We start from the raw sequence: 71127 nt of genomic DNA on the forward strand, positions 1-71127 counted from the left end.
GTAAACACTGTGTTTTGTTTAGGACATGACGGGTCTGCTGTACCTGTACCTAACAGACAACCACATCGACCACATCCCTGTGCCCCTACCGGACAGCCTTCGCTCTCTGCACCTACAGGTACCTGCACTCCTGCCTCATTACTGCCCTCTTGTGGGTAATGTGAGAACTATAGGATTACCTCCATACTGTACACTGGTGGTGGTTAGAGGGATTTTTGCTCAACTGACCACCTTATCCCCTCTATCTGCAAGCTGTTTCAAAACATTCTGGCCAATACTCTGCCATCAGTTTCAGTTATTAGGGGAAATTGTTGTATATTTAAACTGTACTTTTCTCCAGCACTGTGTCAGACCTGTGCAGAATCTCAAACAAGCATTAGTTTGTCTTGCATTGTTTTCAAAGGCCCATAGATTAATGAATGTGTTGTTTCGAAGTGTTTTCTTAGACTTCCAATGCCTTGTTTTCCAGCGCAACAATATTCAGATGATACACGAGGACACGTTCTGCAACCTGAAAGACTTCAACTACATCAGGAACGCACTGGAGGACATTCGCCTGGACGGCAACCCCATCAACCTCAGCTGGACCCCACAGGCCTATGTGTGTCTGCCCCGCGTCCCCATCGGAGCCCACATCTAACCACACACTGATCAATACACACGCATCTTTACACAGCTCAACTCATTGTCTACGAGACATATGTACATACCATACACACACTTACCTACTGGACAGATCCTAAACGTTGTCCAGTCTATCAGTTCATTTGAAATCTGCACATACAGTAAACACCGGAACACACTACCTACCTTCCCTAATTTAAGTCTGATCAGTTGTTTATCGCATACATAACACACAGTGAGATGGTGCGTAGCTCTCATTCCGACACACACACACACACAAATACACACCAGATATCATTTTGTCAAAAGCCAAACTGTTCAGCAACTTGAAGCAAACAGAAAGACAATGAAAATGTGAGATTTTATTGATCCAACAATCGAACATTGTTTCATGTCTGTTCATGACTGGCAACGACAACCAGTAATATTGTTTAAATATGTTTTTGTAAAGGAAAAAAAATTATATTACAGAAATCTAACACTATTTAAAAAAACAATTATACTAGCATAAACGAATGGAAGCTTACTGGAATGCTAAATTGAATACCAATGCAATAAAAGCAGCAATTAAACAAGCATTTGTAAAGTCTGTACTGTAATATAAAAATATATTCTGAATTTTTTTTTTTACATGAACTGCAATATTTGGCATATTACATTTCAAAGTTATTGTTATGACCACAATAGGCTATATCAATAAAGATCAAGACTATTGTATGACCAAGGGGGAGGGGGGGTGTTGGGTGTGGATGGGGTTAATAAGAAGAAACAGCCTGCTATTGTGTGCTTTGTATGGAAATACCACAATTGAATAAAGTTGTTTTGATGACCTGGCTTAACATTTTAATTGAGAATTGACCAGTAAGGTGTGTAGCTGCAAAGTGATTTTGAATTAACTGATTGAGTACAACTGTTTAGGCAGTTCATGTTCAAATACTTTTAGCCCAGATAACAATAGGCATACAGGCATCTCTGAACAGCAATACAAAAAGGATTTGTCATTGAAAACTTTGTACATTCATAGAAAATAAAACCAATACAAATTATATCCAATTACTTTCCAATTGAATAGTCTAGTCTAGTGTAAACAAACATGTAATTGTTCTTCACATACGTTCAACCAACTTTTCAAACATCTTGAGGAATCTCTCGGTTCTTTCCAACGACCCAACAACCCTCTGTCCTCCTGTTTTACAGCTTTGTCCTTCCGCACCGTTCTCCTCCGCTGCTCTACCCTCCGCCAGTAGAACTCTGTCTCTGTCCACAGCCAGCCGATCCCTGGCCACCTGCGCTTTCTCCTTCTCTATCAGCCCCCTCTCCCTCTCCACCGCTGCCTTCTCCCTCTCCAGTTGGGCACGCTCCCGGTCCAGGTTGGCCATCTCTCGTTCCAGCCCTGCTTGCTCTCTCTCCAGCGCCATCCGCTCTCTCCCCATCACCTCTCGCTCGCCCTCCAATGCCGCCCGTTCGGTCTCCAGCGTCGCCCTCTCGGTGTCCATCTCATCCAGGTCACAGTGCATCCCCATCACCCCTATTCCGCCAATCATGGATCTCTTCCTGGGCCGGGCATCAGGGAGAAAATCACTGTCGCTAGTGCCCGGGGGGAGTGGGCCGATGATGGGGGCTGAGCCTGCCAGACGCCCCTCCATTGCGTCACTCATCAGATCGTACCAACGCCAACTGTGGGGGAACACCTGCACCCCTGGGGGAGGGTACTTCAGCTCCTGTCCCCAAATGAAGGATAAACAGTATTAGTAGGTAGTCGGATAATGAAGGATTTGATGAATAGTTGAGTAGACGTTAGGCTTGGACAAAGTAGTAGGCACAGGATGTCTCTAGGGCAGGGTTATTTAGAACTTTACAAGGATGCCTATTAAAGGGCCAATTTCAGAGGTTTCCATCCTGAGGTACACAGCATGACCACAAGTATGTGGACACCCCTTCAAATTAGCAGATTCTGCCATTTCAGCCACACCTGTTGCTGACATGTATAAAATCGAGCACACAGCCATGCAATCTCCATAGACAAACATTGGTAGTAGAATGGCCTTACTGAAGAGCTGAGTGGCTTTCAACGTGGCACCGTCATAGGATGCCACCTTTCCAACAAGTCAGTACGTCACATTTTTTGTCCTGGTCAACTGTAAGTGCTGCTACTGTGAAATGGAAACATCTAGGAGCAACAACGGCTAAGCCGCGAAGTGGCAGGCCACACAAGCTCACAGAACAGGACCGTCGAGTGCTGAAACACGTATCATGTAAAAATCGCCTATCCTCGGTTGTGACACTCACTACAGCGTTCCAAAATGCCTCTGGAAGCAATGTCAGCACAAGAACTGTTTGTAGGGAGTTTCATGAAATGGGTTTGGCCAAGCAGCCACACACTAGCCTAAGATCACCATGTGCAATGTCAAGCATCGACTGGAGTTGTGTCAAGCTTGCAGACATTGGACTCTGGAGCAGTGGAAATGCATTCTATGGAGAGATTAATCCCATGTCACCATCTGGCATGCATACAGACAGGTTTGGTGGATGCCAGGAGAACGCATCCTTCCCAAATACATAGTTCCAACTATAAAGTTTGGTGGAGCAGGAATAATGGTCTGGGGCTGTTTTTTATGGTTCGGGCTTAGCCGCTTAGTTCCAGTGAAGGGTAATCTTAACACTACAGCATACAATGACATTCTAGACGATTCTGTGCTTCCAGGTTTGTGGCAACAGTTTAGGGAATGCCCTTTCCTGTTTCAGCATGACAATGCCCCCATGCACAAAGCAAGGTCCATGCAGAAATGGTTTGTTGAGATCTGTGTGGAAGAACTTGACAGGCCTGTACAGAGTTCTGACCTCAACCGACTAGCCTGCAGAGCCCTGAGCCCCATCAAACACATTTGGGATGAATTGGAATGCAGACTGCGAGCAAGGCCTAATCAGCCAACATAAGTGCCTGCCCTCACAAATGCTCATGGCTGATCACAGCAATGTTCCTACATCTAGTGAAGTGCCTTCCCAGAAGAGTAGAGGCTGTTATAGCAGCAAAGGGAAGACCAACTCCATATTAATACCCATGATTTTGGAATGAGATGTTCGACAAGCAGATGTCCATTTACTTTTGGATATGTAGTGTATGTAGGATGCAATTGCTACCTTGTATCTCTTCTTCAGATTTTCCCATTTTTTCATTGCCTGACTGGCCGTCATCTTCCCCTGCAAGCCCATGTGTTTGAGGATGGCCCTGCAACAACAACAAAAAAAGGTACACAATGATCATTTCGATATCAAAACATACACATTGACTCGTCTCCATGACAGGTAAAATTAAAAAACGTATCTAACAAAACGTGTACTGGGAGGATCTCGGGTAAGTATCTGAACTCACCTCCAGGCCAGTCGAGAGGCATTTCTCCTCCCCGTAAACATGTAGCGATTTGATACGCGCAATTTCACAAAGTCCATTGTTTCATATTCAGACACTGAAATAAATAATTATGTTTTAAATCACTACATGCACAATGTAATTGAAATTAAATAACATTCACATTTTGACTAATAGGACAAATGTGGATCGCACCGTCTGATGTCTATGCACGCATCTGCTCGAACAAGTATTCGAGACAAGGCGCCATGATGTCCCCTTTGTAGGTAACGTTAGCTAGCTTTCTTGCTAACTAGCTCGGAGTTCCTTACTTCATGTGTAGTCCTAAATAAACATATAAAGGATAACTTGACTACTTACATTTGTATGTGTATTCTGAATTCACTTTCTTTTTACTTTTCTTTTTTGCATTATTAGAGTATAGCGGTAGCGTGTGTTCGATGTTTTCCATTGTAGCATCCATGTTAGCTAGCACTGCGAAGGGACCACAACGGAGTGCACTTCGTCTCTTCCGCCCTTCGTCTCTTCTTCTTCGTGTTGGTTTCCGGACGCAGACTAGTTGCATTTAGGCATATTGCTTCCACCCACAGTTCAGACTGTGCACACGCACCACATACTACCATTCCTCACCTCACATTCGCAAGTGCCACTGCCTACATCAGAACGTTTCATTACTAAAGCTGTAAAATATGCAGCTGATCACAGTCTAGCTAGTGGATCAGGTACATATTCAGGACGAATTATGTGTGCTACACATCAAATCAAACCTTATTTGTCAAATGCGCCGAAAACAAGTGTAGACCTTACCGCGAAATGCTTGCTTACAAGCCCGTAACCAGCAGTGCAGTTCAAGATGAGTTAAGAAAATATTTACCAAATAAACCAAAGTAAAAATAATAATAAAGTAACACAACAACATAACAATAACGAGACTATATACAGGGGGTACCGAGTCAGTGTGCAGGGGTACAGGTTAGAGGTCATTTGTACATGTAGGCAAGGGTGAAGTGACAATACATAGATAATAAACAGATAGTATCAGCATTGTACAAAACAAATGGGGGGGGGGGGGGGGGGTCAATGTAATAGTCTGGTGGACATTTGATTAATTGTTCAGCAGTCTTACGGTTTGGGGGTAGCAGCTGTTAAGGAGCCTTTTGGTGCTAGACTTGGAGCTCCGGTACCGCTTGCTGTGCAGTAACAGAGAAAACCGTCTATGACTTGGGTGACTGGAGTCTCTGACAAACAGAAAATATATCAATAAGGGATCATAGCTTCAGCCTGGTCAGTCTGTCATGGAAAGAGCAGGTGTTCCTAATGTTTTGTATACACACAGAGATATAGGCAAACAAATGCTTGACCTGCAGATGAGTATGAGGGGGGAGTTTCTGTAGAAAAGCCAACGATAAAGGCTTGCACTCCTTTTTTATTTGTGTTGTGCTGTTGCTTCACTTTGTGCATGGGGGCGTTGTCATGCTGTAACAGGAAAGGGACTTCCCCGTTGCCACAAAGTTGGATGCACAGAATTGTCTAGAATGTCATTGTAAGCTGTAGTGTTAAGATTTTCCTTAATTGGAACTAAGGGGTCTAACCCAAACCATGAAAAACAGCCCGAGACCATTATTCCTCATCCACCAAACTTTACAGTTGGCGCTATGCATTGGGGTAGCATTCTCCTGGCATCTGCCATACCCAGTCGGACTGCCAGATGGTGAATCACTCCAGAGAACACATTTCCACTGCTCCAGAGTCCAATGGTGGTGAGCTTTACACCACTCCAGCCGATGCTTGGCATTGCACTTGGTGATCTTAGGCTTGTGTGTGGCTGCTCGGCCATGGAAACCCATTTAATGAAGCTCCCGATGAACAGTTCTTGTGCTGATGTTGCTTCCAGAGGCAGTTTGGAACTCGGTAGTGAATGTTGCAACCGAGGACAGATGATTTTTACACACTACACGCTTCAGCACTCGGCGGTCCTGTTCTGTTGTTGCTCCTAGATGTTTCCACTTAACAATAACATCACTTACAAGTGACCGGGGCAGCTCTAGCAGGGCAGAAATTTGACTAACTGACTTGTTGGAAAGGTGGCATCCTATGACGGTGCCACACTGAAAGTCACTGAGCTCTTCAGTAAGGCCATTCTACTACCAATGTTTGTGTATGGAGATTGCATGGCTGTTTGCTTGATTTCATACACCTGTCAGCAAAGTCTGTGGCTGAAATAGCCGAATCCACTAATCTGAAGGGATGTCCACATACTTTTGTATATATAGTGTAAATCAAAATCCTTCTTGCCAATTTAGCCAGGTCCATGTTGCTGTTATCAATTGTGGGAAACACATTTAACACTCCATCCAGTCTAAACCCATAATAAGAGGACAGGTCAGCATTACACACTGTAAAACCGGATAAGTTTATTTTGAGGAAACCCATCACCCCCCCCCCCCCCCAAAAAAAAAGAATTAAGAAACTTAAATAGCTGAAGTGAGCAGTACTACCTTCATATGGGTTTTTTTAAGTAAGGTATACTTAGATTTAAGCCCCTACTAAGCCTTGCCTCCAATCATTTCCCAGTGTGCCTTGCCTTTTCGATTGAATTGTAGAGTTACCTCCCATGACTGTATTTGTTAATGAGAGACATGGTTCTTGAATTTGTTCATTTTCAGTCCTGTGGCCTTCACCAAGTGAGTTCCTAGGTGAAGATTATCATTATAAATGAACTATTACATACAGTATACCTTATCATAAGTCCTTAAACAGTGGCCTGAAACTCATAGTTTACAGGCCTGCAAGTAGGGTTGCAACTAGAGCATACAGGTCAAGTTGGTGGGTGGTATAAGGGGCTTTGGTAACAAAACAAATGGCACTGTGATAACTGGATGCAGTCTTTCTGAGTAGAGTATTGGAAGCTATTTTGTAGATGACACCGCCAAAGTCGAGGATTGGTAGGATAGTCAGTTTTACTAGGGTAATTTTGGTGGCGTGAGTGAAGGAGGCTTTGTTGCGAAATAGAAAGCTGATTCTAGATTTGATTTTGGATTGGAGATGTTTAATATGAGTCTGGAAGGAGGGTTTACAGTCGAGCCAGACACCTAGATATTTGTAGTTGTCCACATCTCCACACATTCTAGGTCAGAACCGTCCAGAGTAGTGATGCTAGTCGGGTGGGCGGGTGCGGGCAGCGAACGAAAGCCTAGGCCAGGTTGATGAAGACAGCTGCACAGTACTGTCTTTTATCGATGGCGGTGATGATATTGTTTAGTACCTTGAGCGTAGCTGAGGTGCACCCGTGACCAGCTTGGAAACCGGATTGCACAGCGGAGAAGGTACGGTGGGATTCGAAATGGTCAGTGATCTGTTTATTAACTTGGCTTTCGAAGACTTTAGAGAGGCAGGGCAGGATGGATATAGGGTCTATAACAGTTTGGGTCTAGAGTGTCACCCCCTTTGAAGAGGGGGATGACCGCGGCAGCTTTCCAATCTTTAGGGATCTCGAACGATACGAAAGAGAGGTTCAACAGACTGGTAATAGGGGTTGCAACAATGGCGGCGGATAGTTTTAGAAAGAGAGAGTCCAGATTGTCTAGCCCAGCTGACTTATACGGGTCCAGGTTTTGCAGCTCTTTCAGAACATCTGGATTTGGGTGAAAGAAAAGCTGGAGAGGCTCGGGCAAGTAGCTGCGGGGGGCGGAGCTGGGGTAGCCAGGAGGAAAATAAGGTGTAGCTCAAGGGGTGGTTGGCCATAGAATAAACATAAAATTGGGTACTGGTGTGCTTCTGCACCCATTTTAAGTTGTGTCACAAATATCTGTCTCTCCAATGTCCAGTCATATTATTATTATTTTTATTAACAACAATTTTAACAATATACAAACACATCTTTAAAAACCTACTTCACCAAATAACACAGAAACTTTATACACAGGGGAATACACATTCAAACAAAAAAATACACACGGCTTCACAGGCATTTAGGGTTCCGTTTGCGTTACAGTATTTCAGATTACACGGCATTTCAAATAAAAAATCAAGTTCAATTAAAAAATTAAGAGTTTTGTTTTGCCTACTTGCATTTATGTAAATATTATTTTACCATATATAATGAAGATATGCATTATTTATACTTTATTTTGATTTAAATCATGAAAAAAAAAGTAAAACATCTTTACCATCAACATGAACCCTAACGCCGGTTGATCTAAAAAATAAATGTTGTACATCCATCCAAAAGATCAAATTAATGTAAAAAATAAATTACTTATAGTTTGACAAAACACACACTTTCTATCAAAATACATTTTAAATATTGTATTGAAATGCTTCTTACGAAGCCACTCCTTCATTACCCGGGTGGTGTGTTTGGGATCATTGTCATGCTGAAAGACCCAGCCACGTTTCATCTTCAATGCCCTTGCTGATGGAAGGAATTTTTCAATCAAAATCTCACGATACATGGCCCCATTCATTCTTTCCTTTACAGGATCAGTCGTCCTGGTCCCTTTGCAGAAAAACAGCCCCAAAGCATGATGTTTCCGCCCCCATGCTTCACAGTAGGTATGGTGTTCTTTGGATGCAACTCAGCATTCTTTGTCCTCCAAACACGACAAGTTGAGTTTTTACCAAAAAGATATATTTTGGTTTCATCTGACATTCTCCCAATCTTCTTCTGGATCATCCAAATGCTCTCTAGCAAACTTCAGACGGGCCTGGACATGTACTGGCTTAAGCAGGGGGACACGTCTGGCACTGCAGGATGTGTGTTACTGATGGTAGGCTTTGTTACTTTGGTCCCAGCTCTCTGCAGGTCATTCACTAGGTCCCCCCGTGTGGTTCTGGGATTTTTGCTCACCGTTCTTGTGATCATTTTGACCCCACGGGGTGAGATCTTATGTGTTGCCCCAGATCGATGGAGATTATCAGTGGTCGTGTATGTCTTCCATTTCCTAATAATTGCTCCCACAGTTGATTTCTTCAAACCAAGCTGCTTACCTATTGCAGATTCAGTCTTCCCAGCCTGGTGCAGGTCTACAATTTTGTTTCTGGTGTCCTTTAACAGCTCTTTGGACTTGGCCATAGTGGAGTTTGGAGTGTGACTGTTTGAGGTTGTGGACAGGTGTCTTTTATACTGATAACAAGTTCAAACAGGTGCCATTAATACAGGTAACGAGTGGAGGACAGAGGAGCCTCTTAAAGAAGAAGGTCTGTGAGAGCCAGAAATCTTGCTTGTTTGTAGGTGACCAAATACTTATTTTCCACCATAATTTGCAAATAAATTCATTAAAAATCCTACAATGTGATTTTCTGGATATTTTTTTTTTCTCATTTTGTCTGTCATAGTTGAAGTGTACCTATGATGAAAATTACAGGCCTCTCGTCTTTTTAAGTGGGAGAACTTGCACAATTGGTGGCTGACTAAATACTTTTTTGCCCCACTGTATGCTACCGTTCAAAAGTTTGGATACACTTAGGAATGTCCATGTTTTTGAAAGAAAAGCACATTTTATGTCCATTAAAATAACATCAAATTGATCAGAAATACAGTGTAGACATTGATAATGTTGTAAATGACTATTGTATCTGGCAACGGCTGATTTTTTAAATTGAATATCTACATAGGCAAACAGGTCCATTATCAGCAACCATCACTACTGTGTTCCAATGACACGTTGTGTTAGCTAATCCAAGTTTATAATTTTAAAGGGCTAATTGATCATTAGAAAACTATTTTGCAATTATGTTAGTACAGGTGAAAACTGTTGTTCTGATTACTTAATATGGTTTGGTTGACTGATCAAAATTCTTTCAAGGACTTTGAAAGAAATACTTTTGGTAATCTCTCTCGCAAGGCGATGAGAGTCCGCGGTAAGAAGAACCGAGGGTGAGGCGCTTGGATGGTCAGCAGACAGAGTGGATCTGGTTCTACTCAACTAGCAAAGGCTGGACCAAATATGGAGAAAAGGTACAGCAGGACACCAGGCAACAAGCCCAAGTGTACCGTTATCTTTAGAAGCTGAACTTAGGAACATGCCAGGGTTAAGGTCTATTCTATCTCAATTCAGGAAGTAAACTGAACCATGGAAACTTCTTCTGGAACTCTGGAATCCTCTTCTCCAGTCTTAATTCAGCTTAGAAACATAATATCATATGACATGTAATGCTATCGAGAGAAAAAAAGTGTCACAGAAACCATTGTTGAGTGACAGGAAGAGTGTTTGTTTTTTCTCTCAGGATTCCAAGGGAAACCCAGGCCCCATCCAGAGTTCTGAGATCGGGAAGAAATTCCAACGCAACCGTAACGGTTCTCTTAGGTTCAATATCGGTTCCAATATCTTCGAGATCTGTTTCAGACGTGAGTCAGGCTGAATGAAACCTTAGACAAACACTTATATTGACATTAAAACTTTAATGTCAAATCAATCAAATCACATTTTATTTGTCACATGCGCCAAATACAACTGGTATAGACTTTACCGTGAAATACTTAAGAGCCCTTTCTCAACAATGCAGAGTTAAAAAGTAAGAAACATTTGCTAAAGAAAAAAAGGAAATAGTAACACAATAAAATAACAATAACGCGGCTATACAGTTGAAGTCGGAAGTTTACATACACCTTAGCCAAATACATTTAAACTCAGTTTTCCCAATTCCTGACAGTCAATCCTAGTAAAAATTCCCTGTCTTAGGTCAGTTTGGATAATTTTAAGAATGTGAAATGTCAGAATAATAGTTGCGAGAATGATTTATTTCAGCTTTTATTTCTTTCATCACATTCCCAGTGGGTCAGAAGTTTACATGCACTCAATTGGTATTTTGTAGCATTGCCTTTCAATTGTTTAACTTTGGTCAAACGTTTCGGTTAGCCTTCCACAAGCTTCCCACAATAAGTTGGGTGAATTTTGGCCCATTCCTCCTGACAGAGCTGGTGTGACTGAGTCAGGTTTGTAGGCCTCCTTGCTCACACAAGATTTTTCAGTTCTGTCCATAAACTTTCTATAGGATCGAGGTCAGGGCTTTGTTATGGCCACTCCAATACCTTGACATTGTTGTCCTTAAGCCATTTTGCCACAACTTTGGAAGTATTCTTGGGGTCATTGTTCATTTGGAAGACCCATTTGCAACCAAGCTTTAACATCCTGACTGATGTCTTGAGATGTTGCTTCAATATATCCACATAATTTTCCTCCTCATGATGCCATCTATTTTGTGAAGTACACCAGTCCCTCCTGCAGCAAAGCACCCCCACAACATGATGCTGTCACCCCCGTGCTTCACTGTTGGTATGGTGTTCTTTGGCTTGCAAGCCTCCCCCTTTTTCCTCCAAACATAACGATGGTCATTATGGCCAAACAGTTCTATTTTTGTTTCATCAGACCAGAGGACATTTCTCCAAAAAGTACAATCTTTGTCTCCATGTGCAGTTGCAATCCGTAGTCTGGCTTTTTTATGCCGGTTTTGGAGCATTGGCTTCTTCCTTGCTGAGCGGCCTTTCAGATTATGTCGATATTGGACTCGTTTTAATGTGGATATAAATACTTTAGTACCTGTTTCCTCCAGCATCTTCACAAGGTCCTTTGCTGTTGTTCTGGGATTGATTTGCACTTTTCACACAAAAGTACGTTCATCTCTAGGAGACAGAACGCGTCTCCTTCCTGAGCGGTATGACGGCTTGCTGGTGCCATGGTGTTTATACTTGCGTACATTTGTTTGTACAGATGAACGTGATACCTTCAGGCATTTGGAAATTGCTCCCAAGGATGAACCAGACTTGTGGAGGTCTACAATTTGTTTTCTGAGGTCTTGGCTGATTTCTTTTGATTTTCCCATGATGTCAAGCAAAGAGGCACTGAGTTTGAAGGTAGGCTTTCAAATACATTCACAGGTACACCTCCAATTGACTCAAATTATGTTAATTAGCCTATCAGAGGCTTCTAAAGCCATGACATGATTTTCTGTAATTTTTCAAGCTGTTTAAAGGCACAGTCAACTAAATATATGTAAACTTCTGACCCACTGGAATTGTGATACAGTGAATTTTAAGTGAAATAATCTGTCTGTAAACAATTGTTGGAAAAATTACTTGTGTCATGCACAAAGTAGATGTCCTAACCGACTTGCCAAAACTATAGTTTGTTAACAAGAAGTTTGTGGAGTGGTTAAAAAAGGAGTTAATGACTCCAACCTAAGTGAATGTAAACTTCCATCTCCAACTGTATATATATATATATATATATAAATACACATATATACACCGCCTGTTATAGAGCTCCTGGATGTACTGGGCCGTACGTGCTAATGGGTCCATGCCCTTCACTGGTCGTTGCCAAGCTGTTGCCAGTCTGTGACTCACTCATGTCTGACTCACTCAAAACAGAAAGACTCAACGTAACTGGGAAAGTGAAAGTATGTGAATAAACATTTGTGTTGCTTATTAGTTTCTCTGTTCATTATGTGTTTGTCAGAAAGGAGACAGGTGAGCGGCAAGAGGAAGAGGAAAGTTGTCCGTCGTCCAAAGTACCAACCACCTCAAAGCGGAATTCTTTAAGTTCAAACACAATCGAACGGATTGCCCCTTTAGGAGAAGACATCTACTGTGCCATAGATAAAACCCTCATTATTTGAATGTGCTGATTTGAATGTATTGATATTTTACTTGAGACAAACGAAACGGTCTCTCTGATTGAACAGAATTGGTCGAGTGACATCTGCTTTCCAGAGAGTGAAGTTGTCTCCAGAGAGTGAAGTTGTCTCCAGAGAGTGAAGTTGTCTCCAGAGAGTGAAGTTGTCTCCAGAGAGTGAAGTTGTCTCCAGAGAGTGAAGTTGTCTCCAGAGAGTGAAGTTGTCTCCAGTGGGCCAGAGTGAATCTCCAGAGTGGCAGTTTGGGGGGAAAAGTGGGCGCTGGCACACATTCAAAGACAGTGCTGACATTGAAGACCAGTACCAGCTGGACTTCAATGGATCCATGTCCTTCACTTTCAACGGACAGGCCTACAAGCTGGACTTCTCAGGGAGGAGGCCTCAAGACGTGTGTCGCCTTGCAGATGATGTGTAACTCATGTTAGAGGAGAGAGAACTTCAGTGTGGTCTCTTTTGAAGGTCATCATTCGTATAGTTCGATTTTCTAGAAAAGGAATGACAATATGTATTTAGGTCTTGTCTGAAGCATTCTCTAAATGTCTCTGTCTTTTGCAGCCATGAAGCAAACCAACCAGTCTACAAGGGTGACGTGCAACATCAGGCGTGTCTAAAGAGCATGAAGAACAACGCAACACTCCAACATCATCATTGCTGTTTATTTTAGGGGACGTAGAATTGTTGGGTTGCTATGATTTACATGCAAGAACCTGCCATTAGATCACTAATGAAATACATGCCTATTGCAGAAAAGGACTACAGATATTGGATATAATCCTGTACACACTGTGTATGAAACAACATGAACAATAACAAACTGTTTACCTTTTTCTGTGTGTGTTTTGTTGTTGTTGCCCTGCAAAAGCGAAGTGCATTATCTGCAAATTTGGTAAGAAACATTTGATCTGTTGTAATGGCCTGGTGTAATATGTGATAATAAGGCATTTAGTTTCCTGACAAGAACAACCCAGTCAATCAGAATATAGATAATAAGGCATTTAGTTTCCTGACAAGAACAACCCAGTCAATCAGAATATAGATAATAAGGCATTTAGTTTCCTGACAAGAACAACCCAGTCAATCAGAATATAGATAAGGCATTTAGTTTCCTGACAAGAACAACCCAGTCAATCAGAATATAGATAATAAGGCATTTAGTTTCCTGACATGAACAACCCAGTCAATCAAAATATATCATGAAGTACCAGAAATTGCTGTATGTCTGGACAGAAAAAGACTTTGAAGTCAGATTTTGCTGTTAATTATTTTAAGCAGATATTGCACTTTGCACTTTGCACACATGTATGAGGAATGCTGTAGCAGACGGCCATGATCAAGTAACTGGGACATTTAGTTCCATAACATTTGTGTGTATGATGTTGAAATGTAGGTCATACCTTTTATCTCAGGTGTTGTTCGAAACCTCGTTAAATAAGCCTTAATATTTTAATTGATTCATTTATTTGAATCAAGGGTCATAGCCAATTATGTATATACACATCATTGGTCATGTAGCTTGTGTTCATTTCTAACGTGGCTGTTCAGAATAAAACAGCCCACTGACTGCCTTCTACTTTACACCTAGATGAGTTACATTTTTATTGCTGCAATAAATTCTCAGAAGAACTGCGAGTAAACTAATTCTGTTAAGAACAGTTTGACTTTTATCGATGATGAATTGATTATGTTTTATGAAAATCAATGCAATACAATCTACAGTAATGTGGTAGTAACAATGTTGGAATAACACTGCGTTAAAATGTTCCTAAAAAAGGGGCTGACGCGTGTCCTAGGTACCTTAATATGATTGAAAGCATAAACTGCCGTATTGTTACTGTACACAATGAATAAAGACAAGAAACAGTGTATGTTTCCATGAAATAAGGTTTTGATTAAAAGCTGGAATAAAATCTGAAATGTTTGAATACTTTTATTTTGAGTTCTGGTAGTTTCCATGATTGTTCTTGGTTCTACTAACTCTGCATTTCACCAACCCTTTGTTCATCTTTATTAATCTTTCTCCAATCTGAAAGGTTATGTTTTATGCAAAACAGAGCCGCGCCCATCAAGCCCAAGAAATGAAAGTGAAAGCAGTACAAAATAAAGTCTTGACTGATGTGTAAAGACGCATGAAATTTCCATTCTATATTATCAACTAAAAGTAAGACGTTTTTTTTATATACAACCATTTGACTATTATATTTATGTTTAAATAACTTTTCTATACAAGCAAGTCGGCTCGTCATTGCCTAGATTATTTTTAACTTTGTTATAATGATTACGTTTAATATCTGTTATTTACAGTGTCATTACGTTGGTTTGGCAATAGTCATCTGGTAAGTTTACGAGCATTACAGGTCAACATTTCTCAGTTGCATTATTGTTTGCATAGGCTATTGTCAATAACACACCAACAAAACATTTTATTGTCAAATGCCTAATGCTGATGTCACAGCTGACTACTTGAGCAATAAATCTGCCATAGCAAAAAAATCAAGTATTTAACAATGAATAAGAGCCCATAGACCTGCCGGTATATCATTCCGCAGATGTACATTATTTATAGGAAATAGTTTCAGACTCGTTTATTACCGGTCTAATCCTTGTTGAAGGTACATGAGGAAGAGGAGGAAGAGAACTATGAGCAGAGCACTTCTAGTCAGTCTGCTTCGGGTAAGTTAAAGGGAAAGAACTACAGAAACTGACCTTAGATCAGTGCAAAGGGGGCAACTTCAACAGATGATGCACAATTGCTATAGCTATTTCTATTTCGACAGCCAGGGGGAGCCACTTTGAGTGGCAGCTGTATGAAGGACAGAAATGGCTTAGTATTGGCAATGACCATGTGATCGAGACCCACTACTGCCAGCCTGGGGCCAAAGGAATGAACATCTACCCATCACACATGGGGTCAGTGTACAGTAGACGTTTAGTAGCAATTTCTATTATACAGGCTGCATCCCAATAGTCTTGAATAGTGTTCATTCCCTGTCCCCTTTCCCTGATAGATAATATTGGTTCTAGGAGGTGAACAGGAGAGGAAGCATTTTTAGAGTATTAAGACTCAAACCTAGGATCTGATTATGTATTTGTTATATGTTATACAATAGTTCAGTAACCTAAGTTCTGACTGTTTTTGAACAAACAGGTGGATTGTGTGTGTAGCCTTTCTGCTCTGTGTATTCTAGGCAGGTCTATATAGATTTTGATCAGATTGAAGCTCAAAATGCTGCCATGGGTGTACGGCGACTCACGTTCCTACCTCAGGGTCAAAATGAAGACATCGGGTGGTATTTCAAAGACAATCTGATATGGCGTGAATACGGTTCTTTGGTGAGTGATTCTGAAAGTTCCCTAATGGTCCTATAATGCAACGTTTTAAATTGAAATTAAATGAAAACTGAAAATCTCCCTGCATATTTCATTTCTCTCTCTCTTTTTCTGCCCCCCTCCCAACCCCAGGGTCCAGGTCAGGGCTCGTCCTCAGTCAGTAGTGGTGATGTGGAACGACAGTACATCCTCAGACCTCAGGGGACCTTCCACTTCACTGTGGGGAGGAACAGCTACACGTTAGACTTCACAGGTAGACTCCACACAGGGCCGTATTCATTAGGTCATGCTGTAGCAAAACGTTTCGAAACGTGCAGCGGAAAAACAACAAAACAAGTGTTTCTTATTGTAAATTCATATAATCCCTCCCAATTATAGACTGTTTTACCCCTCATCCCACCACATACAGTGTGATGTGACACAGAAAATAGCCAGTAGCATAAAGAGGGAACACCGGGGTTGAGATCTGGCACTTGGGGTTTGATTCAATCCATAGCGTGGAAGATCTGTGCTTAGCACAATTGACATTTAAAGGCAATGTTACCACGTTTGCGGAGACTGCATTTACGTAAATGCTGCATATTTTGGCTCAATTGTAAATTACCTTTAAATGTCAACTGCGCTACAAGGCAGGTCTTCTGCACTATGGATTGAATTGATCAGTTGCTACATCACTTTTTGAACTTAATGATATGTACCTATTGACTCTTGAAGAATATAACTTAGAAATGCCTTATGAGCTTAGTTCAACTGTCATACCCTATCAGAACCCAAAATACAAGCTTGTTTTACTCCAGCGTTTGTAAATGTACACAAACATTTATTAGCCTCAAAACATGGTTAAAACTATACTTTTGATATCATGGATGGTCAGTCCTTGCAATCATATCTCTATGACTTTGAGATTGGTTACATTTCCCCAGCTTCCTCCCTTACCTTTTTACCAAAACAGGGGCATGAAGAACGATTTGTTTTTGTTTGAACTGCTGATTGCCGCTTTAAGCTTCTTTTTTGTTGTTGTAGAGCAATTGACAACACTTTGCATATCCTTCTAGACAGCATTTTCCCATACAATACAAAGGTTTCTCTTAGCATATGTCTGTCTTCTTCAGCTATGACACAGACCAATGCAGCCACCCGGGTACAGAGAAACGTCCGGCGGCGTCCAAAGTTCAACTCCGTCGTCTCAGGGAACGGCAGGTATGAGGTTTCATCCACAGCCTTATTCCATTTAGACCCCTGGTCTCTTCCCCTAGGAAAGGGCCTACGGTGAACAGCAGGTATGAGGTTTCATCCACAGCCTTATTCCATTTAGACCCCTGGTCTCTTCCCCTAGGAAAGGGCCTACGGTGAACAGCAGGTATTTTGACCCCTAGCCTCTTCAAATCAAATCAAAGTTTGTCACGTGCACCGAATACAACAGGTACAACAACACCTTACAGTGAACTACTTCCTTACAGGCTCTAACCAATAGTGAGAAAAAAAAGGTGTGTGTGTGTGTAGGTAAGTAAAGAAATAAAACAACAGTAAAAATACATTTGAAAATAAGAGAAGCAAGACTATATACAGACACCGATTATTCCTGCTTATTGAGGTAGTATGTACATGTAGGTAATGGTTAAAGTGACTATGCATATACTGTATGATGAACAGAGATTAGCAGTAGTGTAAAAGGAGGGGTTGGCTGGAGGTGGGACACAATGCAAATAGCCCAGTTAGCCAATGTGCGGGAGCACTGTTTGGTCGGGCCAATTGAGGTAGTATGTACATGGATGTATGGTTAAAGTGACTATGCTTATAAGATAAACAGAGAGTAGCAGCAGCGTAAAAAAGGAGTTGGGGGGGGGACACAATGCAAATAGTCTGGGTAACCATTGGTTACATGTTCAGAAGTCTTATGGCTTAGGGGTAAAAACTGTTGAGAGACCTTTTTGTCCTAGACTTGGCACCGCTTGCCATGCAGTAGTAGAGAGAACAGTCTATGACTGGGGTGGCTGGGGTCTTTGACCATTTCTGGGCCTTCCTCTGACACCACCTGGTGTAGATGTCCTGGATGGCAGGCAGCTTAGCCCCAGTGATGTACTGGGCCGTACGCACTACCCTCTGTAGTGACTTGCGGTCAGAGGCCGAGCAGTTGCCGTACCAGGCAGTGATGCAACCGGTTAGGATGCTCTCAATGTTGCAGCTGTAGAACCTTTTGAGGATCTCAGGACCCATGCCAAATATTTTTAGTTTCCTGAGGGGGAATAGGCTTTGTCGTGCCCACTTCACGACTGTCTTGGTGTGTTTGGACCATTCTAGTTTGTTGTTGATGTGGACGCCAAGGAATTTGAAGCTCTCAACCTGCTCCACTACAGCCCCGTCGATGAGAATGGGGACGTGCTCGGTGCTCCTTTTACTGTAGTCCACAATCATCTCCTTAGTCTTGGTTATGTTGAGGGATAGGTTGCTATTCTGACACCACCCGGCCAGGTCTCTGACCTCCTCCCTATAGGCTGTCTCGTTGTTGTTGGTGATCAGGCCTACCACTGTTGTGTCGTCAGCAAACTTAATGATGGTCTTGGACTCGTGCCTGGCCATGCAGTCGTGGGTGAACAGGGAGTACAGGAGGGGACTGAGCACGCACCCCTGGGGAGGATCAGTGTGGCAGATGTGTTGCCACCTACCCTCACCACCCGGGGGCGACCCGTCAGGAAGTTCAGGATCCAGTTGCAGAGGGAGGTGTTTAGTCCCAGGTTCATTAGCTTAGTGATGAGCTTTGAGGGTACTATGATGTTGAACACAGCTGTAGTCAATGAATAGCATTCTCACATATGTGTTCCTTTTGTCCAGGTGTGAAAGGGCAGTGTGGAGTACAATAGAGATTGCATCATCTGTGGATCTGTTTGGGCGGTATGCAAATTGGAGTGGGTCTAGGGTTTCTGGGATAATGGTGTTGATGTAAGCCATTACCAGCCTTTCAAAGCATTTCAAGGCTACAGACGTGAGTGCTACGGGTCTGTAGTCATTTAGGTAGGTTGCCTTTTGCGTTCTTGGGCACAGGGACTATGGTGGTCTGCTTGAAGCATGTTGGTATTACAGACTCAATCAGGGACATGTAGAAAATGTCAGTGAAGACACCTGCCAGTTGGTCAGCACATGCCCGGAGCACACGTCCTGGTAATCCGTCTGTCCCCACAGCCTTGTGTATGTTGACCTGTTTAAAACGTCTTACTCACGTCGGCTATGGAGAGCATGATCACACAGTCGTCCGGAACAGCTGATGCTCTCATGCATGCCTCAGTGTTGCTTGCCTCGAAGCGTGATTTAGGTCATCTGGTAGGCTCATGTCACTGGGTAGCTCACGGCTGGGCTTCCCTTTGTAGTCTGTAATAGTTTGCAACCCCTGCCACATCCGACGAGCGTCGGAGCCGGTGTAGTATGATTCAGTCTTAGCCCTGCATTGACGCTTTGCCTGTTTGATGGTTTGTCGCAGGGCATAGCAGGATTTCTTATAAGCTTCCGGGTTAGAGTCCCGCACCTTGAAAGCGGCAGCTCTCCCCTTTAGCTCAGTGCGAATGTTGCCTGTAACAGCAGGTATTTTGGCCCCTAGCCTCTTCCCCTAGGGCCTACGATGAACAGTAGGTATTTTGGCCCCTAGCCCTTCACCTAGGACCTACAGTAAAGAGCATTTATTATGCTGCCTCATCTATATACACTGTTAGGCGCCTGCCTCATTAATTTAAACTGTGTGGTGGTTGTGTTGCCAAAGTTATTTGAATGGGTAAGTTCCAGGTCAACTTCACTGCATTCGTTGTATTGCATCATCGACTGAGCACTCAGGCAGCTGTATTATATGATGTGTCTAGCTGATTATTTAAACCCATCCAGGCGTTGTGAGATCTGGCCGCCGTCTGCAATGTAGTCAGCCTGGAGCGCAGCCATTCTGTATACAAACTGGCCTATAGGAATCTTGTAGGTGTTATTCAATAGAAATATTCATCAAATCTATACAGAAAAAGTTACAAACACCAAAACAAAATAGCCACAACATAATAATAGCATTAAATATACATGATTTATAACAAAATATTGCAGCTTCTCTCTAGTGTGATTGGTTTCCCCTTTGACCTCAACTCAGTGTCAAGATAACTTTACATACTTTCCTGACATATGCAAGTGTGATCATCTGTAGTTTCACACCTAGTTTCTTGTCACAGCTACACTGAAGTGTAAATTCACTATTTCTTTGCAGCGTATCCATTGCCCAATCAGCCCCCACCGTAATTGCCTCACCACCTCCCTCTGCTGGCTACACCTGGGAATTCATGGGTGAGGAGGGAGTGTGGATAGAATACCAGACTCCAGTGAGTGAGACATTATTTTCTTCCTTGAACCCTTGCAAATAGCACACTACATGACAGATTGTATATGCCCTCATTAAGGTGAGAAAGGGGGAGGGAGACAGTCATGGTATAGCAGCACATAATATGTGGCTATTTGCAGAGTTGCTCACTGGGGAGTGCTGGGATTGAGAGACGCTACCAGAAGAACCCGAAGGGACAGATACGCTTCAAAGCTGGGAGATATTCCTACACCCTCGACTTCTCAGGTCCGACTGACTTAAATACTGGTGAACCATAACGTGACATGTCTAGGAACAGTCCTGAACTGTTCTGTGTCTCTTCCAGGCATGTGTCAGACCAACGTTCGCATCGGGACCAAAAGAATTGTGAGGAGGACTCAATGTGAAGCTCAACAAACAAGCAGGTATGGACATACAGGCTGGGAACCTAGAGCAAGGAGTTTTACTGACCAAAGTCTAGGTAAGGTCAAGAGTTTTTCCTGGTCTGCTCATGTAGCCACAAATCAAGGCCTTTCTGACCTGCTAGAGAGAACCCATGTGTAACAACTGTACAATGTGACAAATAATGAAAAACTATGTCTAATTCCCGTCCTCCTCTCACAGTGGAGGATTGGGTTTACAGTCCCGTTGGCAGTTTCAAGAGGTGGATGGAAGCTGGAAAGACTTTGCCAAAGTAAGATGAACCGTTTTACTGCTCTCAGACTCCATAAGAGTAGACTTCATATTACTACATTAAAAACACATGACCAAGCAGCGTGTGGGTGTGTTGACTTACTCCTGTAGAGAAGCGACACCTGCAGTGTATCCAGCCAGGACATTGAAGCCCAGTACCAGCAGAACCCAAATGGAACTATGAACTTCACTACCAGGAGATTCAGCTATCAACTGGACTTCTCAGGTAAATAAGTCATCTTCTCAGAACAAGTGCCTATAGCAGGGGGAATTCATGGCACTTGTCAAACTCATTCCCTGGAGGGCCTGGTTTTTCCTTGTAATTAAGACCTAAACCACCAGGTGAGGGGAGTTCCTTTCTAATCAATGACCTTCATTTATCAGTCAAGTATAAGGGAGGATCGAAAACTCGGCCCTCCGTGGAATGAGTTTGACAAGTGCCTAACGGGTAAAGGATAGCGGTTGGTTGAAGGTTGAGGAATAGTTTAATTGATTTGATGAATCCAAACTCCAAGCGTTTCCTGTGTTGGAGAACATTATTGTCATGACCTAACAGTTGTTTGATTTGTCTTTCGCAGCCCTGACCCAAAGAAACCTGTCCACTCAGACCACCCGATCTGTTCGACGCCTGAACTAATCACTGCCCACGACACTGTCCTCTGTCAGGGGCGAAGTGCAATATCCTGGCAGTGGAAGCTGGTGGGAGGAGCTATAGGAGGACAGGCTCATTATAATGGCTGGAATGGAATAAATGGAACGGTATCAAACACAAACACATGGAAATGTTTCACTCCGTTTCTTTTATTCCATTCCAGCCATTACAATGAGCCCATCCTCCTATAGCTCCTCCCACCAGCCTCCACTGTACCCTGGATGCATCTCAATTGTCTAAAGTGGCTTCCTCTCAACTCCATTTCTTCATGTGCACAGTGAAGACGAAGTCACTGTCCGATACTGAGATGGAACCCCTTCCATTCCACTTCTTCCTAAAAATGAAACTTGTTTACATATGTATTCATGTATTTCCTGTTATTTTTTCGACATTGTGCATATACTTAAAAACCAATACTGTTATTAGAAAAGTAGCTTCTGACAATCTGCACAATACTTTTTTTTTAAATGTGATCTGTAAAAAGAACCCTCTCACTGCCAATGGTACAAAAGGAACAAGCATTTTGAGCATGTTCAAGCATGTACATTTTCTCATTGTCTTTAGTTTGAATAAAGGTGATTTTCAAGTATCTACTGATTGAGTTCTGGAATAAGATGGCCTCAAAGTTACTCTTCAAAAATCTCTGGCTCCAGACTCAAATACACAGACATCAGAGAGAATATTAGATTGTGTATTTTCATATATATGTACAGATTTTCATTGAACCACCTCAGACAACACCACACAATAAATAGATCATAGAGGCCACACGACACATGACAGCAGAAGGATACAAAGGATCAGAACTCTTGTAGAAGAATAGGTTTTCTTTTTTGTCCTCGCGTCCAAACGCACGAGTCACGATGACAGGAAATGCAATCCAGTTCTCGCCCTCAAACAGGCTTCCATTGTCATAGTTACAATCACATGAACATTGCGGCTACCTTTTGTGAAAGATGGACATCAGAGAGGTCTTTGCCCAATCAGGACCTACCTCCATCACTTGTGTCCAATAAAAAGAGGTTTACAACCCAGAAGGATCACCTTTTTGTTATACATGAGCCCATGACATTATCATTGTGCCAGCTCACCTTGTCACGGTTTACAGTAGGCATACATTTATTTTTTTAAATCCAACAAAGACCTGTGAATATAAGTTAGCATGTGTTCAGTTAACAAAACCCACATCCCCCAGTCTGCAAACAGCATTCAGTGAGGATTCACACAAAGGGGTTGGTCTCAAAAGTCTACAATAGAGTCCTTTTCTCATCTCCTTCCTTCACCTGCACTAGTCTGCAACAGGTGGATAGGTAAGATGACACTCCTGTCCCATTTGGCCCATAGGGCTTTCACCTATCCTGGGATTTCAGAGCAGTGCAGATGAAGGAGAAACGCAAAGGGGACGAGGAAAGGAGACTACTTTTGACTATTAAAATGCCACCGACTTAGTTCCACCGCCAAGGATTATTACTGCAAACAGTGCTCCTCTAAGGCCTCTCAAATCATCATCACAAGAGCACAACAACCCAAGGGCCCCTTTAAGAGCTCTCCCATTTTAAATAGATTTAGTTCTCTACAATTTAGGACAGGTCCCCTTTAATGAAAAAGTGCTCAACTTTATATACACACACACACACACACACACATACGTACGTATGTGTATATATATACACACATACATACATACATACATACATACACGTGTGTGTGTATATATATATATATAAATAAAAAACTGCATTTGATATGTCCAACGATTAACTTAAAATGCACAGATTGCTTGCTTTGTTGAAAGCAGCATGGTTTGATGCATGGAATAAAATAATTACTAAATTCACCACATTTCAACAGGATCACAATCGTTGGTGGTGTCCCAGCTTGGTCAGGTCAGTAACATGATGGAAGGGAACCCATTGATGAAGTCAGAGGGGGTATTACAAAACAGGAACACACAGGGCTAAAGTCACCAGACACCGGGCAAACTAACTCAATGAATTAGGATTGTGCTGACATTTCAATATGCACATGTGTATACTACTTCACATTCATTCACAATTCCCAGTATATATCGACCAATCACTCCCTTACAGCAAACCATTCAGTACATACATGCAGGTGAGTTACTACAATGAAGAAGATAGCCGTATGTAACAGTCACCCTCACAGGCTTGTGTGTGGATAACAATCCCTAACCAGACTAATTGCCTAAACACAATAAACCCCTCCCTTTTCAAACTGGTCATTGAATTGGGTTTCGTCTCAGAAAATACCTTTTTTTTTTTTAGGTCATATGTTAGAAACTGCAGAATTGCTAGTAACATTTCACCGCACCCACTATAACATCTGCTAAGCTGTGTACGCAACCAATAAGCTTCAATTAGATTTTCACTTCCATCCAGTTTCATTTAGATTCATCTATACTGTAAGAATATTGACACTTATGACATCACTGTTGAATCCTTATCCATCATCTCATTCTAGGCAGAGAACAGAAAGCATGTGTACTAAAAATCCCAAAATAGAGTGGGTTGTTACTGCGGAGACCGTTTCCATGGAGACTTGGCCTTTCCGCCCGTGCGGTTTAGCCGGCGATTCTACAGCTCTTCTGGATTGTCGTCCACAAAGCAACAGGACCCCACTAAAAAGCACCACGTTGATATGATATAGCAGGCTGCTGAGGTGGCAGCATGAATAACATGTGTTAGCGCTGGGCTAAAAAGGAACGGACTGAGTAAGACTGGCCTCCATGCCACTGCTCTTCCTAGCACATAGAACAGGGATTATGGAGAAGAGATGCATTCTAGAATAAACCTTTCACTCCAAAGTGTCTCGGGTAAGAAACGATATGAAACCCCCACAAACATTACTGAGAGCAGAACACAACGCAAGTGTCTTTTACACTCTCTCTCTCTCTCTCTCTCTCTCTCTCTCTCTCGTCAAGACGATTTGGAATCCACGTGCAGATTGAAAAGCTGAGTCTTCAGTCCGATGGGCGCTTAGAAGAACCACACTGCAACCCAAACCACAGAAGATTAAAATACAAATAGCAACAAATATCAAGTGAATTTCATCATTTTCACAGTCGGTCCAAAAAGTGGATTTGTCTTTCTTGTTTGCAGTTCAAAAGTCCACCTCCCCTTTCATCAGTCTGTCGTCATTAAAAGAGGGGAAAGTTGTTTTCAACCAAATAGGTCTTTCAGGTCGTTGTTGACGGACGAACTGTGTCTGAGCCCACCACCCGCGTTCATTACGGGAGCGGCCGTGGGCTGAGAGAAGTTCTGCGGGCTGAAGAAAGGGTTGGCCTGCATACCGAACCCGCTGGTCACCCCTCCCATGGCTAAAGGCGCGCCCTGCATTGGGGCAGTCTGACTGGGCTGGGCTGAACCAAACTGATTAAGCCAGGGGGTGGCGGTCGTCCCAGGGGTGAGCTTGGGAGGAGCCATTTGGTTGAGGCTGACTTTGGGCTTGTTGGAAGTGAACAAGGAGTCCAGGGCAGACATGTCAGGGGTGTTGGTACTCCCTTGGTTGTGGGTCAGGGCGCCAAAGTTAGGGGTGCTGGTGGTGGTGGCCATCCCTCCGTAGAGGCCGGGGCCAGGGGGCCGCATGCCCTGCCCACCTGTCTGGAAGCCCATGGTTGGGTTGTAGCCGTTGCTGGCCATAGAGCCCATGGGTGTGGTGGAGGGGTAGGCTGAGATGGTGCTGCCCTGGATGAGGCCTGGTCTGGGGGGAGAGGTGAGGGACAGGCTGCCCAGGGATGTCATATTGTTCAGCAGGCAGCTGGTCAGGTCCTTGGCCTGCCAAACACATCAGGTCAAATCAGCTTATCATCTCAATGACAAATAGGTGGCAGGTTTGAAGTGGAAACTAAAGTAGATTACATCACTCTAAACATCAAACTAATAAATTATACAGATATTGTACTTGTTCTATATGAGGAGTTCAAAACGTGTAACCATGGATGGCTACCAAGTAAGGAACTATACATTTTCACGAGAGTGTGTGTGTGTGTGTGTGTGTGTGTGTGTGTGTGTGTGTGTGAAAGGATGTGTGTATGTATATGTCTACTACCTGGGTAGAAGGAGTAGCTGGTTTGATAATCTGGGGGGCTAGTGCTGGCTGGTTTCTTAGTTTGGCTGCCTGTTCCTGCTCCTTGGCTAACCGCTGCTTCTCCTCCAGAGTCAGAGACATCTATAGAGAGAGAGGAGGGGACAGAGAGGGAGAGAGAGGAGGAGAGGGACAGAGCGGGAGAGAGGGACAGAGCGGGAGAGAAGAGATGAGAGAAAGAGAGGAGAGAAGAGAGGAGAGAAAGAGAAGAGAGAGGAGGAGAGAGAGGGACAGAGCGAGAGGGGGGAGGGAGGGAGGGAGAAAGAACAGAAAACCTTAATAATAACCCCTTATCCCTGAAATATGCGATACAGGGTTAGGATAGATAAGATGGGTTTGGTAACGTTCAATCACAAAAAGAGAGTCCAACAGAACATGCGCCACCCAAGCTAATTTAACAGGAACGTTCACAGACTTCCACTGCAATACGTTTGCTCCGGTCTGTGCCTACTGAATAAGATGCAGAGTACGTACTCTGTTGAGTTGGGGAGCTGATGCCGAGTTTCCGTTCGCTTTCCCATTAACCCCTGCACTCCCTCCAAAGACATCATCAATCTGGAAAAAGACAACGGTTTCAATAAGCAATAACACTAACCCATGCCAACATGCATCTTTATGATACATTTGGCCTTTTAAGTGGATGAAATCACATACATCAAGTCTTCATTAAATCAATCCTTCATGCATTTGCCTCATCTGGGCAATCGCCTCTCCCCTCGTTGTCAAGGAAATGACCTCTCACCTGGTTGCCAGGGCTGGGGGTGTGCTTCGTCTCTTCCGATTGGTTGGTCTGACTAGTATTAATATTCATACTCCTGAGGACAGACAGAATAGCTCAAACTATTTAATTCAGACGAATTTGTCTCGCACAAACATAATCAAACATTACGCAACCCTCGTCTTTCTAATCAGATTGTGAACATTAACTTGCATCACATCTTTCCTGAGTCATTGCTGACTAATAAAAGGACAAGTAGGAAGATAGTAAATACAGAAAGAACAGAAGTATAAAACATTATATAGTGTGTAGAGCCCTGTGAGTGTGCATGGGGAATAAAATACAAATGTCTGACCATCTCTATGCACACTCACAGGGCTCTACACACTAGGCACACAGACACTCCAACACACAAACCTATACACATCTACCTCTATCGATCCAGTATCTCTACTGGAACTGACCCTGTATATAGTAACCTTACCCCTATATATACAGTGGGGCAAAAAAGTATTTAGTCAGCCACCAGTTGTGCAAGTTCTCCCACTTAAAAAGATGAGAGAGGCCTGTAATGTTCATCATAGGTCCACTTCAACTATGACAGACAAAATGAGAAGAAAAAAAAAAAAAATCCAGAAAATCACATTGTAGGATTTTTTATTAATTCATTTGCAAATTATGGTGGAAAATAAGTATTTGGTCAATAACAAAAGTTTCTCAATACTTTGTTATATACCCTTTGTTGGCAATGACAGAAGTCAAACGTTTTCTGTAAGTCTTCACAAGGCTTTCACACACTGTTGCTGGTATTTTGGCCCATTCCTCCATGCAGATCTCTACAGCAGTGATGTTTTGGGGATGTTGCTGGGCAACATGGACTTTCAACTCCCTCCAAAGATTTTCTATGGGGTTGAGATCTGGAGACTGGCTAGGCCACTCAAGGACCTTGAAATGCTTCTTACGAAGCCACTCCTTCGTTGCCCGGGCGGTGTGTTTGGGATCATTGTCATGCTGAAAGACCCAGCCACGTTTCATCTTCAATGCCCTTGCTGATGGAAGGAGGTTTTGACTCAAAATCTCACGATACATGGCCCCATTCATTCTTTCCTTTACACGGATCAGTCGTCCTGGTCCCTTTGCAGAAAAACAGCCCCAAAGCACGATGTTTCCACCCCCATGCTTCACAGTAGGTATGGTGTTCTTTGGATGCAACTCAGCATTCTTTGTCCTCCAAACACGACGAGTTGAGTTTTTACCAAAAAGTTATATTTTGGTTTCATCTGCCCATATGACATTCTCCAAATCTTCTTCTGGATCATCCAAATGCTCTCTAGCATACTTCAGACGGGCCTGGACATGTACTGGCTTAAGCAGGGGGACACGTCTGGCACTGCAGGATTTGAGTCCCTGGCGGCGTAGTGTGTTACTGATGGTAGGCTTTGTTACTTTGGTCCCACCTCTCTGCAGGTCATTCACTAGGTACCCCCGTGTGGTTCTGGGATTTTTACTCACCGTTCTTGTGATCATTTTGACCCCATGGGGTGAGATCTTGCGTGGAGCCCCAGATCGAGGGAGATCATCAGTGGTCTTGTATGTCTTCCATTTCCTAATAATTGCTCCCACAGTTGATTTCTTCAAACCAAGCTGCTTACCTATTGCAGATTCAGTCTTCCCAGCCTGGTGCAGGTCTACAATTTTGTTTCTGGTGTCCTTTAACAGCTCTTTGGACTTGGCCATAGTGGAGTTTGGAGTGTGACTGTTTGAGGTTGTGGACAGGTGTCTTTTATACTGATAACAAGTTCAAACAGGTGCCATTAATACAGGTAACGAGTGGAGGACAGAGGAGCCTCTTAAAGAAGAAGTTACAGGTCTGTGAGAGCCAGAAATCTTGCTTGTTTGTAGGTGACCAAATACTTATTTTCCACCATAATTTGCAAATAAATTCATAAAAAAATCCTACAATGTGATTTTCTGGATTTTTTTTTCTCATTTTGTCTGTCATAGTTGAAGTGGACCTATGATGAAAATTACAGGCTCTCTCATCTTTTTAAGTAGGAGAACTTGCACAATTGGTGGCTGACTAAATACTTTTTTGCCCCACTGTATCTACCGCTATCAGTCCAGTATCCCTACTGGAACTGACCCTGTATATAGTATGCATGCATACTTTATCGTGTAGTTGTTATTTTTTAAATCTCATGCGTTTTTGTTCTACCTTGTTAATTTTAGTAAAACATTGCTTTGGATTCATCATCATTGATTTTTAGTAAAACATTGTTATTGAATACTGCATTGTTGGGGTTAGAGCTGCAAGAAAGACATCTCACTGTCCTGGTGCACCCGACATTACAACGTCAGAGGAAGACAGGAGGGAGTGATTTGACGGATACCTCTGTTGTTCCTGCATGCTGTGTAGCTGCTCCAGTTTGGTCTTGTGCTCTGCCTCCATACGAGTCAGCATGTCTTTGATCACAGCCATGAAGGAGTTGAACTGAAACACACAGAGAGAGGGTGGGAATACAACTGTGTGTGTGTGTGTGTGTGTGTGTGTGTATATGTGTGTGTGTCCGTCCTACCTGGTTGAGATTGAGGTTGTTGTCTATACTGAGCGAGACTAGGTGAGGCAGACTCTTGGCGGCTAGGTGCTCTTTGGGGATGCCCAGTTTCTTATGGGAGAAGGTACACTTGTAGATCCCTATGGGAGGAAACAACCATACAACCATTCCACAACAGATCAGAACCACAACAATCAACAGAAAAAGCAGCAATACTGTTAAAGCGATAGATCATGTTTTTAAGTATTAGCCTATTTCAATTTGTCATTTCATCCTAGGTGAGTTGTTGACTCATTTCATCCTAGGTGAGTTGTTGACCCATTTCATCCTAGGTGAGTTGTTGACCCATTTCATCCTAGGTGAGTTGATTAATTTTATCCTAGGAGATTCTAAAATGAGATAGAACTCAATAGTACTAATAATTTCTGTTGAGATTTTCTTAGTTTGCTTTTTTTCAAACAATCCCTAGGACTATCATCTAGATTCTTAGACGTTCCGTTACCTAGAACCCCCATGAGTACGGCTGGTTCTCTGGAGGGGATCTGTTGCAGGAAGGGAAGGATCTCGTCAATGACATACCATTTGTCCAGGTACTCCAGAATCTTCCCCAGGCACACCAGGGAGTTCACCCTCACCTACACACACAGGTCAAACATACGCGCACACACAATCAAAATATTTCTGTCACCTGTCAATCAATGGTCAGTCAAAAACAACCATGTGCATTTGATCAACAGAGAGAGAGAGACAGAGTCAAATGAAAGCGAGAGACTGACTGCAAGTGAGGAGGTCTGTAGACAGGCAGACTTGATGCGGGGGATGAGTGCGTTCTTCATGGAGGGATACTCAATCAGGTTGGCGAAGGTAGGGATTATGTTCAAACACAGCTCCTGGGGGGGGAGGCACACAAATATATGGCACAGCATTGCTGATGACTTAATGGCAGGGGTTTCCATAGAATCACATAGAGCCTAGAACTCTCAAATGGACATTGGGATCATAGCAAAGCCAAAATAGTGTCTGTCTTGGTCAGGCGTATTATAGAATCTCTATGGAGGTTCCCATGTGAGCTTTACAGAGTTGGTTGAATGTGCTGCTAACCGCTGGTCCAGGGTCAGGTTTTTCTTATCCTCTAAATGGTAAGGAAATGGGATTCTAGAGCTGTGGTTACGGGCAACTTGTACCACAATTAGTGTTTAGACGTTAACGCTGCAGTCATCTTCCTACACTTTACTTCCTTCACTACATCACTGACTCATTTGGATAGGTAAATAGAGAAGTCTGTCTTTTACAATGTACAGTACCTGGCCAACAAATTACGCATTAAATCAAGGCAGTGTATTTTTTAATGGGCAGGAAATATAATGGCAACGGACGACAGCATACTAATTTACACTTACCTTAAATCACACTCAAACTAACTTTAACCTTAATCCTAAACCTTATTTCATTAGTATTGCAGTTCTCTTTCTGCCCTTTGTAAACTCATGATGTGCCTGTCCGTGGTACCTGTATCTGGATGGAGGGGGCCTCCAGGGCTCTGTAGACCATGGGCAGAACGCTGTTCTTAATGTCCTCCGGTGGGGTCTTGGTCAGCAGCAGGTCCATCTTTTGCAGGAAGATCAGCAGGATCTGAGAGACACAGAGGGTTAAACGCGGTTCATCCAGGCTTAATGATGGGAGAGTGACAGATAAAGAGAGAGATGGGTAACTACCAGTGAAATGAAACAAGGAATAAAGTGAGCTCTTTTTTTAAGCATTAGAGTGTCTCACACACAGTCTTAGCAACTACGCTCAGCAAAGACCACTCACCATATTGCTTGCCTGAAGGCGTGGAAAGGAGAAGAGAGAGAAACAGTATGATATATACAGCCCTGTCACCAGATAAAGCATATAGCATCCTCTAGTCTTATCTAACCATACCATCCCTGTAACACACATCAAGAAAACATAGAAGGTAGGCCTGAAAACTGGGTATGGGGATACACTGTATGTGCGTGTCCTTTGCATCCTGTGTGTGTTTGTGTGTGTGTACCTGGACAGGCTCCTGCTGCTTGAACACAGGGCTGAGGTCCGGCAGGATGAGTCTGACGTACTCGTCCTTGGTACACTCCTCGGCGATCAGCAGCACGTTGGGCAGGACGAATGGCACCATGTCTGGGTTCACAAACTCTGAGGTGAGGGCTGGGAGGATACGATACACCACCACTCTCTGGGGTGGAGAGGAAGAGACAGGACGCAAAGAGGCTAGGAATAGTGGCTTTAAATCAGAATCATTTTTATTAAATCACCTTTGAGCACATATTTGCAAAATGGCCAATCCCAATTTGACTGGATTATTGAAGACCACGTTCCAAACTACCTGTCGACTGAGCATGAAGCATTCTACTGTAGGAATGTACGACTAGGACACTAAAATGACCTGTAAAAGCAACATAAACTCACCACACACAGTGAACACTAACCTTGGGTAGCTTGGGCAAGACCTTGGGCAGGTTTTTGTAGAACTGGGACTTCTGCAGGTTGTCCCTCTGGAAGAGGGAGTCAAAGTAGGCCAGCGTCACCGCCCCCACGTCATCAAAGAAGGGGATCTGAAGCACCCAGACACAGAGAAGGGATTATTCAACTCAACCTGGGTGGTAATGGCATAAAGCAGGATCAATGACTTCATCTTGCTTCAATTCTCTGAAATCACTTTTTAGGAAGACGATCTTGAAAACAGGCATTCAACCAATATTCAACCGACGACACATATTCAAGTTTAGCTTTATTGATGAATCAGAAAATCTAAATCTATTTATCAGTTAGCTGACTTGGTGGGTTTTAATATGTAAAAGTCTTGTGTCCTGTTGTATTAGTGACATAAGTTCATAGTTGGTGACAAGGGGGATGATCTGACCTTGGTCATCTGGTCAGCGTCAGGCCGGACGTTGGGCGTGACACTCAGCAGCATCTTGACGTGCTCTCTCACCTCCTCAGGAATCTTATTCAACATGGTGGGGCTCAGTCTGCTGAGCTATGTACAGACAGGGGGGAGGTGGGAGAGAGAGAAAAGAAATCTACGTATTCAAAAAGTATGAAGCAATGAAGCATTACAAATATTGCAGTGCACTTTGGTATTAATATCTCTGTCCTTTTCTCCCCAGAATGCTAAGACGCTAAGATGCATTCTGACTAAGGTCTGCTGTCTGAATGAGGTCCTTGGGTGCTGTCGCTCCAGAGAACTCTAACTTTATGAAGAGGGCCAGCACTCACAACTTCAATGTATTTTTTTACTAGCAATCACGTGGACTTGTTCTGGCCATCAAGCCTTCATCTCACTCCCCGCCCCCTCACCTGGTCCAGCTGTCGGCTGAAGCTCTTGAAGATGTCGTGCTTGTTGACCTGGAACACCGGCTTGCCCTCGTTGAAGACGGCGTGCATCACCACGCCCAGCGAGTACATGTCCGAGGCGGCGTCGCAGCTCACCGACAGGATGTACTCGGGGGCCAGATACTCTGGGTTGGGCAGGCAGAGCGGCGGCAGGTTGGGCTCCCACTCCTTACAGGAATACTTGGGCTGGGGGAAGGAGGGAGGGAGACAGGTATGTAAGGATATATACAGATACACACAGAGGAAGAGATACATAGAGGTGCACACAGGCAGATGCGCCGAGCGTCTCACCTCGGCATCGGAGGGGTTGGTGGAGGAGATGCTGAAGTCAAAGCCCATGATCTTCCAGGCTCCGCTCTTGTTGAGGATGACGTTCTCCAGACACAGGTTCCCATGGACCATCTTCACCCCGCTGTGTAGGAATGACAAGCCCTCCGAGATCTGAGGGAGATGTGAAGGAGGGGGAGAGAAGGGAGGGAGAAGAGAGAGATATGAGAGTAGTCAGAGGGAGAGGAAAAAGATAAGGAAAAGAGGCAGGAATCAGATAAAGATAGGAGAGGTAAGACAGTGAGCAGAAAGACAATCTGTGATATTAACTACAGTCTGGTTACTTCCTCTCATCTCACGTGTCCCAGGCATTTTAGAAGACGTACAAAAGAAAACATTCACGCCATAACACACAAATTCAAGCTGTACTTGACAGAGGTTTTTTTCCAACCCAGAACCATCATGTGGCGTTGACATTTCACAGCATTCCTCCTTAAATGGTCAATCTGCAGTTCAAACAATAAAGCGCAACTCCACCAATGTTTTGGTAAAAAGCCGAAGGGTGGGGCTGGAAAATGTTTACCACTCCCAAATTCCTAGACAGAGCTATGGATGCAAGAACTGACCATCCATTATATCAACATTATCATTTTAACCATGTTTTAAGGCTAGTGTTTGTTTACAATAACAAAACGGATTAGTAAAACAAGCTTTGGGTTCTGATGGGGTACGACAGTTGAACTAAGCTTCATAAGGTATTTATAAGTTATATTCTTCAAGAATCAATGGGCACATATAATTGATTTATACGTAGTTGTTTTTTTAAATGTATGTAGCAATCACAGATTGCACATTTAAATAGCTGTGTGACTTGGCAGGGGAGTACAATCTAATCAATTATCCCCAAAAATATGCCTGGGACACAATTTAATAAACAGAAAGAGAGGTGTGGTTAGTTCAATTGGGTTTGAAACATACATCTGCCAAGCAATATACATAGCAACAAGACATGTGTGTGTGTTCATTTCAGACTACGTGTGTGTATGTGCACAATTGCATGTGTGTGTGTGTATTGGGTCTCACCTGCAACAGGCCATACTTGGTCTCTACGTCGTACAGCTTGTAGTCCTTGATGTCTGTGGGCACGGGGCTGGGCAGGTTGTCCCACTGACCCAGCACATTGGACAGGCTGGCAAACACTGGCTCTGTACAGAACGCCAGGCAGTCCCTGAAGGAGGGAGGGAGAGAGGAAACAACAGTGCCAATGATTACAAACAAACAACGATGAAGAAAGGAGTGTGTTAAAAATGACAGAAAAGAGGAACAGTAAGATAAAGAACAAAAGAAACGGGAGAAGATGGTGAACTAGAGGAAGGATTGAGTAATAAAAAGGTAGAGAGAGAGAGAGAGAGTGTGAGTGAGTGTGTGAGAAAGAAAGGTAGTGTGTGAGAGAGAGGGGTAACGTGAGAGAGAGCGTGAGAGATACCAATTAGGATCTGGCTAAAAATACATGAATCAGTTATAGAACCCATTGCCCTTTATGGTTGTGAGATCTGGGGTCCGCTCACAAACCAAGAATTCACAAAATGGGACAAACACTAAATTTAGACTCTGCATGCAGAATTCTGAAAAAATATCCTCTGTGTACAATGTAAAACACCAAATAATGCATGCAGTGCAGAATTAGGCCGATTCCCTCTACTTATCAAAATCCAGAAAAGAGCCGTTCAATTCTACAACCACCTAAAAGGAAGCGATTCCTAAACCTTCCATAAAAAAAAGCCATCATCTTCAGAGAGATGAACCTGGAGAAGAGTCCCCTAAAGCAAGCTGGTCCTGGGGCTCTGTTCATGAACACAAACAGACCCCACAGAGCCCCAGGACAGCAACACAATTAGACTCAAACAAATCATGAGAAAACAAAAAGAGAATTTCTTGAACAGAGCAAACTAGAATGCTATTTGTCCCTAAACAGAGAGTACACAGTGGCAGAATAGCACAAACGTAAGGAAAGCTTTGACTATGTACAGACTCAGTGAGCATTCCAATAAAGCCCCTTGAATTGAAATAGAGCGAGAGCGAGACTGAGTGGGTACCTCTTGTTCCACTTCCTCTGGCAGGTGTATGTATTATTCAGTACCAAGTCTGTAGAGCTAGGCCCAAAACTTTTCATCACATCTTGCTGCATATGTGTCATCTGTCGTGTGTATTTATCAATTTTTTTGCATGGGTGTGTATGCATGACTTCTTTGTGTGTATGCATGACGTGCGTGTGTGTGTGTTACACGTGTGTGTCTGTGTGTAAAGGCTCCGAGCAGAACTCGGCTAGGCGAATTGAACATCTGTGCTCACATACTCCCTTAAAATACCCTCACTTGAAAAACTAGAAAAAAAAGTGCCAATATTACTGTTTGTCCCTCTTGAGACACCGTAGCAGCTAGTACACATCCTTAAAATAGTCTGAATTAATCTAAGATAACTCGAGAGGTCTGTAATTATAATTTTGAAATTTTTGCAGAGGTCTTAGTCTCACAATTTTACATCTAACCAAGATGTTTGGAGGAGTATTTCTCAAGTGGAAAGAATTTGCATGAAAACGATTAGTCTGTCGTTGAATGACTACAAACACTTCATTGAAGAATCCCTACTGTTGACCAATCACAGACGAAGGGGCGTAACTTCAGCTACAAAACTTGGAGAAGCCTCAAGACAATAATTGTGTGCTGAACAGCCGCAAAAAATCCTGCAGAACACCAAAACAAACAAAAATGTCACAAAATGTAGTCAGAATATACACGCAAACTTTGGACTGGGAAGCAGACGGTAAGTTTTACCCACCTCGGCTCCTCCAGTGCGTGCTGGACAGTGAGCAGACGGTAAGTTTAACCCACCTCGACTCCTCCAGTGGGTGCTGGACAGTGAGCAGACGGTAAGTTTAACCCACCTCGACTCCTCCAGTGGGTGCTGGACAGTGAGCAGACGGTATGTTTTACCCACCTCGGCTCCTCCAGTGGGTGCTGGACAGTGAGCAGACGGTATGTTTTACCCACCTCGGCTCCTCCAGTGGGTGCTGGACAGTGAGCAGTTTTACCCACCTCGGCTCCTCCGGTCGGCTCCTCCAGTGGGTTGGACAGTGAGCAGACGGTAAGTTTAACCCACCTCGACTCCTCCAGTGGGTGCTGGACAGTGAGCAGACGGTAAGTTTTACCCACCTCGACTCCTCCAGTGGGTGCTGGACAGTGAGCAGACGGTAAGTTTTACCCACCTCGACTCCTCCAGTGGGTGCTGGACAGTGAGCAGACGGTAAGTTTTACCCACCTCGACTCCTCCAGTGGGTGCTGGACAGTGAGCAGACGGTAAGTTTTACCCACCTCGACTCCTCCAGTGGGTGCTGGACAGTGAGCAGACGGTAAGTTTTACCCACCTCGACTCCTCCAGTGGGTGCTGGACAGTGAGCAGACGGTAAGTTTTACCCACCTCGACTCCTCCAGTGGGTGCTGGACAGTGAGCAGACGGTAAGTTTAACCCACCTCGACTCCTCCAGTGGGTGCTGGACAGTGAGCAGACGGTAAGTTTAACCCACCTCGACTCCTCCAGTGGGTGCTGGACAGTGTGCAGACGGTAAGTTAACCCACTCCTCCAGTGGGTGCTGGACAGTGAGCAGACGGTAAGTTTAACCCACCTCGACTCCTCCAGTGGGTGCTGGACAGTGAGCAGACGGTAAGTTTTACCCACCTCGACTCCTCCAGTGGGTGCTGGACAGTGAGCAGACGGTAAGTTTAACCCACCTCGACTCCTCCAGTGGGTGCTGGACAGTGAGCAGACGGTACTCCTCCAGTTTAACCCACCTCGACTCCTCCAGTGGGTGCTGGACAGTGAGCAGACGAGGGTGACGCAGTCTGGTGAGCTGCTGCACACCTCTCTTCAGAGACTCAATGATCTGGTCCTTGTCAAACTTCTGATACTTCTCCACCATCTTTTTATCAAACACAAACACAGCCACCTCCTGGAAGAACAAACAACAAGACAGGAATTACCATCTGCATCAGGACAACCACTGACAGTTTGTCAGTTGGGAGATGGTAAAATGAGTCCCATCTATCCTTTGAACAAATTGTGGAAAACAAATGTGTTAGTTCTCAGGCTGACCAAGGACTGGGTTGGGAGACATTGTTCTAGTTAAGTATAGAACAGTCCATGAAGCCCCCAGGCAGTCTCACCTGTTTGGTTGACTTCTTGGTTCCGTTGTAGATCCTCCAGCACATGCCGGGCCCGCCGCTGGCGATGTGGCGGCCCACCTCAAATTCCCGCGTCACCGGGTTGCCCATGACGGCGCTGGTCATGTCGGCCGTCACCTTCGTGACAGTGCTTTTGAGCTTGTTCAGCATGGACTCCATGGTGACTCAGCCTGACCTTTGACCCCTGGGGGGGAAGAGAGACAGAGGTCAACAGAGGGTACAACTATATGGTATTCTGAAAAAAAGGCTGAACACACACACACACACACACCCCCTTTCGTATGGAAAAACCTAGACTATTAGCAACACACATTGGCAGCTTGCCACCGAGAGCAAAATCACAAAATGTTGCACATTAAAGTGTCTTGTGATGGCTGTAGACAGAGCGTGTACCACACACACAGTACTACAGAGTACACACAGTGGGCAAGTGTGGTTACACAAACTCAAATCCCAACAAATCTCCTAAATCAGTGACTTAGAAGTGAGAGAGACAGATCCGAACAGGAGTCAATATCTCTGTATTATTAGTATGCATTGTCTGCACTCGCGTCTGACAAATCCCGACAAGTGCTGTCCAAACCCCGGCACGACAACAATAGAATCAGAGTGAATGAACACATTCAGACATAATATCCTATTAGCATATCAAGCAGTGGGCCCTACGTTTCAAATGGCACTCTATTCCCCATTTAGTGCACTAGAACCTGGACAAAAGTAGTGCACTATATAAGGGTGCCATTTGGGACGCATCCTGGAGATGTGGGTTCGCACGCCAAACAGACTAGTGAGGAAGCCATTGACCCCATGTTTAATTATAAACCTTATTGAGTCACTGTCTGAAGCCTCTATCTGTCCTGTCGGTCTCCTGCAGGCAGGGTATAACATCATTGCTCTCCTCAACACCTGGGCTTGGTGCTGATCTTGTTGCCAACAGCCATAATTGAGTCAGTGGACACTGCTGGATGTGGACTGAGCCAAGGGCTTAATCTTGAGCAGGGAGAAAACCAACCGGCCCGTAAAACCCATTACTTAATCAGCCTCTTCCCCACTGTGTGTGTGACTAACTTTCTGTCTCTCATTACTGCCTAATCCATCATGTCCCAAACACTGTGGATCACACACTAGAAAAAAGCAATGATTCACACATCGGTCACCATAACAATGAACTGAAAATTCTGTCCCAAACTAAATGTGTGGACTAGGGCTACGCCACTGCTTATAACTAACTAGAAGTTAAATATAACTACAAGAAATGTAAGACGTATCAAATCAATTATATCCAGCTCAGGGCTCCAGCTATGCATTTTGTTTTCTAACTTGCTATCTAAGTGGCTAGATGTCAAGATCAAGCTGCTTGGTTACAGAAGAGACATCCTGAATCAAGATTGATGTTGCCTAAAAAGTATCAAAGTCTACATCTGTCTGCTGTGAAAAGATTTACACAATATCATTCCTGAATGCAATCGTGTCATTTAAATTTCCAGAATCTCACCTTACTGTGCTATTGAGATCTTCACATTGATTACAGATATTGAAATAGAGCTGAAAGAATGTATGAATTAGACCAAAATACGTCTGCAAGCTTGGAGACCTAGCTACTGTATAGCCTAAGCAAAATGCTATGCAATGTTTGAATATGATATATCCAAAGTATCTGTCTCTCTGGATATTGTATACGTTAGGCTACATTTAACACTCCACTTCAACATGGACCTTGTGATCATAAAATTGTTATGAATTTAGCTACTTGTTACAATTGGTTGCATTTATTTCCCACTGGAAATGTGAATGTGCCAACCACATCGACTTTACCCGTCACCTCATTGTCTGTGTAACTAACTAAGTAGCCAGATCACGTGAAACGTGTAGGGTGGCTGAAGCTGAACAAACACAAGCAGTTAGTTAACGTTAGCTGGCTTCTATGATATGCTATCCATACCAGTGAGTCTGCCGATGGCCAGTTCAGCAATTGCGGAAGGAACGCGGTTGTGACAGGGTTACAGCTTGCAACACCATGTAGCTAGCTAACGTATTGGCGAAACCAATACCTGTCCTGTTTGTTTAACCGGTTTTTGTTAATGTGGCCACCCAGTTAGCTAGCCGCATAACCTGACATGGATAGATAGCTAGTTATCTATCGCATAGCAGTAGGCTAGGTAGAAAGCTAGTTAGAGACGTCACTTTTGACGTTTGTCGAAATGCCGTGTTGTGTTGCGTTTCTGGGTCTGAATCTGACTATATCATCCTTACCTGTGTCACGAAGGGAATGTCAGTGGTTTTATGATTCCAAGTACTATTTAAATTGAAAAACAGCTGTCAGTGATGGCTGTGGTACACAGCCTCCATCTCTTCGAGTCCAAATTTCTGGTTGACTTCTTTGCTAAGCGAGCTTGCCACTTACTGTAAACGTCACTTCCGGCTACTCAGATAAGTGCCCTTTCTGTTAATTTAGGAGCACTTTTCTCATGATTATACCCTTCTATATAGTGTTTGAATATTTCATGCATATCTATATGTCCAATGGTTGCTCAAATGAAAACTGGAACTTCCAATGATGTTTAATGAAAGTCTTATTGTACTGTATTTAATACAGTTTTTTCAACAAATTGCATTTCAAAACAATTCAAGCATTAAATATAAAACCTGAAATGGGCAACGTTACAGATCATGTGCACTATTCTGTTGACTAAGATATGTAAAGCTCAAAACTAGGCAGCAACATGCAGTACAGAAAATGCTCTAGAATTTAAAACAATACCAATGATGCAACAACTTAATTAACAATGTAACTCACAAAAAGTAACCCAGGTGTATTCACTAGGAACCACACAGAGGAAAACAGAAACAAACAGGGACACATTTTAATTTGTCCAACAGAAACTCATTTTCGTTGCACAACTTTTTCCAAGGGTGTGCAACTAATGAATACACCCCTGGATTGTATGATTTACACTCATTTCAATAAGTTAATTCACTCAACCTTCAAGTTAAGCTAAAAACATGGCACTTATTTGAGACAAAGCATTCATTTGTAAGACCACCAACAAACTACAAAATAAAAAACTTTTGGCTGCATTTTAAACATTCCACCTTATGATTAAACTTGCAAACCCATGCAATCAAAGCCTATTACAATCCAATAGAATAGTTAGTGTCAACAATGTGATTAACAGATATGAAACATGTTCTTGACAACAGTGGGAAACAGTTCCACAAATAACTAAATTAATACCATTTCAAATAATTAAATTTGTCCAACAGAAAATATACAGATATAAAAGTAGTGCTACATATTTACCAGCATTATTCCCTTTACCAGTTATAAGATGCAGTCAACAAAATCCAAAACAATACATAATTTGTTATTAAGACTGTCAACACAATAATTGTGTAACATTTCATTTAAGGTATAGAAATAAAGTGTAATGCTTACTCATCAAAAGAGATTCCTCTTCAAGCTTAATATCCAGCCTAAACTATTTACAGTCCCTAAATAAAATCTACCTTAGAAAACTAGCCACTTGATACCAAAACCAGCCCTGATTAAATTCAGTTAGATCCTATGCCTGTTAGTTTTAGATAAATGTTTTACCAACATTACACATTCTCCCGTGTAGATTTTAACAAAATCAGAAGGTTTTCCTGACAGGCATCAGCTAAGGAAAGCAGAGAATGCTCTCATTCACCAGAAATAAACCCTTGAGGCACCTGGGTTAAGGAAAGCAGAGAATGCTCTCATTCACCAGAAATAAACCCTTGAGGCACCTGGGTTAAGGAAAGCAGAGAATGCTCTCATTCACCAGAAATAAACCCTTGAGGCACCTGGGTTAAGGAAAGCAGAGAATGCTCTCATTCACCAGAAATAAACCCTTGAGGCACCTGGGTTAAGGAAAGCAGAGAATGCTCTCATTCACCAGAAATAAACCCTTGAGGCACCTGGGTTAGTGCTTCTCTTCTTGTTAGAAGAAAACAATTGCTACTATCATACCACTAACATACTATGGCCTACAAACTAGTGCAAATGCATTCCTGAAGCCGAAGTCATAAGAAGGCTTGAAAAGCAAAGCCTAAGAGTAACATCACTGAAAGACAACACTAACTTGGCCTACATCAAATCAGAAGAGTCATTTCATCCCATGTAATGAACAGTCCTAATAATCACCTGGGAAAAAAACTTACTGTATATCCTGTCTTGGGACAAAACTATTGCCAGCACTGTGGAAAATGTTGGCATAACAAAGAACAAACGCGCTTGTTAAGGCGACAAGGATCCCGACTGCCCAATTCCAAAATTAACCCCTCTATGCACTATGCCCTTGTGTAGACCAGGGGCACGTTCAGCAGGGTTGAACGTTCAGATATAAATACGCTATGTAGATCAAACATGCCTCTGACATGTAGAATAAGGAATCACGTCGGCTCATTTCAATCTGTAATGTTCAAGAACATTTAGCAACTGAACATAGCCCTGGAATGACCTTACCCTCTGATTGGTAAGTGGAACACTTATACCTGGAATTGCTTATAACTAATCCAAACCTTCCAAAACTACAAAGGCATGGTGGGGGTAAGGTTTGATTTTGGATTGGGTCTACCGCCACTCATTACATTCCCTTTCCCCCCCTAGAAAGTGGAGGAGAAGTGCTAGAGGAAGACTATGGATGGTGCTTCTGGAACTCCTTGACCAGCCTCCTCCTCTCCTTGACAGACAGGGCCTTGCTCAGGCTGATGTCCCCGATCAGCTGCTTCAGGCTCTCCAGGGTGGCCGCCTCGCACTGATCCTCATACTGCTGCAGCGACACCTGCTGGCAGAATGTAAACACTGCAACAGAATGAGGAGAAGGGCGTCAATACAGAGGTGTATTTATTAGGGAACATCACGGAAAACGGAAATTAGCTTCTCATTGGTAGTTCCTGCCCGTTTCAGTTGGTTTTATTTCATTCCGTGCCTAGTGAACATGACACAGATGGTGGTTTATTTCATTACTGAAGATTAGGGACGACTCACTATTTTAATGTTGTACTGTTATGATAATAGCTAACCACAAAAGGGCATATACTATAGATCACCAAGTCCTAAAATGATGTATCAAGTGGGCCTGAATGTACTCAAGTTGGATTGAACTCACTCGCAATGTTGTTTGGATCTCTTCCTTGCTGCAGGATTTGCAGTGTTCTCCTCACAGCATCAATCAGCGATGTGGGGGTCTATTTCCATTATGGATAGAGAAGGGTCACATAAACAAATGATATACATGCTGCACTTAATGTATCAGGCGATGTCAGAAATACACCAAACAAATTGAAACTGCCGTTGGAGTAACTCCTCCCTGCCGTTGGAGTAACTCCTCCCTGCCGTTGGAGTAACTCCTCCCTGCCGTTGGAGTACAGATTACACTCTTGAGAATAGGGTGCAGTATTAAGTCTTCTGATGCCTGACTTTAAAAAGGCAAGGTGTCCAAATCCTGACTTTAAAGCCTCCCTCTGTAGCTACTATTTCCGTTCAACAATGTGGCCCTAAACTTATTTTGGTATCGGAGAACTGCGGGCGAGGGTCTGTCAGAAGAGGGCCAGGGAAGAGGATCAGAGATCAGGAAAATAACCTCACACTCAACGTCAACAAAACTAAGGAGATGATTGTGGACTTCAGGAAACAGCAGAGGGAACACCCACCCCTCCTCGGCATACACATCACAGACAAACTGAATTGGTCCACTCACACAGACAGCATCGTGAAGAAGGCGCAGCAGCGCCTCTTCAACCTAAGGAGGCTGAAGAAATTCGGCTTGTCACCAAAAGCACTCACAAACTTCTACAGATGCACAATCGAGAGCATCCTGGCGGGCTGTATCACCGCCTGGTATGGCAACTGCTCCGCCCTCAACCGTAAGGCTCTCCAGAGGGTAGTGAGGTCTGCACAACGCATCACCGGGGGCAAACTACCTGCCCTCCAGGACACCTACACCACCCGATGTTACAGGAAGGCCATAAAGATCATCAAGGACATCAACCACCCGAGCCACTGCCTGTTCACCCCGCTATCATCCAGAAGGCGAGGTCAGTACAGGTGCATCAAAGCTGGGACCGAGAGACTGAAAAACAGCTTCTATCTCAAGGCCATCAGACTGTTAAACAGCCACCACTAACATTGAGTGGCTGCTGCCAACACACTGACACTGACTCAACTCCAGCCACTTTAATAATGGGAATTGATGGGAAATGTAAATATATCACTAGCCACTTTAAACAATGCTACCTTATATAATGTTACTTACCCTACATTATTCATCTCATATGCATACGTATATACTGTACTCTATATCATCGACTGCATCCTTATGTAATACATGTATCACTAGCCACTTTAACTATGCCACTTTGTTTACATACTCATCTCATATGTATATACTGTACTCAATACCATCTACTCTCTTGCCTATGCTGCTCTGTACCATCACTCATTCATATATCCTTATGTACATATTCTTTATCCCCTTACACTGTGTATAAGACAGTAGTTTAGGAATTTTTTGTTAGATTACTTGTTGGTTATCACTGCATTGTCGGAACTAGAAGCACAAGCATTTCGCTACACTCGCATTAACATCTGCTAACCATGTGTATGTGACAAATAAAATTTGATTTGATGTGCCTACCTTAAAAAGAGCTGAGTGTGGTTGTCCATCAGAAACATCAGCCACCTCTCACTCTGGGTACGAGATAGCTCTTTATTCTGCACGATGGCCTTCAGAAATGTCCTGCTGACCAGGGCTCTGTTGTCTGTCTGGACATATTGAGTGGTCCGTTACACAGTGGACCACCAGTGTTACCACTTTGGCTGAAGCAAAAAACCTACAGATGCCATTGCAGGGTATGATTGGCCCACCACTGATGTATACAGAATTTATCATTGAGCCCTGACCCATTATTTGAGAAACAATGGTTTTGGAGTAAGATTACCTGTTTGTGCAGATGGCATGCCTCCGGATGGGCTGCTGTGGCCATGAAGGCCAGGAGCCTCCTCAGCTCGTCTCTCCCAGCAGGCTTCAGTAGATGCAGACACAGCTGATAGGCCCTGACAGCATCATCCACCTTCCCACAGTCTGAGAACACACACACAGGAAGAGGAAAGACAGAGAGTGGGTGGGAGTGTATGTCAAAGAGACATGTACAGACACAGGAGTCAAACATGATGAAAACACTATATCACACAACACCCCACCATAATTGCTCAACCAGCCAGTCTCACCCAGGAGGTCCAGTATGGCCGTGTGGATGTCCAGGTAGCGTCCGGTGAGCAGCGGGGACCTCTCCTGGCCTCCGTAGTGTTTGGCCATGGTGTCAAAAAGCAGTTTTGTCTGGCCGGCCAGCCTCTCTGCCCCCTTGGTCTCTTCTGTGCTACTGCCCTGCTGGAGGAGGTGCTCCCCCGCCAACACGATCAGCTGGTCAGGGAAGAACTCCAGGCAGTCAGCGGCTGCCACCAGCCATGCGTCCAGCCTACAGTGTCACAGGGAGAGGAAGCCAACTTCAGGGCCTTCTTTTAATGTCAAAAGAGCTTAAATATAATGGGAGCTGTTAATGTTTTGACCAGGGGTTGGAACCAAAATTTTAAAAATGTGTTCCGTTCCAGGTTTCCGACCAGAAAAAGTTCTGAACCGGTTCATATAGTTCCTTTTCATTCAGTGAAATCAACAGTTTTTACAAAATAGCTAATTCATTTACTCAACACATTAGCATTGATAGAGAAGCTTTCTATGGAAGCGTAAGCTAGTTCTTTACATGTTGATTGGTCAGACATTTCAGTCGCATCTCGCGCCTGCACTATTACCGGTAGGGGGAGAAAGAGACAAGCTTGGCTTGAAGCACTGAACATCATGACATGAACTGGAATGTGTTTAGGCCATTACTAGCATTATAACTTTATACCAAATTACATACTAGATATTAAGAATATTTTTGAACAAAAATAACATTATTAACCCATTCTAAAAGATTTGAAAATAATGTTTCTGTTTCCCAGAACACAAGATCACTTTCATTCCCAGTTCAGTTTCCATTCCTCAAATTAGTTTTTCAGTGTTCTGTTCCATAAACCGGTTCCAATCCCTGGTTTTGACCAACAAAATAATGCTTAGAATTCCTAGTAACATTTTCCATTAAATCATATGGCGGCTGGTTAGGTACTAACTCGGAAAGGTTGAGGGTCTGGGGCAGCTCACGGTCCAGGCAGGTGTTGGAGATGACCAGGTCCTGGTGGTGGCTCTGCAGCAGCTGCAGAGCGGCAGCCCGGGGACGGGGCTGGGCCCCCCGGGTCGGAGTCGCCAGGATGCAGTACAGCACGGGTAGCTCCACCGTCTGCAGCAACGTCTGCTGCTTCCACACCTCCTCCACCACTGAGGACAGGGGAGAAGGGAGAGAGGGGGCTAGAATGACAAACAAGAGTGGGAAAGAAAAAAATAAGGGAGAAAAAGGGAGGACAAGACAAAGGGAGGACAAGACAAAGGGAGGACAAGACAAAGGGAGGACAAGACAAAGGGAGGGGGGAAAGAGGGATGGAGGGATACAAAGAATGGAAAAGAGGGAAAAAAAAGTTTAAAAAGTACATTATCTTTTCTAATATAGTAATTTCCAACATGGCCAGGTGGAGACAGCCAGGCTCTGTCATCTCACCTGTCTTTGAAAGGAAGATGGTGGTGGGGGCTTTGGTAATGGCCTTAGGGAGGGAGGGCTGCAGGTTGATGGTCTTCAGCAGCCTCTCCACCCTCCGGGTCTGAGGGGCCCAGCGTCAGGGGGTTGGAGATGGCCCTCAGCTCACTCAGTCTGCAGAGAGAGAGCAGTGATGATGTAGTATAGTAAAACCGTGTGTGAGAAAGAAAAAGAAAGAATGAGAATGGGTGTGCATGTTTGTGACTCAGACAAACCTAGAGCCTTTCTTCCTCTTCCCCACTAAATCCTCAGGGGCCATATTCTCTGTGTCCCCATCCTTCCCAGTCTTAATGGCTGAGCCGGGCAGCGAGCCGCAGTCATGGAAACAGTAGAGGCTGCAGCCCGTGTCCTCCTTGTCCTGGAGGAACAGCTTGGTCCCCACCGCCTCAAACACCTTGGCCTCCATGAGCGCCTGGCAGAGCCAGAAGACATTCTACATCAGGTAGCTGAACACAGCGTCGAGAGCATCCGAGCCCGTGAAGTAGTCAGGTGGCGCCGCCAAATTATATACTAGATATTAAGAATATTTGGAACAAAAATAACATTATTAACCCATTCTAAAATATTTGAAAATAATGTTTCTGTTTCCCTGGCACACTTTCATTCCCAGTTCAGTTTCCGTTCCTCAAATGACTTTTTCAGTGTTCTGGAGGAGGTACCTGTATCTTCAGTGCCTGGAGGATGTTGTGCCACAGCTGTGTAGCATGGAAGGGCCCAGAGAATCCTATGTGATGACATATTTAGGTAGTAGACTCAGACATATTTCATCAACAGTGTGGCGACTGCATGTAAAATAAATAAAACAACAACACAATAGAGTTAAAATCTGCCAAGACAGCTGTTGGATCCTGTCAGTTCAGATTTTTGAGGGGGGGGGTTGTTGATTTTTGTGGGATGTCGCCACGCCGTGTGTGATGACGTCACCTTCCTGAATCTAGTTAGTTAGCTAACGTTACCCTTCACTCCAATATTAATTACAAGCCTCTAGTATGGTCGTTTAACTGCAGTATAAGCAGTTGTGTAAAATATAAGGGTTGTGGCCATAAGCCATAAAACATGACATATAGCTAGCTAAGTTAGAATGTAATGTGTTTATAATGGCTTAGCTAGCAGTTTAACCAACGAGGTTAACTAGCTAACGTTAGGCTAGCCAGATGAGTGAACACAGCTTTGCACGCTGGCTGTGTTTTTGGATATGAAAACAAAAAGTTGAAAGCTTGTTATGGTTTATAATCTAAGTATTTTCATGTTAATTTCTCACCTGGTTGAACATTTTCAAGAAGGCTCCGTGTTTGACTGTTCAATCGTGTTCAATCGTCTAAACCTCGGAGATAAATCACCCGCCATCGTGAAAAAGGATGTGACGTAGCTTCTTCTTCTTCGATGAGGTTTAAAGGCGGTTGGCATCCAATAAATGTTGCATTTCCTCCACCAACTAGACAAGGTGTTATGGGATTTTTATGAATAATAAATAAATTATGTATACATTTAACGTAGAATTATAACTAATATAATTCTACCCTGTCTGATGAAGAATGTTTGTACATAGGCAAAGAGGAAGTGTTAACAGACAACTTGTGTTCACAGTGAAACTAACAACAGGAAATATGTCTGCTCCCCAACCAGGGAGGGGAGAAACCATTGGGCTTGCAGTAGATTGTGTAACATGTGGTAGCATATGATAAGCAATATGTGTGTGTTGGAATGGAATTGAAAAGCAGCTTTGTCATTGTCAGGGAGGAGGAGGGACATTTATGACGAAATGAGAGGTATATAAACCAATGTACATGACATGATGGGCAGAGCTCTCAAGAATAAACAATTTTGGCTAATTTAGTGGCTGGTCTCTGTCCATTTTCTCTGTCCAAATTCTTAGAAATCCTACCTGCCAGTCATGTTGCTCTTAAAAAAATATAAAATATTTGAGTTGATATATAATGACGTTCTACTCGACATACTCTTTAAACTAATTTCCTGTATCCCCGTCTCCCTCATACTAGAGAGTCTCTCTTTCCCTCTGATACTGCCCACTGTGTAGCAATACCTGCTCCACGGTCTCTGTTTCCTGGCAATAACCACACTTTCCTGTTGGATGCTTTCCTATCACATTTAAGGTATTTTTCCACTGGCTGTGTCCCGCCCTTAATCTTGTAAAAGTAGCCTCCTCTCTTTGATCCCTTCCTGCCGCCCCCCCCCCCCCCCCCCCGACTCCTTTGTACTTTAAATAATTGCCTGCCCTTAGTATCTCTATTCCACTGATCCTGCCATCTCTGCACCATCACGGTCCATATCAGGCTTTTTGCCTCTGCCTTGCTCATTTGAACCTCAACATCCCCACTACTAAGTGCTTGTTTAGCCAACTGCCTCGATGCCCTCCACGCCCACATGGGTTGGGACCCAAGTAAATATCCTGCAATAGGTTTGTAGCACCTCATAAAGCAGGTCTTGTCTGCTATGTGAGCTAAAGGACTCGAGACTCATCAACTCTGCACATGAATCAGAGCAAATAACTACTCTGTCTGGCTTGACTTCCTCCACCCACTGCAAGACCAACAGTATGGCCATCAGCTCCGCCGTCTATACAGCCAGATGATCTGTAATACATTTCCTGACTGCCACCCCACATTCCTGCACTACAAATGCTGACCCAGTACGTCTTGTCCTTGGATCTTTTGAACCACCTGTGTAAGTGACTACAAAATCCTGATATACAGTATCCAGACATCTCTTAAACATCATGTCTTTCTGTAGTCTCTCCAACACTTCTAGATCAAATCAAATCAAATTTTATTTGTCACATACACATGGTTAGCAGATGTTAATGCGAGTGTAGCGAAATGCTTGTGCTTCAAGTTCCGACAATGCAGTAATAACCAACAAGTAATCTAACTAACAATTCCAAAACTAATTTCTTATACACAGTGTAAGGGGATAAAGAATATGTACATAAAGATATGAATGAGTAATGGTGCAGAGCAGCATAGGCAAGATACAGTAGATGGTACCGAGTACAGTATATACATATGAGATGAGTATGTAAACAAAGTGGGGGTGGGAGTAGCCATGGTGGATTCACAGGAATAGCTACTGTTGGACTAAACTCCCTTCCATACAGTCCCATCTCCTTCACCTGGGTATTGCCCACCACCCAAAGCTCGTGTTCTGTCTTCGCTCATGTTCCCAGCATGCCTGTTAAATCCCTTTCGCAGGATGAGACACCCCATGTCCCTGTAGGTTGATCCAATAATTCATTGCCAGCTGCTGTCTCCTAATCTGCAATGGCATATCCCCCCAGCTCCACCTGTAGTTCACAGGTGGTCCGAAACACCCCACTACATATTCTGAGTCCTTGCCCCTGTACGATATAGCCTTTGCAATGAGGTCCAGCCTGCTGAACAGTACGCTACACTGCCATAGTCTATTACAGATCGGATCAATGCAACATGCATGGTCCTCAGTGAGGAACGCCCAGCCCCCCCACTCCTTCCCCGTGAGACCGGATCAATGCAACATACATGGTCCTCAGTGAGGAACGCCCAGCCCCCCCACTCCTTCCCCGTGAGACCGGATCAATGCAACATACATGGTCCTCAGTGAGGAACGCCCAGCCCCCCCACTCCTTCCCCGTGAGACCGGATCAATGCAACATACATGGTCCTCAGTGAGGAACGCCCAGCACCCCCACTCCTTCCCCATCAGATCAGATCAATGCAACATACATGGTCCTCAGTGAGGAACGCCCAGCCCCCCCACTCCTTCCCCTTGAGACCGGATCAATGCAACATGCATGGTCCTCAGTGAGGAACGCCCAGCCACCCCCACTCCTTCCCCTTGAGACCGGATCAATGCAACATACATGGTCCTCAGTGAGGAAAGCCCAGCCCCCCCACTCCTTCCCCGTGAGACCGGATCAATGCAACATACATGGTCCTCAGTGAGGAACGCCCAGCCCCCCCACTCCTTCCCCGTGAGACCGGATCAATGCAACATGCATGGTCCTCAGTGAGGAACGCCCAGCCCCCACTCCTTCCCCGTGAGACCGGATCAATGCAACATGCATGGTCCTCAGTGAGGAACGCCCAGCCCCCCACTCCTTCCCCGTGAGACCGGATCAATGCAACATGCATGGTCCTCAGTGAGAACGCCCAGCCCCCCACTCCTTCCCGTGAGACCGGATCAATGCAACATACATGGTCCTCAGTGAGGAACGCCCAGCCCCCCACTCCTTCCCCGTGAGACCGGATCAATGCAACATGCATGGTCCTCAGTGAGGAACGCCCAGCCCCCACTCCTTCCCCGTGAGACCGGATCAATGCAACATGCATGGTCCTCAGTGAGGAACGCCCAGCCCCCCACTCCTTCCCCGTGAGATCGGATCAATGCAACATACATGGTCCTCAGTGAGGAACGCCCAGCCCCCCCACTCCTTCCCCGTGAGACCGGATCAATGCAACATGCATGGTCATCAATGAGGAACGCCCAGCCCCCCCCGCTCCTTCCCCGTCAGACAGCGCATCACATTTAGCACCTTCTTACACTTTCCCACCACTCTCTCAACGTGTTCTGCCCAAGTCAGTCAAAGTATACCCGAAGGATCCTGAAGGCCCCCACTCTCTCCAAGTTTCTCCCATATAACCTCAAGCATACCTCATCTCCCACCTTGCTCCTGGTAAAGAACACCGAGTTCTCTACAGAGAACCTGAATCCCCACATTAATGCCCACTGCTCGACCTCATCAATTGCTTCCTGTACCTTCCTGACTATGTATGGCACATTTCTTCCATAAGGCCCCATCATCTGCAAATAACGACCTCCAATATCTATCCTTACCTGAGAGTAAACATAATTGCTCATGATTGAAAACAACAGAGGACTAATCACGCTCCCCTGTGGTGTACCGTTATCCACCAGGTAGCTGCCGGATCGACTTACCCACCCTCACCAGGAACAGGAAATCTTCTATCCAGTTGTACATTCTTCTTCCTACCCCCATAATACCAAGCTTGATTAACAACCCCTCCTTCCAAATCATATCATACGCCTTCTCCACATCAAACAAAGACAGCTACAACTGCCTCCTTGTTCACCTGAGCCTTCCTGACCTCTGACCTTCCTGACCCACTCTGATGTGGCGATACTAGCCCCCTGCAGTCCAGGAAGAAGGTTAGCCTCTCCGTAATCTTACATACATGTGATATTATTGGCCGATAGCTTGTTGACCTCATTGGATCCTTCCCTGACTTGTTTACACTACTGCCTCCTTCCACCTGCCTGGTAGTTTCCCCTCCTCCCACACTCTGTTGTAGAACGCCGACACCTTATCCTGTGCCTCATCACAAAGATGGGCCAACATAGCATGGCACACCTTATCTTTTCCAGGTGAAGTTAACCCAGCCTTATCTACTGCCCGTTTCACCTCTGCCATGGTAAATGGTGCATTCAACGCATCATTTACATCCTCCCTCCTATCCAGCACTCCAGGATGCTCCTCTCTCGTTCTCTCTCTCCCTCCTCTGACATATTTGCAGAGCTATGCACTTGGACAAATACTTTGGCCATCATCTTTACCTTCTCATCTGTTACTGCCACATCCTTCCCACTCGTCAATACTGGATAATCCCACTCACTCATCCTCGTAATCATCTCCCACGGGTGTCGCCCTTCCAATGGTGTCACAGAACCGACGCCAACATGACCTCTTTACCTGAAGGATAGTTCTCCTCACCAGGGCCTGCTTATACTGAATCAGATGTTGGAAGTTAGGAGTCCTTTTCAGTACTCTAAATGCCCTGTTCCAACTCCTCACCATTGCCCCACACTCCTCCATCAACCATGGGACTGCCTTCCTCCTCCTCCCTGAACTCTTATGTATAGCCTCAGTAGCTGCCCCCACTAACACTTCTCACCCAGTTATTCATACTATCCACTTCTACTCATATCCACCTGAGCCATCACCTCAAATCAAATCAAATTTTATTTGTCACATACACATGGTTAGCAGATGTTAATGCGAGTGTAGCAAAATGCTTGTGCTTCCAGTTCCGACAATGCAGTAATAACCAACAAGTAATCTAACTAACAATTCCAAAACTAATTTCTTATACACAGTGTAAGGGGATAAAGAATATGTACATAAAGATATGAATGAGTAATGGTGCAGAGCAGCATAGGCAAGATACAGTAGATGGTATCGAGTACAGTATATACATATGAGATGAGTATGTAAACAAAGTGGCATAGTTAAAGTGGCTAGTGATACATGTATTACATAAGGATGCAGTAGATGATAGAGTACAGTATATATGTATACATATGAGATGAATAATGTAGGGTATGTAAACATTATATTAGGTAGCATTGTTTAAAGTGGCTAGTGATATATTTTACATCCTTTCCCATCAATTCCCATTATTGAAGTGGCTGGAGTTGAGTCAGTGTGTTGGCAGCAGCCACTCAATGTTAGTGGTTGCTGTTTAACAGTCTGATGGCCTTGAGATAGAAGCTGTTTTTCAGTCTCTCGGTCCCAGCTTTGATGCACCTGTACTGACCTCGCCTTCTGGATGATAGCGGGGGGAACAGGCAGTGGCTCGGGTGGGTGTTGTCCTTGATGATCTTTGTGGCCTTCCTGTAACATCGGGTGGTGTAGGTGTCCTGGAGGGCAGGTAGTTTGCCCCCGGTGATACGTTGTGCAGACCTCACTACCCTCTGGAGAGCCTTACGGTTGTGGGAGGAGCAGTTGCCGTACCAGGTGGTGATACAGCCCGCCAGGATGCTCTCGATTGTGCATCTGTAGAAGTTTGTGAGTGCTTTTGGTGACAAGCCAAATTTGTTCAGCCTCCTGAGGTTGAAGAGGCGCTGCTGCGCCTTCTTCACGATGCTGTCTGTATGAGTGGACCAATTCAGTTTGTCTGTGATGTGTATGCCGTGGAACTTAAAACTTACTACCCTCTCCACTACTGTTCCATCGATGTGGATAGGGGGGTGTTCCCTCTGCTGTTTCCTGAAGTCCACAATCATCTCCTTAGTTTTGTTGATGTTGAGTGTGAGGTTATTGTCCTGACACCACACTCCGAGGGCCCTCACCTCCTCCCTGTAGGCCGTCTCGTCGTTGTTGGTAATCAAGCCTACCACTGTTGTGTCGTCCGCAAACTTGATGATTGAGTTGGAGGCATGCGTTGCCGCGCAGTCGTGGGGGAACAGGGAGTACAGGAGAGGGCTCAGAACGCACCCTTGTGGGGCCCCAGTGTTGAGGATCAGCGGGGTGGAGATGTTGTTGCCTACCCTCACCACCTGGGGGCGGCCCGTCAGGAAGTCCAGTACCCAGTTGCACAGGGCGGGGTCGAGACCCAGGGTCTCGAGCTTGATGACATCAACCTTGTTGTCAAGAGACTGGACATTGGCGAGAAGAATGCTAGGAAGTGGGGCACGATGTGCCCGTCTACGTAGTCTGACCAGAAGACCGCCTCGTTTCCCTCTTTTACGAAGTCGTTTTTTTGGGTCGCCGGCTGGGATCCATTCCGTTGTCCTGGTTGGAAGGCAGAACACAGGATCCGCTTCGCTAAAGTCCTATTCTTGGTCGTACTGATGGTGAGTTGACGCTGATCTTATATTCAGTAGTTCTTCTCGACTGTATATGATGAAACCTAAGATGACCTGGGGTACTAATGTAAGAAATAACACTCAGCTCCTGAAACTGAGCCCACCTTGCCCTTCCAAACACCCACCTGCCTACTCCAGCCACTGACACCTCCTCCTCCCTACTGGGAACACTATGGGGTAATGATCACTCCCTACTGTCAACTCCTCCCATACCTCTCACTCACAGATTCCCACCATCACACTAGATACCAGAGTGAGGTCCAAGGCAGACTCTTTCCCTGTGGCTACATCAATTCTGGCCCCTCGACCACCACCCCCCACTCCTGGTATCACATTTAATCCACTGTTTCCCTGCTTGATGAGTCCAGCTGCTTGACACCACCTTATACTTTTTCCCTCTGTGCCATGTCCTTACAGAACACCAACAAGCTCCCGTCTCTTAACACTTGGACAACTAGCATGGACAACTTCCCCAATCAACTCTTTTATCACAGCCGTCAACTCATTGCCCCAACTTCCCCTTCCTCCCTAAACTTCAGAATCAGTATATGCGCCTCCTCACCTCCATGCTCCCCTCGAATTATCTTGCCCTTCCTCGGCACGCTCTACCTCTGAACTGCTGCCAGCGTTGGAAGCTATGTTGCTCTCCTCAAACATCCTTTTCTGCCTCCTCTCTGCCTCCATAGACCTTTCTCTCCCCTTCAAACCATTTCTCCCTTTCTCTCCCGCTTAATTTCTCTTTCTTACGCCTACATTTATTTGTACCACTATACTCCATACTTGCTTCACTTTCGTCTCCATCACTATCTACCATATTTGATCCAGTGCCGAACCACCGCCACACCGAGAACAGTTTGATTGTTTGTTGATCAACGATTGATCGCTAGCCACAGCTTCAAGTCTCTCCCTCACTTCTGTCATCTAGGTCCTCGGACCACTTTACCCTTTTTACTTGCCGTAGTGAAGTTATAGCGCAGATAGAGGGGCTTCTACCATTTTAGGTGAGCCTGACCTTAATGGTTTGCTACCAAGTTGATTGCTCAGGTTGCAGCCAGGTGTGGTGAGTTGGATAATTGGCCTGCTGCTCACCCATGCATTCAGTCTCCCTAAGAAACTCTAATCATGTTCTAGTTGATGCTGCTCTGTCTTTTAAACTAACGTGTACTTGACTAATATGGTAATTTACACTAATAAATGTAAGTAACTTAAATAATGTTTTCCATAGTATTACCTGTTCTAATTAACAAAGTCAAGTTCAGCTAATTAAATGTACATTCTCATTGGTTAATCAATACGGGTGGCATTTAGAAGCTAAGGTAGAAGTTGTTATAGACCCCCTTGGCCCCCAGCTGTGTCCTGGACACCATATGTGAATTGATCGCCCCCCATCTATCTTCAGAGTTCGTGTTGTTAGGTGATCTAAACTGGGACATGCTTAACACCCCGGCCATCCTACAATCTAAGCTAGATGCCCTGAATCTCACACAAATCATCAAGGAACCTACCAGGTACAACCATAAATCCGTAACCATGGGCACCCTCTTAGATATCATCCTGACCAATCTGCCCTCTAAATACACCTCAACCAGGATCTCAGCGATCACTGCCTGCGTGTGCACTGGGTCCGCGGTCAAACGACCACCCCACATCACTGTCAAACGCTCCCTAAAACACTTCAGCGAGCAGGCCTTTCTAATCAACTTTGCCCTGGTATCCTGGAAGGATACTTACCTCAGCCCGTCAGTAGAGGAAGCCTGGTTGCTCTTCAAAAGTGCTTTCCTCTCCATCTTAAATTAGCATGCCCCAAAATGTAGAACTAAGAACAGATATAGCCCTTGGTTCACCCCACACTTGACTGCCATTGACCAGCACAAAAACATCCTGTGGCATTTTGCATTAGCATTGAATAGCCCCCTTGATATGCAACTTTACAGGGAAGTCAGAAACCAATATACTCAGTCAGTTAGGAAAGCTAAGGCTAGCTTTTTCAGACAGAAATTTGCTTCTTGTAGCACTAATTCCAAAACGTTTTGGGACAATGTAAAGTCCTTGGAGAATAAGAGCACCTCCTCCCAGCTGCCCACTGCCCTGAGGATAGGAAACACTCACCACCGATAAATCTACGATAATCGATCATTTCAATAAGCATTTTTCCATGGCTGGCCACGCTTTCCACCTGGCTACCCCTACCCTGGCCAACATCTCAGCACCCCCTGCAGCAACTTGCCCAAGCCTCCCCCATTTTTCTTTCACCAAAATTCAGATAGCTGATGTTCTGTAAGAGCTTCAAAAGAGGGACCCATACAAATCATCTGGGCTAGACAATTTGGACCCTCTCTTTCTAAAATTATCTGCCGGAATCATTGCAACCTCTATTACTAGCCTATTCAACCTCTCTTTCATATCGACTGAGATCCCCAAAGATTGGAAAGCTGCTGCGGTCATCCCCCTCTTCAAAGGGGGAGACACTGTAGACTCAAACTGTTATAGACCTATATCCATCCTGCCCTGCCATTCTAAACTCTTCGAAAGCCAAGTTAATAAACCGATCCCCAACCATTTTGAATCCCACCGTACATTCTCCACTATGCAATCTGGTTTCCGAGCTGGTCATGGGTGCAACTCAGCCACGCTCAAGGTCCTAAACGATATCATAACCACCATCGATAAGAGACATTACTGTGCAGCTGTATTCATCGACCTGGCCAAGGCTTCAGACTCTGTCAATCATAGCATTCTAATCAGCAGACTCAATAGCCTTGGCTTCTCAAATGACTTTCTCGCCTGGTTCACCAACTACTTCTCAGAGTTCAGTGTGTCAAATTAGAACGCCTGTTGTCGGACCTCTGGCAGTCTCTATGGGGGTGCCACAGAGTTAAATTCTCGGGCTGACTCTTTTCTCTGTATATTTCAATTATGTCGCTCTTGCTGCTGGTGATTCTCTGATCCGCCTCTACGCTTTTAAATGCTAGTAAAACTAATTGCATGCTCTTCAACCGATTGCGTCCCGTACCCTCCTGCCCGACTAGCATCACTACTCTGGACGGTTCTGACCTAGAGTATGTGGACAACTACAAATACCTAGGTGTCTGGTTAGACTGTAAACTCTCCTTCCGGACTCACATTAAGCACCTCCAATCCAAAATTAAATCTAGAGTCGGCTTCCTATTTCGCAACAAAGCCCCCTTCACTCATGCCGCCAAACATACCCTCTTAAAACTGACTATCCTACCGATCCTTGACTTCGGCGATGTTATTTACAAAATAGCCCCCAACACTCTACTCAGACTACATCCAGTTTGCTATCACAGTGCCATCCGTTTTGTCACCAAAGCCCCATATACTACCCACCACTGCGACCTGTATGCTCTCGTTGGCTGGCCCTCACCACATATTCGGCACCAAACCCACTGGCTCCAGGTCATCTATAAGTCTCTGCTAGGTAAAGCCCCGCCTTATCTCAGCTCACTGGTCACCATAGCAACACCCACCCGTAGCACGCACTCCAGCAGGGATATTGCACTGGTCATCCCCAAAGCCAATACTTCATTTGGCCGCTTTTCCTTCCAGTTCTCTGCTGCCAATGACTGGAACGAATTGTAAAAATCTCTGAAGCTGGAGTCTTATATCTCCCTCTCGAACTTTAAGCATCAGCTGTCTGAGCAGCTTACCGATCACTGTACCTGTACACAGTCAATCTGTAAATAGCACACCCGACTACCTCATCTCCATATTATTACTTACCCTCTTGCTCCTCAGTATCTCTACTTGCACATCATCATCTGCACATCTATCACTCCAGTATTAATGCTACATTGTAATTATTTTCGCCTCTAGGGCCTATTCATTGCCTACCTCCCTGCTCTTCTACATTTGCACACACTGTACATAGATTTTTCAATTTTTCTTTTCTTTTGTGTTATTGACTGTACGCTTATGTGTAACTCTGTTGTTGTTTTTGTCACACTGCTTTGCTTTATCTTGGCCAGGTCACAGTTGTAAATGAGAACTTGTTCTCAACTGCCCTACCTGGTTAAATAAAGGTAAAATCCTCACCTCAGGTCAGATTCTTTTCTCTTACCACCCTGTACAGTAGGTGGAGACAATGCACCTTTTGAGTGTAGTCTGCCAACAAACCTTGAAGAAACAGCAGCAGCAGCAGGGCGGGGTTGACACTTGCTCCATGTAACAGTTTGTTTTTTTGTGTCCTGTTTGTTCAGGTTGACTCGGTGGACTCTCTTTAGACCCCATAGGAGTAATGCTTGATATGATTTTGATGTGATAACATGGTTTGGTATTGTCTAAGACCTTGTTGTTCCTTGTATGAGATATTGCTGAACCTATACTTGCCATATTCACAGGATAACATAAGTGGACTTTATTCTAAAAGATGGGGGGAAATGAAAAGTATTGCCTTTCTTGTATTTGAAAATATATACACAGAGGACAATGTTATAAGTATTTACAAAAAATGTAACCAGAAACTGGAAGAATCCAGACTTATCACACACAGTTACTCCCAACAATGCCCTCAGGCCAATGTACAAAGTGCTGTTTACGTAGCTCTACGTATTGTGCACATGGTTTGATGTGCAGGGGTATTCAACGCTTACCCTGCGAAGTCCAGAGCCTGCTGGTTTTCTGTTCTACTTGATAAGTAATTGCACCCACCTGGTGTCCCAGGTCTAAATCAGTCCCTGAATAGAAGGGAACAATGAAAGAATGCAGTGGAACTGGTTTTGAGGTCTAGAGTTTGAGGGTTGTAGTGTACGTCATCGTATAGGACAACAAGAGAGTCCATATCAGTGGTGTCAAACTCATTCCACGGAGGGTCGAGTGTCTGCGGGTTTTTGGTTTATCCTTTCAATTAAGACCTAGACAACCAGGTGAGGGGAATTCCTTACTAAATAGTGACCTTAATAAATCAATGAAGTACAAGGGAGGAGCAAAAACCTACAGACACTCGATCTTCTGTGGAATGAGTTTGACACATGGTCAACATGAATGATGAATTAATCAACAGCACTGAATGTTGGTATGTTTCACTAGTGATGCGTTTTGCATTCCGTGTGTATTTTCTTCCCTGGATTCCATGGTGTATTGTCATTTTACAAGATGGCTATTGTTGATATTCTAGAGTGGATTTGATTGGACTCTTTTCTCTTTTCTCTTTCAAAGGGTCAAGATATGTCCACTCCGGCTTCCCAGAGTGGTCTACGGCCTGTTCTGATGATGACATTCTTACTGGGCTTATCCTTCATGTACTACAAACCCCAGATCAAGTTCCTCTCATGCCCTATCAACCAGGCATCCCACTTGGGAAAGGCTTGCTGTCCTCCTTGCCCTCAAGTACGTAGGGTAAGGAACCAGATGGTGAACCAAACACACCCTGCCCAGACAACCATTCAGGATGACTATCCTTTTGATCTGAACCCCTTGATCACACCTTTGACACAGACTCTTGTGCCTACTTTAACATCAAAGGCTGTCACCTAACAGTGGATAAAAACCTGTACAGAACGGCGCACGGTGTCATATTCCACCATAGAGACATCCATGGAGACCTGAAGAACATGCCCCAAGAGCAACGTCCATGGTTCCAGAAATGGGTGTGGTGGAATGCAGAATCACCGGCTAACACAAACAGGATCCCTGGTGTTGACCACTTGTTCAATTTGACTGCCAGTTATCGACTGGATTCTGATATCAAGGTTCCATATGGGTCGCTCGTCGAGGTAACCAGTGAGGATAAAATCTTTGAGCTGCCCAAGAAGGACAAATTAGTCTGCTGGGTAGTGAGCAACTGGAACCCAAACTACAAGAGGGTACAGGTGTTCAACGAGCTCAGTAGGCATGTCAAAGTAGAGGCCTATGGGAGACATTTTAGTAGATACCTAGAAAACAAAGTCTACTCAAAGACGCTGTCCAGCTGTAAATTCTACCTGGCATTTGAAAACTCCATCTACAAAGACTATGCTACAGAGATGCTGTTCAACGCTATGAAGGTGGGAGAAGTGCCCGTTGTTCTAGGTCCATCCAGGGACAACTTCGAGCAATTTATCCCTAGCGACTCTTTCATCCATGTGGATGATTTCTACTCTACAGGGGAGCTGGCAAAGAAGCTTCTCTTTCTCGACCAGAACAAGGAAGAATACATGTGGTACTTCACCTGGTGAAATAACTTTGAAGTTCAACAAGGGTATTTTGGACTTGAGCACACCTGTCGCTCGTGATTACATTCGAAGAAATAAAGGATACAAAACTTTTCATAGCCCCAAATCCATTTATTTAGATTAAGTGACCCATTTGTAGTGGTTGACAATGTGGCTGTGTGAAGAGTATTGTATGCTGGACGAAAAGGGGTGGAATGGTTTAGGGTCGTTCCACCAATTTGGTACTTTCTTGAGAAGTGTAACTTGGTAAAAAAATTATAATAATACTCAGTTTTTCACCACAAAACACTAGAACATTTCCAAGAAGAGGAGAATCAGCTCACCTGCTTTTACACTGATTTGACTGTTAATGTTCAAAGCTTCTTTTTTTTAAAGAAAAATATTTGATAAGGAATGGTTTTTCACCATATTAAAATGAGAGTTCAGTTCACGTTATAAGGTAGAGGTTTAAAATGAGAGAACTAAATCACAAATGTAACTTCAGAAATGACTGTCAATGCAACAAAATGACTAAGGCTTTAAAATGATGGGGAAAACTTGGAGAAATGTTGGGGTTAAGCGGGTTCAAATCTTCCTAGAAATCAGAGAGTGCACGGAGGGATATTTTAGCACGATAAGTCTTTATTCATATAAAAAAAATCTGTTATTGAATTCTGTGGTCTATATTAAATGGACACTTCATTTAATATAACAGGGTCTTAAAATGCAATGCAACAGCCACTCTTTCTGGGATGCACACAAAAGGGGAGCATAGCTTCAACCTCGTCAGTCCATGTCATGGAAAGAGCAGGTTCCTACTGCTTTGTATACACACTGAGATATAGGCGAACAAATGCTCGACATAGGCGAACAAATGCTCGACCTGCAGATGAGTATGAGGGGGGAGTTTCTGTAGATAAAGGCTTGCACTCCTTTTTGTATTCGTGTTGGCTGTTGCTGGTAGGTGCACTTGATTCAGAAGCCCTGTGGACCGGGTAAGCAAAGTGTTCCCATTTTGAACCATTTGTCTGAAAACATACTCCCCCTACCTGGTGGACCGGAAGATATGTGGCTAAATCGAGTGCGGCTACTGCGCTGGCCAATCGGATAGCTCAAATCATAGTACCTACAACGCTTCCACAGCAGTTTGATACTATAGGAATTAAGGACTTTTAAAACCATGACCCCAGAGAGACTGTTAAAGAATACAGCAAATACCTGCTGTTTTTATGAGTTAGTTCATGTTTAAGTTTTTATGCCGCACTGTCAACACTGTTTTTATTCAACACTATTACAAAACACAATATGGGGTTCTCCCTACTTCCACTTGACTGCAGCTGAAATGAATGAGTAGCCAAGTGTTTTGATAGCCCTGAATTTGTATTACTATTAGCAGGTTGTCGTGTCAACTTTAATATCGAGGAATATTTCATGTTCTCTGGTCATAGGAACAGCATGAATTTGTGCATAACAGATGAGGCATCATAGGCAGATGAGGTGCGACTCGACTTTCGCCATCAGGCGGAAGATGGTGTCCCCTCTCTGGTCAGTCTCACCCTTTTGTACTTTAACTATTTGCACATCTTTACAACACTGTATATAAACATAATATGAGATTTGAAATGTCTTTATTCTTTTGGAACTTTGTGAGTATAATGTTTACTGTACATTTAGTTAATTTCACTTGTTTATCTACTTCACTTGCAATGTTAACATGTGTTTATCATTCCAATAAAGCCCTTGAATTGAATTGAATTTAACATTGAGAGCAAGAACCTTGAGAGGCAGTCCCTCTGCTGCTCTCGCCCTTCACTGAGACAATGCCTTGTTCAAAACACCTGGAAACTCCCGACTTCAGTGAGTTCAAGACAACTGGGAACTCGACCCCACTAGGGAAAATCATTTTGAATGGTCGAATTCTCGGGTATCTTTCTAGAGCTCCGACTTTCCGACCTGAAGATCACTGACGTCATGATTTGACCTAGTTTTTCCCCCAGTTCCCAGTTGTCTTGAAAGCACCATGACCATCAGACGGAGGTACCATGAGTCCAGTAAAATAAAAAGCTAATTATTCAATGCAAGGTCCTCAGTGTCTCACAGTGCTACACCAACTGATCTACATTGTTTTCAAATTCAAACAACCACCCACCGAAGCGCCAACGACCAACAAAAAGACGAATAAAAAGACGACAAAAACAAAGGAAAAACAAGGCAACAATGCAGAACAAAAGACATCCAGGACAATATTCAACACCACAAGGCCAACTGTGTGTGTTTGTATGCATGTGTGGCCCTATTTACATATGTAACAACCTGTGTGTGTGTGTGTGTGTGTGTGTGTGTGTGTGTGTGTGTGTGTGTGTGCTGCGAGTGCTGCGATCGAGCGCTTGCATGGCATCAGCCTCAGCCAGATGTAATAATGTTGTTGTTTTTTTTACCCTTGACTTTCATATTCGACTGATCTATTGGTCTGAGAAATACAATATTGGCAGGCCAGATATAGCCAATATGCTGTGATAAAGCATTAGGCCTACTGCCCAAACATCATTCCTACAGAACTGTTTTTATTAGGTTAATGTTACATTGTTTAAGTCATGTTAAAAAACATCTGAGTGGTAAATCTGCTTGCTTTTTGACTGCGAAAGTGATCTTGACTCAAAGGTTGGTGACCACTGATTTGGGGTTTCTATAGCTAGGTTTCCAACCAATTGACAGTTTTCCATGCCAATATTCTAAAATCTGCATAAATACAATATAGGCATTTTCCCATCAGAGTTGTTTCCATCAAATTGACATGTTGCAGATAAAAGTCTGCATGTAAATACTTAGCGCACATACAAATTACTGTAGCTGTTAAATTCCCATATACCGTAAAGTAGGGAGAACCGCATATTGTGTTTTGTTAAGGGATTTTTATCAATAACGACTAATTATGTATACATTTCAATCAGGACTGACTAATCAGAATACTATTATGTTACTGTATAGATGTATGAATTTTCTTTTTAATCCTAGTACTGAATATAATGTGTGTAAATGTAATCAAGAATTAGAACAATGACTGTCTGTTCCTTGGTAGAAACGAATCAAGGTAAAAATCTGTTGTTCTGCCCCTGAACAAGGCAGTTAACCCACTGTTCCTAGGCTGTCATAGAAAATAAGAATTTGTTCTTAACTGTCTTGCCGAGTTAAATAAAGGTAAAATAAAATAATAAATACATGACAGAGAAAAGAGGGGGGAACGTGTAATATGACTCGTTACCAAAATGTATTAAATGTTACCCACATTAACATCATGTAATGTAAAATGTTAGCCACATTATCATGTAATGTAAAATACGACCCATATTAACATCACGTAATGTACAAGTGCTGTTCTTGAACATCATACTGTTTTGTATTTTTTGAGATAATTGAAATTGATGTGAGAATGCAATGAATTTGAAATGTTGTTTAAAGATTTGTGGATATTTGTGTTAATGTTGACCACCTCACAGCAGCCACACCATTTCATGGATGAGTCAGACAAATTGAAACAGGTAAGGTCACTTGGGAATAAAAATAATAAAATGCTTTTCTTATTCTAGTTACATCAGCTTAAGATCTCATCAAACCAGTTTTAAGCATAGGGGTATGACCGTGGTGTTGATGCAGAGGGAACACCCCCCTATCCACATCGATGGAACAGTGGTGGAGAGGGTAGCAAGTTTTAAGTTCCTCGGCATACACATCACAGACAAACTGAATTGGTCCACTCACACAGACAGCATCGTGAAGAAGGCGCAGCAGCGCCTCTTCAACCTCAGGAGGCTGAAGAAATTCGGCTTGTCACCAAAAGCACTCACAAACTTCTACAGATGCACAATCGAGAGCATCCTGGCGGGCTGTATCGCCGCCTGGTACGGCAACTGCTCCGCCCTCAACCGTAAGGCTCTCCAGAGGGTAGTGAGGTCTGCACAACACATCACCGGGGCAAACTACCTGCCCTCCAGGACACATACACCACCCGATGTTACAGGAAGGCCATAAAGATCATCAAGGACATCAACCACCCGAGCCACTGCCTGTTCACCCCGCTATCATCCAGAAGGCGAGGTCAGTACAGGTGCATCAAAGCTGGGACCGAGAGACTGAAAAACAGCTTCTATCTCAAGGCCATCAGACTGTTAAACAGCAACCACTAACATTGAGTGGCTGCTGCCAACACACTGACTCAACTCCAGCCACTTTAATAATGGGAATTGATGGGAAATGATGTAAATATATCACTAGCCACTTTAAACAATGCTACCTTATATAATGTTACTTACCCTACATTATTCATCTCATATGCATAAGTATATACTGTACTCTATATCATCAACTGCATCCTTATGTAATACATGTATCACTAGCCACTTTAACTATGCCACTTTGTTTACATACTCATCTCATATGTATATACTGTACTCGATACCATCTACTGTATCTTGCCTATGCTGCTCTGTACCATCACTCATTCATATATCCTTATGTACATATTCTTCATCCCCTTACACTGTGTATGAGACAGTAGTTTAGGAATTGTTAGTTAGATTACTTGTTGGTTATTACTGCATTGTCGGAACTAGAAGCACAAGCATTTCGCTACACTCGCATTAACATCTGCTAACCATGTGTATGTGACAAATAAAATTTGATTTGATTTGATTTGATGTTGTGTCCAGCTTTTGTCAGGTTCACAATCCAATGTAAAATTAGCATAGGTTGTTCTTCAAATGGAAAGTGAACAAGAAAGTTACTTCGATATGTCCATACAACTGGCATAGAAATTATATACAACTCAAAACAATGAACTTGGAATACAACAGGGGTAATAACTTACAGTACAACAAATAGTAGAATTCACACACTACATGAAAGATACTGTACAAGACCAAAGAATTTAAAGTTGTATGGATGCTGACACAAAATTGTTGAGGGCTCTATTTGTCAGGTAAAATGACCTGTTGATGGTGTTGATGCAAACACTACGTACTGTAGGCTACTCATTGTCGAGGGGGTGTGGACCAACCATTTAATTGCTCCTTCTTGTATTATATACAGTGTCTCTGACAGCTTTCAGCAATAATAAAAAATGATTAGAAATCATTAGAGAGAATAAACTATGCTCCAAGTTCACTTTTTTGAATGTGGAGTTAGGTCTAAATAACTATGATAAAAGTGGACTCATACTTTGATAAACTTCCTGCCTGCATCAGAAAACCAGGTGAAAGGGAAACATAAATAGCAGCCACACCTTTACCTAACCTGCCGTCTCTGAGAGTAGCTCGGCACAAGGCGTTTTGCTGCGTCATTCAGTCACTCACTGATCTCTACACCTGGATGGTATACGTAGACAGTGTGATACAATACTTCATCTTCTCCTGGCATTGTGGATACCAAGGTAAGTTTGATAACTTGGCTCGGAGGAGGAACTATTCATTATATTAGAAGTAATGACAATGTTTTGACTGGTTATGTATAACTGTTACTCTAAATAAGAGCATTGTGGGTAATCAAAAATCATACGGAATCTTGTAATTCACATTGATAAACTATTTTAGTATTATTAGTACTATTTTATTTTAGTATCTGTTGATTAAAGACGACTTTGCCATATTATGATATAGTATAATAAGTGACCAGAGATCTTTTTGTGACAAGGCTAAAGAAAAGGAAGTTAATGAGGAATGGGTCCTAGTTAATGATTGTTATGATTTTAGACATTGATATGAGTTTTATGTGGAAACATGGTTGTACAGGTTGGTCTTGTCCAGGGGATTGTTAGTCATTGTTTGAGACGTATCGCTCAAAGTGCACTTGGCGTATTCACAGGGTAGCACAAGTGTACTTTGTTCAAAAATTGGGGTGATGTTATAAAATATGTATATTTTTTTAACTGGAAAATACTCTTCTGGAACATTCCAGACAGATCACACACAGTAGCTCCCAACAAAGCACTCAAGAGCCAATCTAGAAATGTACAAAAGTACATTAATTTAGCCTTATTCTAAAATTGATTAAATAAATGTTTTTCCTCAGCAATCTACACACAATACCCCAAGCCATCTCATAAATACTCCCATGCCTCAGCTGGTTTGACTTGTTCCTGCCACTCAGCTAGTTTCTGTGGCTCAGCAGAAGCGATCGTCCCGCTCCTGGTCCTCAGGATCATCCCTCTGGTCGGTGTCCTGCGGCAAGAGCCACGCATCAGGGAGGGGGTACTGTCACGTCTACTCCTGCTGCTCTTCTCTGGCGCTCGTTGTCGCCAGTTTACACATTATTACGCACACCTGTCACCATCATTTCCCGCACCTGCACCTCATGAGACTCGCCTGGACTCCATCACCTTCCTGATTAACTCCACTATATCGGTCACTTCCTTTGGTTCTTTCCTCAGGTGTTATTGAATCTGTTTCGTGTCTGTGCGCTTTTTGTGTTTTTTGTTTTGTACTATTTACTATTACCTTTGCACTCCCTGTACTTGGTTCCTGACTCCCAGCGTACACATTACACTACAACTTCATTGGAGTTCACTTGTGGTAAATTAAATTGATTGGACATGATTTGGAAAGGCACACATCGGTCTATACAATGTCCCACAGTTGGCAGTGCATGTCAGAGCAAAAACCAAGCCATGAGGTTGAAGGAATTGTCCATAGAACTCCGACACAGGATTGTGTCGAGGCACAGATCTGGGGAAGGGAACCAAAACATTTCTGCAGCATTGAAGGTCCCCAAAAACACAGTGGCCTCCATTATTCTTAAATTGAAAATATTTGAAAACACCAAGACTTTTCCTAGAGCTGGCCGCCCGGCCAAACTGAACAATCAAGGGAGGTGACCAATAACCTGATGGTCACTCTGACAGAGCTCTAGAGTTCCTCTGTGGAGATGGGAGAACCTTCCTGAAGGACAACCATCTCTGCAGCAACCCACCAATCAGGCCTTTACAGTAGAGTGGCCAGATGGAAGCCCCTCCTCAGTAAAATGCACATGACTGCCCGCTTGGAGTTTGCCAAAAGGTACCTAAAGACTCTCAGACCATGAGAAACAAGATTCTCTGGTCTGATGAAAACAAGATTGAACTCTTTGGCCTGAATGCCAAGCGTCACGTCTGGAGGAAACCTGGCACCATCCCTACGGTGAAGCATGGCGGTGGCAACATCATGCTGTGGGGATGTTTTTTCAGCGGCAGGGACTGGGAGACTAGTCAGGATCGAGGGAAAGATGAACAGTGCAAAGTATAGAGAGATCCTTGAAGAAAACCTGCTCTAGAGCGCTCAGGAACCCAATCTTAACATCTCTGGAGAGACCTGAAAATAGCTGTGCAGCAATGTTCCCCATCCAACCTGACAGAGCTTGAAAGGATCTTCAGAGAAGAATGGGAAAAACTCCCCAGATACAGGCGTGCCAAGCTTGTAGCGTCATACGCCAGAAGACTCAATGCTGTAATCGCTGCCAAAGGTGCTTCAAAAAAGTACTGATGTAAAGGGTATTTATGTAAATGTGATTTTTCAGTTGTTTTTTAAAATAAATTAGCAACAATTTCTAAAAAGCTGTTTTTGGTTTGTCATTATGGGATATTGTGTGTGGATTGATAAATGTTTTAATCAATTTTAGAATAAGGCCGTAATGTAACAAAATGTGGAAAAGGTCAAGGGGTCTGAATAATTTCCGAAGACACTTTTATATGGAGACTGCTTCGTTCCAAGAAAAAAGGGTTCAATACATGTAAATTAAAAAAATATGTTTCCAATCTTTCTTATATCGCTCAGATACTTCAGAACACTTTTTTTGGGAGCCTCTCTTCCACATAGTGAATCTGTTATTCAACACGTTTGTTTGGGCTAATAGTGGTAAGGCCAAATACAATTATGAAAATATATATATATATATATATATTTTTTGTAACTTTAAGAGGTCTTCTAAATCAAATTGTAAATGATCCTTGGTATGACCTTCTTCAAACGATTCCATGTAGATTAGAGTGTGCCTCCAATCATCAGGCCCCTGAGGACTGCAGTTGTCCATCCCTGGTGTACACTGTTTTCTGTACATACTGTATACATTGTCATACAGGATAGTCCGACTGTCCTCGTGAATGCTGAATTTATCAACAGCACTGAACGACGCCTTAGTTTCACTAGTGATGCATTTTACATTCTTTGTTCCCTGGTGTATTGTCATATAAATAGTTAATGTGCTTGCTGAAATTAATTAATATGTCACCAGCTCTAGCGCTTAACGCTAGACAATCCTGGGATCCTTGGACCCCCCTTCGGCCATCCTTTGAAAGCCAACATTATAACAGTCTAATGAATACATTTAATATATCATATCATTTTATTAAGTTTATGGAGGTCTTAGGTAACATTAGAATATGAAAGAAAATGTATATGAAAGAACACCATAGCATGTTAATTTGTTTGTAGGTGCAGGCTATATGAACAAATTAAAAAACACTAAAACCCCACAATTCAAGTGTTAATTGATTTCAAATAAACACTGTCACAAAGATAATTAATTTGTTAAAGACAGGTCTTAAGGAGCATCATGAATTTAAGGGAAAGCATTTCAAAAGAACAGAATGGCATATTTTCTATTTAAATATATTACTGTTCTTTGAGTGTTGAGTTCACGTGGAGAGGCATGGATGGGATCACTGTTATTCAGAGTTGTTGAGTTAAATGCAGAAGACACATTTTGGTTGAGTCATTCCGTTCTAGGTATCCCTCTTTCCCTTTAATTTAGCTCAAAAGTTACATCTTCAAATATATAGTATCTCAAAAGGTCATTTTTAAGAGTTGTGTGGCAAGGATAAGTGATTTGGAACTGCATAATCTGCTCTTTCTGATACTATATAGACATCAAAACATCTTATCTGCTTGTGATTTGTAGGAGAATTTGAAAAAAGTTACTTTTTGGCCCATCTTTTACCTGCCTCTGTGTCAATTCCAAGCTGCAGATGTTCATTGGATTTGTCATATACAATTTAACAATTGATAATATTCTCACTCATCAGACTATTGTCAATTTAATCTTGTCTTTATTATATATGTGGGAAACTTGTTTTGATATACATAGTTTAGTGTGAGGACAGACGCTGGGAGACGAGAAGCAAGTACAGGGAGTGAAGATATAATGGATAAACGGACATGAAAAAAAAACAAGATCAATGTCTGGACGGAGAACAAAACAACATTAATGCAGACATGGTGAAGAAAAGGAGGAAGTGACAGATATAGGGGAGGCAATCAATAAGGTAATAGAGTCCAGGTGAGTCCCATGAAGTGCGTAATGATGGTAACAGGTGTACGTAATGATGGGCACCTGACACCCTCAAGCCCAGAGAGTGGGAGTGGGGGCCATCATCAGCTGCACAGGCTGACTGCCAAGGAATGACCTGCAGTGATTAATATTATAGGATATATTAAATATATTCATTTATAACACAAATTATTTCTGTCCACTTTTAGATTCTGACAACAACAGTGTGTTAAAAAGAATAATTTAGGAAAAGTTAAGGATGGGGGACATTAAAAAGGCTTCTGTTTTGAGTCAACATGACGCTATTGGCTCTCCTAGTGTTAAACCGCTTGAGCTATCAACACTAACTCATCTTTGGAATACGCAGACTCCCTGTCAGCAGGTTACTTGAAGATATTTTTGATACTATTTATACTTTTTGTACTACAGCCATATTTGCATAAAACGCAATGCATTAAAATGGCCATAAACTTCAATGGTAAAACATTTAAAATTCTAGATGCTACATCAGGCTGTCCTAACTTCAAACTGTCTATAACCTTTACAATTTTAACCTTAACAATATGAATTAGAATACATTTGCATAAAGCTTTCTTGATTTAATGCCGACTATCTATAACAACACAATGTAAGACATTTCAAATGTGACTTTTTAAAAACTATATAGACACACCAACCCAACTTTCACATGCACAGGCTATATAATACATTCAAGCAATCTTTCTATCTAACTACTTTTTCAGCTATAACCAATCACTACCATTATTATAATGTATTTCACATCCATAAATACTTTTAGTTGTTGTTGATACTCTAGAGTGGTTTTGATTGGTCTCTTTTCTCTTTCAAAGGGTCAAGCTATGTCCACTCCGGTTCCTCAGGGGGTTCTACGGCCTGTTCTGATTGGCTGTTTTTTTATGGCATGCTTCGTGGGAATATTCTTAATTTACTACAAACCCCAGATCAAGTTCCTTTCATGCCCTACTGACCAGGCATTCCACGAGGGGAAGGCTGGTTGTTCTCCTTGCCCTCAAGTAAGTATGGCAGGGAACCACACAGGGCAAAAAACACACCATGCACAGACAGCCATTCAGGCCGATGATGACGGAGACACAGACACTATCATTTTGATCTGGATGTGGCCATTTGGTCATGCCTTTGACATAGACTCTTGTGCCTACTTTAACATCAAAGGCTGTCACCTAACAGTGGATAAAAACCTTTACAGCAAGGCGCACGGTGTCGTATTCCACCATAGAGACATCCATGGAGACCTGAAGAACATGCCCCAAGAGCAACGTCCATGGTTCCAGAAATGGGTGTGGTGGAATGCAGAATCACCGGCTAACACAAACAGGATCCCTGGTGTTGACCACTTGTTCAATTTGACTGCCAGTTATCGACTGGATTCTGATATCAAGGTTCCATATGGGTCGCTTGTCGAGGTAACCAGTGAGGATAAAATCTTTGAGCTACCCAAGAAGGACAAATTAGTCTGCTGGGTAGTGAGCAACTGGAACCCAAACTACAAGAGGGTACAGGTGTTCAACGAGCTCAGTAGGCATGTCAAAGTAGAGGCCTATGGGAGACATTTTAGTAGATACCTAGAAAACGAAGACTACTCAAAGACGCTGTCCAGCTGTAAATTCTACCTGGCATTTGAAAACTCCATCTACAAAGACTATGCTACAGAGAAGCTGTTCAACGCTATGAAGTTGGGAGCAGTGCCCGTTGTTCTAGGTCCATCCAGGGACAACTATGAGCAATTTATCCCAAGGGACTCTTTCATCCATGTGGATGATTTCTCCTCTACAAAGGAGCTGGCAAAGAAGCTTCTCTTTCTCGACCAGAACGAGGAAGAATACATGAGTTACTTCACCTGGCGAAAGAACTTTAAAGCCCATCGGTGGTGGTTTGGACTTGAGCACGCCTGTCGCTCATGTGATTACATTAGAAGAAATAAAGGATACAAAACTTTTCATAATCTAAATAAATGGTTTTGGGGCTAAGTGACACATTTGTAGTGAGACATTTCCATGTAAAAGGACCTATAAGCACCAACCTGTGAAGTTCAATCAATACAATGTTTTATAATGCCATTTTTACATCTGCAGTTGTCACAAAATGCTTCTACAGAAACTGAATCTAAAACCCCAAAAAGCAAGCAATATAGAAGCACGCTGGCTAGGAAAAACTCCCTAGAAAGGCTGGAACCTAGGAAGAAACCTAGAGAGGAACCTGGCTTTGGTTGTGGCGGGTGGAGATTATAAGAGTACATGGGCATTAAGGCCAGATCAAACATATATAGGCGACCAGTAGGGTCAAATTCTAATTATAGTGGTTATAGATGTCCAGGATAATGTAGCGTGAACGGGTCAGGGTTCCATAGCCACAGACAGAACAGCAGAAAGTGGATCAGCAGCACGACAAGGGAGTCCGTCCGGTGCACAGGTCAGGGTTGCATAGCTGCAGGCAAACAGCAGAAGCTGAATCAGCAG

The 71127-nt window shown here is 43.5% G+C and overlaps 6 protein-coding genes and 1 pseudogene across 9 annotated transcripts in view; 4 read left to right on the forward strand and 3 right to left on the reverse strand.

Annotated features, from left to right (window-relative positions):
• Window positions 1–942, forward strand: part of LOC135515710 (leucine-rich repeat protein soc-2 homolog) — a 25638-nt gene extending 24696 nt beyond the window's left edge. Inside the window, exons 9-10 of the mRNA XM_064939398.1 lie at window positions 23–118; window positions 470–942. Coding sequence (XP_064795470.1) covers window positions 23–118; window positions 470–640 — 267 coding nt within the window. The 3' untranslated portion in view covers window positions 641–942. The remainder of the gene's footprint in view (window positions 1–22; window positions 119–469) is intronic.
• Window positions 943–966: 24 nt separating this feature from the next.
• On the reverse strand, window positions 967–4558 carry LOC135515709 (uncharacterized). Its single transcript, XM_064939396.1, has 4 exons — window positions 4355–4558; window positions 3998–4091; window positions 3766–3853; window positions 967–2345 (listed from the first exon to the last, which is right to left on the reverse strand). The coding sequence occupies exons 1-4, from the start codon at window positions 4455–4457 to the stop codon at window positions 1731–1733; spliced, it is 900 nt and encodes a 299-aa protein (XP_064795468.1). The 5' UTR covers window positions 4458–4558; the 3' UTR covers window positions 967–1730.
• A 10144-nt stretch (window positions 4559–14702) lies between these two features.
• On the forward strand, window positions 14703–22213 carry si:ch211-244b2.3 (uncharacterized protein LOC557230 homolog). Of its 2 annotated transcripts, none has more exons than XM_064939402.1 (13): window positions 14703–14786; window positions 14930–14961; window positions 15238–15298; window positions 15403–15535; window positions 15814–15958; window positions 16088–16208; window positions 17068–17155; window positions 20190–20301; window positions 20441–20546; window positions 20626–20704; window positions 20904–20973; window positions 21055–21198; window positions 21551–22213. In XM_064939402.1, coding segments are annotated over exons 1-12 (1050 nt in total). In that variant the 5' UTR covers window positions 14703–14785; the 3' UTR covers window positions 21157–21198; window positions 21551–22213. The 2 variants fall into 2 exon arrangements, with proteins under 2 accessions (XP_064795474.1, XP_064795473.1); XM_064939401.1 differs by having other exon boundaries at window positions 14704–14786; window positions 21084–21198.
• Window positions 22214–23309: 1096 nt separating this feature from the next.
• On the reverse strand, window positions 23310–39276 carry LOC135515711 (SCY1-like protein 2). 2 transcript variants are annotated; one of them, XM_064939399.1, is made up of 18 exons: window positions 39132–39276; window positions 36861–37062; window positions 36489–36646; window positions 33724–33868; window positions 32665–32814; window positions 32338–32559; window positions 31901–32017; window positions 31467–31592; window positions 31037–31213; window positions 30511–30633; window positions 29778–29891; window positions 29504–29636; window positions 29023–29141; window positions 28837–28937; window positions 26471–26543; window positions 26203–26283; window positions 25693–25812; window positions 23310–25418 (listed from the first exon to the last, which is right to left on the reverse strand). In XM_064939399.1, the coding sequence occupies exons 2-18, from the start codon at window positions 37035–37037 to the stop codon at window positions 24804–24806; spliced, it is 2751 nt and encodes a 916-aa protein (XP_064795471.1). In that variant the 5' UTR covers window positions 37038–37062; window positions 39132–39276; the 3' UTR covers window positions 23310–24803. The 2 variants fall into 2 exon arrangements, with proteins under 2 accessions (XP_064795471.1, XP_064795472.1); XM_064939400.1 differs by lacking the exons at window positions 36489–36646; window positions 36861–37062; window positions 39132–39276 and adding an exon at window positions 35532–35718.
• Window positions 39277–39439: 163 nt separating this feature from the next.
• Window positions 39440–47080, reverse strand: LOC135515713 (DEP domain-containing protein 7-like; annotated as a pseudogene).
• Window positions 47081–58615: 11535 nt separating this feature from the next.
• On the forward strand, window positions 58616–59395 carry LOC135515404 (4-galactosyl-N-acetylglucosaminide 3-alpha-L-fucosyltransferase 9-like; the record flags this gene model as incomplete). The annotated part of the gene is made up of 1 exon (XM_064939080.1): window positions 58616–59395. A coding segment is annotated over one exon (747 nt), but the record flags the coding sequence as incomplete, so codon positions are not given.
• Window positions 59396–64473: 5078 nt separating this feature from the next.
• Window positions 64474–71127, forward strand: part of LOC135515714 (4-galactosyl-N-acetylglucosaminide 3-alpha-L-fucosyltransferase 9-like) — a 10435-nt gene continuing 3781 nt past the window's right edge. The window contains exons 1-3 of one of the 2 annotated variants that reach the window (XM_064939404.1): window positions 64474–64763; window positions 68447–68624; window positions 69481–71127. The exon at window positions 69481–71127 is cut by the window's right edge and continues 3781 nt beyond it. In XM_064939404.1, coding sequence (XP_064795476.1) covers window positions 69490–70638 — 1149 coding nt within the window. In that variant the 5' untranslated portion in view covers window positions 64474–64763; window positions 68447–68624; window positions 69481–69489 and the 3' untranslated portion in view covers window positions 70639–71127. The remainder of the gene's footprint in view (window positions 64764–68446; window positions 68625–69480) is intronic. The other variant, XM_064939403.1, reaches the window with a different exon arrangement.

The sequence above is a fragment of the Oncorhynchus masou genome, chromosome 27 (genome assembly GCF_036934945.1).
Source record: "Oncorhynchus masou masou isolate Uvic2021 chromosome 27, UVic_Omas_1.1, whole genome shotgun sequence".
Taxonomy (NCBI): domain Eukaryota; kingdom Metazoa; phylum Chordata; class Actinopteri; order Salmoniformes; family Salmonidae; genus Oncorhynchus; species Oncorhynchus masou.

Excerpts from the sequence above, each read along its gene's own strand:
- LOC135515711 (XM_064939399.1), bottom strand. The coding sequence starts at position 37,037 with ATGGAGTCCATGCTGAACAAGCTCAAAAGCACTGTCACGAAGGTGACG. Across the intron at positions 29,892-30,510 it reads CCCCCTCCATCCAGATACAG|GAGCTGTGTTTGAACATAAT; the intron begins GTACCACGGACA and ends CTCCCCCCCCAG. Across the intron at positions 29,142-29,503 it reads CGTACTCATGGGGGTTCTAG|GGATCTACAAGTGTACCTTC; the intron begins GTAACGGAACGT and ends TTCCTCCCATAG.
- LOC135515709 (XM_064939396.1), bottom strand. The coding sequence starts at position 4,457 with ATGGATGCTACAATGGAAAACATCGAACACACGCTACCGCTATACTCT. Across the intron at positions 4,092-4,354 it reads TTCAGAATACACATACAAAT|TGTCTGAATATGAAACAATG; the intron begins GTAAGTAGTCAA and ends TATTTATTTCAG. Across the intron at positions 3,854-3,997 it reads GCCTCTCGACTGGCCTGGAG|GGCCATCCTCAAACACATGG; the intron begins GTGAGTTCAGAT and ends TTGTTGTTGCAG.
- si:ch211-244b2.3 (XM_064939401.1), top strand. Across the intron at positions 17,156-20,189 it reads GTCGTCTCAGGGAACGGCAG|CGTATCCATTGCCCAATCAG; the intron begins GTATGAGGTTTC and ends ATTTCTTTGCAG. Across the intron at positions 20,974-21,083 it reads GCTGGAAAGACTTTGCCAAA|AGAAGCGACACCTGCAGTGT; the intron begins GTAAGATGAACC and ends TTACTCCTGTAG.